This window comes from Primulina eburnea, chromosome 11 (assembly GCF_022965805.1).
Source record: "Primulina eburnea isolate SZY01 chromosome 11, ASM2296580v1, whole genome shotgun sequence".
Classification (NCBI taxonomy): Eukaryota; Viridiplantae; Streptophyta; class Magnoliopsida; order Lamiales; family Gesneriaceae; genus Primulina; species Primulina eburnea.
The window spans coordinates 31,791,443-31,863,531 of NC_133111.1; the positions used below are offsets into that span (position 1 = coordinate 31,791,443).

The following is a 72,089-nucleotide window of genomic DNA, read 5'->3' on the forward strand; positions in this document are numbered from 1 at the left end:
AGCCTTACGCAACACCGCTAATCAGGTCTAGAACAAGCCTACGCATCAAAAGCATACTCAATCAATACTACCATGCTCGACTAGCAAAACCAGTACTCCCTAGTACTACCAAAGGTTTAGGGTTTACCTTCGTCCGTCGACAGCCCTTTGATGTCGATTGCCTTGAAACTCAGGCGCCGCTACGCTACTACTCCTGGCAGCTCTTGGCTATCGCTCGACCAACAACTAACCCTAGAAACCTTCCAAATCCTCTCAACTATGAGGCAAAATCATGAATTGGCAAGTCACAAATGAGAAATCCGAGCACTATTTATAGGCCATGTTCGGATCCTCCGAACAACACTTCGGAACGTCCGAACGCTACGTGTCCATTGGCTCTTGACAGCTCATGATCGGATCCTCCGATCATACACTTCGGACCGTCCAAACATGCATGGAAAATGACGTGTCGATCAACACTTGACACCTATGATCGGATTCACCGAACTACACTTCGGATCGTCCGAACTCTTCGGTGCTTCCGAACCCTCTTCGGTCCGTCCGATCATGACCATAGCCAAAATTACACCTTAAACCTTCTTAATCACCATTACTCCGTTAATTACCCAATTTGGAATTCGGGCTACTACATGTGGAGGGAAGCATCCCACTGAGCAGTGCTGAGGAGTGTTTGGCAGCTGCCGTATTTGCAAGCAAAAGGGACACTTTGCTCGAGTGTGTCCCCAGAGAGGTGCCCAGGGATCCCAGGCAGCTGAGTCATCTGGATCAGCGGCTCAGGCAGGTAGACGACCATCTGCTGTTCATTCTTTTCAGCCAGCACCGTCTACCCAGTCACAGCAGAGGCCAGGAGGAAGCCAGGCAGTAAGCCAGCCTCCGAGACAGCAGGCCCGAGTGTTTGCTCTGACCGAGGAGCAGGCACAGGATGCACCTGATGATGTTGTGGTAGGTAACTGTTTCATTTCTGGTTATCCTGCATATGTTTTGATTGATACTGGTGCATCGCATACATTTATTTCTGAGAGGTTTGCATTGAGTCATGCATTACCTATTGAGTCATTATCTGCGGTAGTGTCTGTCTCTTCTCTGTTAGGGACATGTTTGATATCAGTAAAGTCGGTGAAACCTTGTATACTGCAGTACGATGGACATAAGATTGAGTTGGACTGTATTGTGCTTGGGATATCTGACTTTGATTGTATTATCGGTATTGATACATTGACCAAGTACAGGGCTACAGTCGATTGTTTCCACAAGATAATGAGATTCAGACCTGAGATGGCTGAGGAGTGGAAATTTTACGGTAAGGGTTCTCGAGCCAGAATTCCTTTGATATCTGCAATGAATATGACACGATTATTGCAGAAAGGAGCGGATGGATTCCTGATATATTCAGTTGATTTACTGAAATCGAGCCCATCATTGGCGGACTTGTCGGTGGTGTGTGAGTTTGCTGATGTCTTTCCGGATGAGATTCCTGGATTACCTCCGATTCAGGAAATAGACTTCAGCATCGAGTTGATGCCAGGAACAGTTCCGATCTCGAGGGCTCCTTACAGGATGGCACCGATCGAATTAAAAGAATTGAAAGAACAGTTGGAGGATTTACTTGCCAAGGGGTATATCAGACCGAGTGTTTCTCCTTGGGGTGCTCCAGTACTGTTCGTGAGAAAGAAAGATGGGTCGATCAGACTTTGTATAGATTACCGGCAACTGAATAAGGCAACGGTAAAGAATAAATATCCATTGCCTCGTATTGATGATTTATTTGATCAGTTGCAGGGTTCTTCGGTGTATTCCAAGATCGATCTGAGATCTAGATACCATCAATTGAGAGTAGGGACTCTGATATCTCTAAGACTGCATTCAGAACCAGGTATGGACACTATGAATTTATTGTCATGCCATTTGGTTTGACGAATGCACCAGCAGTATTTATGGGATTGATGAACCGCGTCTTTCAGAAATATTTGGATGATTTTGTTATCATATTCATTGATGATATATTGATTTATTCAAAGGATATGATTGAACATGCTAATCATCTGAGGATTGTGTTGCGAACTTTGAGGACGGAGAAACTGTATGCTAAACTGTCGAAATGCGAGTTCTGGTTGAAACAGGTAATATTTCTGGGACATATTATATCAGGAGACGGGATATCTGTTGATCCCAGCAAGGTTGAGGCAGTGATTTCTTGGCCAAGACCGACATCTGTACCAGAGATTCGCAGCTTTATGGGTTTGGCAGGATATTATCGCCGATTTATTAAAGATTTCTCGAGCATTGCCAAAACGATTACGCAGTTGACTCAGAAAAATGCTCCATTTGTTTGGTCTGAGGAATGTGAGACCAGTTTCCTCGAATTGAAAAAGAGATTAACCAGTGCACCGGTGTTGACTATCCCGTCAGGTACTGGTGATTTTGTTGTTTATTGTGATGCATCTCACCGAGGATTGGGTTGTGTTTTGATGCAGCGAGGGCATGTGATCGCTTATGCCTCAAGACAACTGAAACCCCATGAATCTCGATATCCAATTCATGATCTTGAATTGGCAGCCATAGTCTTTGCGTTGAAAATATGGCGACACTATCTGTATGGTGAGAAGTTCGAGATTTATTCTGATCATAAAAGTTTGAAATATCTCTTTTCACAGTCAGAATTGAATATGAGACAGCGGAGATGGCTGGATTTATTGAAAGATTTTGATTGTGAAATCAAATACTATCCGGGGAAATCTAATGCAGCAGCAGATGCACTAAGTCGAAAGTTATGTTCTCTATCCTTATCGACTATGGGAGTTTCGAATTTGATTGAGGACTGCTGTTTGTCTGGATTAGTATTTGAGACAGATAAGAGACCGATGAGATTATATACTATTCAAGCGGAACCGGAGCTGATTGTAAGAATTAAAGCGGCTCAGAAAGGTGATCAGAATATACAGAAGTCGATTGCTATGGTTAGAGCTGGACATCGATCGGAATATCAGGTTCAAAATGGTATTTTGTATGTGAATAATCGTCTTGTGGTGCCGAATGTTTCGAATTTGAGACAGCAGATACTGACAGAAGCGCACAACAGTCGATTTAGCATTCATCCTGGTGGCAGGAAAATGTATAACGATCTGAAGACACAATATTGGGGGAAACAAATGAAATCAGATGTCACTGAATTTGTAGCCAAGTGTCTGAATTTCCAACAGGTGAAAGCTGAGAGGAAGAAACCAGGAGGATTGTTACAGAGTTTGTCCATTCCTGAATGAAAATGGGATCACATTTCTATGGATTTTGTGACACAATTACCGAGATCCTCCCGAGGTTATGATGCGATTTGGGTCGTGATTGATCGATTGACCAAATCTGCATGTTTTATTCCATACAAGATGACCTATAGATATGATCAGATGGCCGATATCTATGTTAAGGAAGTGGTTAGACTGCACGGAGTGCCGAAGTCAATTGTTTCAGACCGTGATCCTCGGTTTACATCGCACTTTTGGCAGAGTTTGCAGCAAGCTCTTGGTACGAAGTTACATCTAAGTACCGCATATCATCCACAGACTGACGGATAGTCAGAACGAACGATTCAGACATTGGAAGATATGTTGAGAGCTGTAGTGCTTGATTTCAGCACTAATTGGCAAGATGCATTGCCACTTTGCGAGTTTTCGTACAACAATAGCTATCAAACGAGTATTGAAATGGCACCATTTGAAGCGTTGTACGGAAAGAAGTGTCGATCACCTCTTTATTGGGATGATATCTCTGAAGTTCCTGAGACTGGACCTGATATGATCAGAGATATGACTGAAAAAGTGAAATTGATTCAGAAGAAAATGAAGGCAGCCCAGGACAGACAAGCCAAATATGCCAACCTTCGACGTAGACCGTTGGTATTTGAGGCAGGAGACCGAGTGTTCCTGAAGATTTCACCTTTCAGGGGTGTTGTCCGATTTGGAAAGAAAGGGAAGTTGTCTCCACGATACGTCGGTCCTTATGAGATTCTCGAAAAGATAGGAGATCGTGCCTATCGACTAGCATTGCCGCCTTCGTTATCTGGAATACATTATGTCTTTCATGTATCAATGCTGCGGAAATATCTCCCTGATGATTCTCATGTTATTCAACCAGACGAGACCGAGCTGGACGAGACATTGAGTTATGTCGAGAAACCGATTCGGATTATCGATCGTAAAGAAAAACAGCTCAGAACAAAGACAATTCCTCTGGTGCAAGTGCAATGGACTCGTCATGGTATCGAAGAAGCTACTTGGGAGACTGAGTCTGATATGAGACAAGAATTCCCAGCATTATTTCACTGATGTAAAATTTTCTTATACAGTTCTTGTATATATCCTCCTTGTTAATACGAATAAAATGCCTGTGATTTCGAGGATGAAATCGTATCTTAGGGGGGGAGAAATGTAATGCCCGGAAATTTAATCCTAATAATCTGTAATTATTGAATTATAATTTGATATGATTATGAGAGGATTAATCGGGACACGAAATAAGAATACGTGTGAAAATGTATGTGCGAGGACAGTAGCATCGGCGCACATGCGCGACAGAACGCGCGCACATGCGCCAAGCAGACAGTAGGCCTCGCGCATATGCGCGGCGTGTATTCGCGCATATGCGCGACACAACCCGAGAGTTGTGAAGAAATCCTCGCGCATATGCGCGGAAGAGTGTCGCGCATATGCGCGAGTCCCCGTGAAGCTACGTGCCGAGACAGAATGTCTCGCGCATATGCGCGGAAGGTGGTCGCGCATATGTGCGAGACGTGCAGCAGGCACACCGAGCCACTTGGCCTAACGCATGTGGGAGATGTATATATATATATACACACATGCATTTCATTCTCCCGGGGAAAGAAAAGGAGAATCCGGGGAAAGCTTTGATCCTTGATTCCAGAATTCGATTTGCGATCAATCCGTTCGTCTGAATTGTAATCCGACTTCGGTACCTAGTTCCTAGCAACGTAGACTACAACTTGACGTAATTTTTACTACGTTTTGACATGCTTTGAAATTATGATGTTGTCAGAATTGAATGGAATTCATATATGATGTTCTCGACATATTAGACATCGTAGAATCGAAGTCAGATTGAGAAACGGACTGATTATGGAATTGTTATGAATTTTTAGGATATATTGATTTATACCAAACGGATTTGAATTGTGATTGAATTACAGATTGTAATGGATATGAGTTATGATTTGTAATTGATGTCTGTTGATCTTGTATTGACGGGGATATTGAAATTGTATCGTTATGTCGTTGATTTTGAATTAAATCCAAATTGATCAGATTGTTACTGATTGGAAAATTATATTGACATGAGATTATTGATATTGTCATTGCCAGACAGACTGTGAATTCAGGACTTCGATTGAGCCAGAAACCGAGGAAAGAAATGTATAAGTCAATGTGTATTGGGACATCGACTCAAGTAGGATGTACTTGAGTTTCCCTAAATCACATACTTATTATTTGTTTATCATTGTATTTAATGATTTGATTTAAATGCTTGTTCTATGGAGTTATAGGAGCATGCATTAGACGAGTAATCTTGTGACAAAAGTACCTGATAGTGGCAAGTAACCACGGGTACATTGCACGATGTCACAAGATATGTGGATAGACCATAGTCTATGACGGATGCGTCTGGACACTGGATGTTTGGTTATATCGACTTGGATAGAACTGGAGTCTTTTCTATTACTGTTTGTCGATATAGGAATGCCACATCTGGACACCGGGATCCCTAGGCTAGGATTGAGTCTAGTCTGAATCGTGGAGTCACGAGTATTGTCGACAGATTGATATTGTTTACATTTCTGATTTTGATATGTATTACTGTTATCTGTTTCATGCTTTGTATTGAACATATGACTGCATGTTCTTTGATTTATACTGGGATTTATTCTCACTGGAGTTATCCGGATGTTGTCTTGTTTGTATGTGTACATGACAACAGGTGGGACAGGTTCAGGGTCCAGGAGATGAGGAGAGATCGTGATTAGAGTGGAGGCTCCGGACTTGGATTAGATATAGGGTCGAACACTTGATATTAGATGTTTAAACCTTGGTTAAATAAATGTTTGTGGTACATGACTTGTACTTTTATTTTATACTGAGTTGTATCTTAGTTTGATTTCACTACGTTCCGCATTTAAAAAAAAAATTTTAGACCCTGTTTTATAATTGATTAATTAGTCCCAATGACGATTATGATTATGATTATCGTCCGGGTCCCCACAATTGGTATTTTAAATGATTTATGAAAGTTTTAGCATTTCAAAGTCTAAGTTAATTTATTAGGTGATTTTGATATTTTAAGCTTTTCAAAAACACTAATTTGAATAGTTAGGATTTTTAAATCTTGTAAATTAGATTATTAAAACTTTGAGTGAGATTAAATAATTAGATTAATATTATTTTTATCCCTAATTATTTAACTAAGCTTGTCTTTAGCCCTTAATTAATTAATTAAGCACAATTTTCACCTAAATTAAACCCCACTCACGCATACACACAACACACACGTTGCAGATTTTGGAGAATAGCTAGGGTTCTTGAGTTCTTTCAGCAGCCACCCTTCCCTTTGAAAATTTTTGGAGATTTACTCCCCTTTTTTTCCGAGCAAGAATCGTGTAGCAAAGCATCTCCCGGTCATCTCCCGTAGTCCACCGCGTCGGTAGTCGTTATCTTCGAGCGTTTAGACGTAAAGGCATGTATAGTCTTTGTTTTTCGCATCAATCTTATCATAATAAATATTTTGATGCATATTGTATGAAAAATTTGTGTATGTTTTACAAAAGTGTGCGCAAAAATATTTGAAACAATTTTGGATCAAAATTTTAGATCTCAAAACCAAATCTGCTGTCATTTCGAGTACTAGGAATTTTCGGTCGACTTTCTGGGAAAAAAATTTCAACATATAAAACCTAGTACTCTTCAATACCTTTGATTTGACAGTAAATTCGTAATTTCTGGACAAGAAACGAATGAGTTATGATCATTTTCGTGTGGCTGCTCAAATTATCACAGTTTTGAGAAAATGTTCTTCATGTTTCTTGAGTTTATTGGGTTGCAGGTAGGAATGTAAATGAACAAACTGTTTGTGAGCTATTCGAAGCTTGATTCGTTAAAAGCTTATTTGAGATCGTTTAGTGAGGCTGGTTAAGATAAACAAACCAAACTCAAGATTTACTGTATTCGGCTCGTTAGTTCGTGAACATGTTCGTTGGTAAGTTCATGAGTAATCTTTTAGATGAAAAAATAGTAGTTTTGATATTTGATTTATTGATTTTGAATATTATTTATGAAATATATAAAAAAATTTATTAAATTTTATTTATTATAATAAATTTACAAATTTTAATAAAAATAATATATTTTTCTTTAAATATATAATTTACTTTTTAATTAATTTAATGAAAATTGAAATGTATAATTCATATTTATTAAGCTTGTTGAGGCTCGATAAAGGTTTGAATAAGCTCGTGAACCATGCATATATTCGTTAAATAAAGCTCGAGCTCGGCTCGATTATAAATGAACCAAGCTCAAACAATCAAGAGCTCGGCTCGGCTCGGCTCGATTACATCCCTAGTTGCAGGCTTCGTCGGGAATCGCCGAGTGGTCATTGTTGCGTTAGGACATGTCATGTGTTGCGATCAGACGTCCTTCGGTGTTTTGTTTCGAGTAGGTATGGGTTTGGTTCCATTAGAAGTCACAGGGGAGCGAATGGGTAGAAGATGAGGTTTGGTTCACGCAGAGTGAGCGCCGCAACGTTGTAGTTTCGTGCTGACAGCGCCGGGTAGCGCCTAGGCGCTGCAGCGCTACTCCTCAGCGCCTAAGCGCTGGTTCAGGGGCCTACGAGCTTCAAGTTTAGGTGCTACTGCTTCATTTGAGTATTGATACGTTGTTATGTCCAAGCTTGATGAGGGTTAGACTAGTCGTTACGAGTCTTGAATGGGATTCTTTCAGGCACGGTTTAAACGGGGTTCAAGTTTTTCCATTGCTTGGGAAATGTTCATAATTCACATTAAGATTTGGTTCAGGGTTCGATGTCATGGTTTAGCATGATGTTTAACTTGGTCAAGTCCCGAGTGGTCTAGAAATTCATAAGTTATTTATTTACTTCGGTAGTCAGTTTGATTGGTATGATTAAGTTATGAAATTTGAGTTTCTTGAAATACGTGTTAGCATGTGCAGCAGTAGCCCAAGCAAGATCCAACGAATCCCTCAACGCTATGTAAGTATGTTTGATGTGCAAAAGAAAATATTTTATGTTTTTTATGTATGCTAATTACCTTGTGACCGAATATGAACGAGTTTGGAAGCCGGAAAACGTGTCCGGGGACCTCTCCACCCCAGTAAAGTATAACCGAGTTTTGATCAGGATTGGAAAGCGGTAAAGTATGACTGAGGATCTTATGTATGTGGTATTGGACATCCCTGCCAGCCCAGTATTGTGGTTTAGTCTGATCAGGCGCACTATGTTATGAGTCACTTGCTTTGAAACATATCTCTACGTAAAATGATGATGATTATGTATGTTTAAGTATAAATGTTGCAAGCACGTTTATGAAAAAGATTATGCAATGATGGCACATCTATGGTTATGTAAGTATGTTTAGGTTTTAAGTATGTATGAGCTACTTTAAAATGCATGTGATTTATTACGTATTACTCGTTATTCTCAGTTTATACATGTTGAGTCTTTAGACTCACTAGACTTGATCGATGCAGGTGAGGACGAGTTTGAGGAGACGAGAGGTGGAGACCAGTGAGATGGCTTGGACTGGGCGGAAGACTAACCCGAGGACCGTTTAAGTTTTAAGAACTTTTATGCATGTTGAACTCATTTACTTTGATTTTAACGAATTACTTTATGTTGTTTAAAACAAGTACTTGTTGCAAGTACGTTTACATTTAAACATTTTATTTACAAGTGTATTTTCAGAGATGTTTAATTATTTAAGAAAAAATTTTATTTTTCCACAAATTTAAATATTTCAAAAGCACGGTACGTTACATTATTCACTTTCTCTGAAATCACCCCGTTACCAACAACACGCATTATAGCTCTCTTCTTGGTTCGTGAATTCACCATAGTTGCAAATATTTTTAAATCATTGATTGAATCGATTAAATTATTGGATGTGTTATTTTGTTGTCTCTGATTTATAAATATATATATATATATATATATATATATAATGAAACCAATATTAGTTCCATATATATGTGACACACGCACACGCCTGGTGACTAATTCTTTTTTCCCAAGATAGTAGTAACTTATGATCCAGAAATTATCAACTTCTTCATATATAGAAGAAGAATATGTCGACCATTTTTAAATTAAATCCCCAAAAAGGAAAGGCTTGTTATTTATTTATTTTATTTTGGTAATTTATGATGTGTAAATAAATAAATAAATAAATAATAGATGATAAGTTCATACGAACGAGTGATCCTTATTATTTATTTTAATTAAAAAATCATTCGATTCAAAGACAAAATTTATAAATTTTCTTATGATTCCTTCCATCAAATTTGATGCTACCATGGTACAGGCTGTCTCATAATCTCATGCAAGGAGAAGATGCGACGTGGTTTCCGTGATCTATATGGGACGAAAACCCGCTGAAGAATTTCCAGAACAATAATAGCATATCCGTTCATGCTTCCGAGACACTTTAATAATCAAGACTTTTGGGTTTATTTTCCGCATAAATTTTCAAGGATTCTGAGGAAAAACCACAAATGAGTTCAAGTGCAGTGTATGGTAATCCTCAGTTTATCATTGTTAAGCTCCCAAAATCGCGACGAAGATCGCTGATCAGAGTAAATATCGGGGGATTTCGGAGATGGGAATCATCTGGTTTTTGTTTTTCTGCGTCTTTTTCCTGCCAAAAACCCAGCTCGAAACTGAAGTTTCTCGCAAAAGCCGCTGCCTCTGCTTCTTCTTTTCCTCCGGTCAGCGGCGCCGGCGCCGGATATTGGGGTAACATTTCAATGAAATTTCAATTCCCATTAAGGATTTTCTCTTCTTGAGCTAGAATCCGTGGCAACGGCGCCGGATAATTCTCATGTGAAATTGATTTGATATGCAAGATTTGTCTTTTAACAACTTATTTATTTTATTAGTTTAGGAAATAGTTGCATAAGTGCTTGCTATAGCTTGAACTTTGAGAATTATGCAAAGGAATAACTGAACTTTGTTGTCCTCATGTTAGCCACATACAAGATTATAAAGGGTGGGTGAAGTTTTGGATTTCGATCTATGAGTAAGAATTCTGTCTCTAAGTGATGAGTATTATTCGATTTTTCCGATGGTTATTCGAGAGGATGGGATGATTAGAACTACACGAAACAGAAAATCACTACTTCAGATTATTTGTTTGATGCACATTGACTGGTGTTAATTTTATGCTAAAGGGTGTTTCCTGAATGTTTCTAGAGCAACTGATTGGAGCAAAACCAAATAAAAAAACACAAAGAATAGCTGGCACGGATCAGGAGGAAATAGAAGATCCAACACTTTTAGCTGATCCGGATAGTTGTTTCTGTGAATTTAATGGGGTACTGTTCCACCACAAAATTTGTGATTTTGAGTTTCCCTCTTTAAAAACATTAGAAGAAGGGACAAGTAGTGAAAGGGTCAGTTTTCCTTTGATTATGTTACATGGGTTCGGATCCTCAGTTTTTTCTTGGAGTCGAGTAATGAAACCTTTAGCCCAGATCATGGGATCGAAGGTTCTCGCCTTTGATAGACCAGCTTTTGGATTGACATCAAGGGCAAATGCTATCAAGCATTCATCTATGTATAACAAAGATGGGACACCTTTAAATCCTTACTCAATGATATTCTCCGTGTTGGCGACACTCTTCTTCATCAATTTCTTAGCTGCTGAGAAGGTCATTCTTGTGGGGTATGTGCTATCGGAAAGTGAACTGGAGGCTTCTATTTTTATTGATACCAATTAAATATTTAATCACCCTTCCCCTATCCTATCCGAGTGTTTTATTGAGTGAGCGTGCTAAAGATAACATAGCTTTTAGCTTACTGATTTTAAAGCTCTGTTACTTTGTCCGAGACTCCGAGTAAGAAATACATAAATTAAATGTAACAGTACTGTCGGATCAAATGAATAATCTTTAATTTTACATATATTAAGTTGAGATCTCTGGTACTTACTGTATTTACTGGGAGAAGTACAGGCACTCTGGTGGTTCCCTTGTTGCTGTAGATACATATTTTGAGGCACCAGAGCGTGTAGCTGCTCTAATCCTTGTTGCCCCAGCCATTGTTGCACCATTTTTCAAGAGGAATGTTAGAAAATATGATCATGCTGGGATAGATAGCCACATGAAGGGAAACAACTCAAATTCAACAACTCCAGTGACTCTATTTCTAATTCTTTGCAATATTTTAGTAAAGTTTACTAAATACATTGCTGACACAATTGCGAGCATTGTAAAATGGATGGGAGTCATGGTAAATTTTCTGTGTAAGAAAGCTCTTTCAGCATTCCTGCGCTCTTCAGTCGGCGTGATGTTGGTAAGAACTTTTTTTTAACTCTGGATCGAGTAATAGTCGATTTCCGAATAGTTTTGAAATATGTGCTATTGTGATCATGAATTTTTTTTGTATATATCTATATCTCTAGTCAAGAGTTCCGTTTCATGATTTCAGATAAGGATCGTAATCAATAAATTTGGAATACCTGCCATTCGAGCTTCATGGTGTGATCCAAATCAAGTTTCTGACACTGTTTTACGGGGCTATACAAAGGTGAATACTTGCTATTCCTCTCGGCTGGACAACGAAGCTGACCCCTTTTCCCCGAACATTGAGTAATCAAATGTTTTTCATGATGAAGCCGCTGACAATTAAGGGCTGGGACAAGGCTCTGGTGGAATACACAGTGGCTGTGCTAACAGATGAGACATCTAATCAAAAGCCGCCACTGGCGGAAAGATTGAATAACATCTCCTGTCCAGGTTTTAAAGTTAAAATTTCTTTTTTTTCTTTACTTATAAGACTTTTCTCTGTCTATTTTGATAATGCAACTACCTGTTGTCTTTTCTTGCTTTGGAAGAGAGCAAATATCGAAGAAACAAGGATATGAAGAAGAAAAATGACATCTTTCAAAAGAAAACCGCTATTTCTTCAAGTATTGAAAAAAAGTTACAGATTTTCAATTTTTTGGTCATGTAACTGTGAAGCGTGCAACATTTTAGTCCTTAATATATCATCATCATCGTAGCATATTCCCGCTAATTGCAGGGTCAGCAACATGGATATGTTGCATCTGTTCAACCAAGATCTAAAATATCATCTTTAACTATCCTTATTCAAGTTTTCAATGGCTTACTCATCATTCTACTCTTTTCATTTATCTGTCAATCTAAGATATGTTGGATTGAAGCCGTGTTTGGTCTCCTCTTCGCATGACAAATCATGTTAGACATCTCACCCTAATATTATCCTCTATGGGGGCACACTTAAATAGCTCTTAATCATTTCATTTCTAGTTCCATCCTTTGCGCGTTTTGCCACACATCCATCTTAACATACGCATTTCTACTAATGTCATCTTATGCATAGGTAATCCTGTAGTGACCCAACACTCCGAGCCATAAAGCATAGCTGGTCGAACAATAATCTTGTAACATTTTCTTTTTAATTTCACAAACATCCTTCTATCGCATAAGACTCTTGATGTCATCCTCTATTTCATTCACCTTCATTAATCATATGGTATCCTCTCCAATGTCCTCAGTCTTTTAAATTATAGATCCTATACCATAACTTCAACGTGTGACTCATAAGTTTAATCGCCCTATAGTTTGAGTACTCATGTATATCGTCTTTATTCTTATAAATTGGTATTACAATACTGTCTCCATGATTCTGACATTTTCCTAATATCTAGAATCCTATTAAATAGCCTAGTCAGCCATTGGAATCCAACTTCCCCTAGACACTTCCATACCTCATTTGGTATCTCATCCGGTCCAACTGTTTTTCTTGGTTTCAGCATCTTCAATGGCTCTTATACTTCCTTAGCAATAGCTCTATGATGGAACACCATATGTCTTATGTAGATTAAAGTAATATTCTTAGTCATAGGTTGTTAATAGGTTGTTAGTTTGTTACCTTATTCTTAGGGCCGTTTAGTTAGGTTGTTTTCTTGATCCCATTTTCTAGCATTTGTAACTCTATTTAAAGGTTTTCTACTGATAAGTAAAGTAAGCTATTTTTATTCTCCAAAACTACATGATATCAGAGCCCACAAACTAGGGTTTCTATCCTATGGCTGACAAATCAGATTCTGGAACCACATCTATCTCTACACCTGTTCAATCGAGTGTGATGAGTGAGTCTGTTCATTCATCTATGCAAGTCACTGTGCATAAATTGAATGGTCAGAATTATCTTGAATGGTCCCAGTCTGTGAAACTTGCCATTGATGATAGGGGAAAATTAGGATATCTAACAGGAGAAACCAAGGAGCTGGAGTCTAAAGATCCTAGCTACATATTATGGCGTTCAGAAAACTCCCTTGTTATGGCTTGCCTGCTCAATTCCATGGATACCTCAATTGCAAACCTCATCTATTTATGAAGTCCGCTCAGGAGGTATGGGACTCTGTCCGTGAAACTTACTCTGACTTGGAGAATTCCTCACAGATCTTCGAGTTGAAGACTCGACTGTGGCAATCCAAGCGAGGGAATCGTGATGTCACCAGCTACTATAATGAGATGGTGGCATGGTGGCAAAAACTAGATCAATATCATGATGATGTATGGGAAAGCCAAGCGGATTTTCTCCGACAGAAGAAGCGTGAAGAGAATGATCGAATCTTCATGCTGCTCGCCGGGATTCATCGCAACCTCGATGATGTTAAGGGAAGAATTCTCGGCCGCCGTCCTCTTCCTTCCATCTGAGAGGTATTTTCTGAAGTTCGACTGGAGGAGAGTCGCAGAAAGATTATGAACAACAGTGATCCTTCCGCAGCAGATCCCAGCTCCGATATGTCTAAGGTTCCTGGATCCGATATGTCTGCACTGTTTATCAAAAGAGGTGAAAAAGGGGTTGAGTCCAGTGGAGACAAAAAAAGGAAGCCGTGGAGTGACTTCTGCAAAAAATTCTGGCATACTCGTTAAACTTGCTGGAAAATACATGGGAAACCACCTGGTGGGAAGTCACCTCGTCTTGAGCGAGGCCTTCAACCCATGGCTGACCCTCCTCAAGAGCATTTTATCAACTCTGGGCAGTCTCCATTCACGAAGGAACAAATAGAGAAATTGTTGAATTTATTGCCGTAATCTCAGGATAAATCTTCCTGCACTTTTGTTCACAATGGTAACACTAAGCTCTTGTCATCCTTTGTTTGTTCCCAATCTAAGACCACCTGGATTATTGATTCAGGGGCCTCTGACCACATGACTAGTTGTTCTAGCTTTTTCTTCTCATATAAACCTTTTGCAGGAAATCGCAAAGTTAGGATAGCAGATGGTTCTTTTTCTGCTATTGCTGGTATAGGCGATATAAAAATTTCTGATGTGCTAACCTTGTCTAATGTTCTGCATGTGCCTAAATTATCATATAATCTTGTCTCTATCAGTAAACTAACATCAACTCTTAATTGTTCTGCCACTTTTCTCTCCTCCCATTGTGAATTTCAGGATCTGGTCTCGGGAATGATGATTGGCAGTGCTAAGGAGTGTGATGGTCTTTACATTCTAGATGAGGGAATGTACTTAAATAAAGAGGCTCGGCAGAATTCTTGCCTGCAAGTTGCTTCAGATTTCAGTAATGACGAGATTTATCTATGGCATTTTAGACTAGATCATGCAGATTTCCATTATTTAAAACAATTGTTTCCTGCTTTATTTCGTCATAAAAATCCTTCTTCTTTTCAGTGTGAAATTTGGGTGTTATCCAAGCATCATCGCAGTACATATCCTCCACGAGTTTATACACCTTCAAAACCTTTTGCACTAGTTCATAGTGATGTTTGGGGTCCTTCAAAAGTGTCTACTTGTCATGGAAAACGTTGGTTTATTACTATAATCGATGATCACTCTAGAGTTAGTTGGGTTTATTTACTCAAAGAAAAATCTGAAGTAGAAGATGTTTTCAAAAAAATTTATCATATGGTTCAAAATCAATTTAATACGAGTATACAGATTTTAAAAAGTGATAATGGTCGTGAATATTTGTCCCAAGTCTTAGGAAAATTTTGTGACGAAAAAGGAATTGTTCAACAAAGTTCTTGTAATGACACTCCCCAACAGAATGGCGTTGCCGAAAGGAAGAATGGACACCTTCTTGAGATAAGTCGAGCTTTACTTTTCTCTAATAAAGTTCCTAAATATTTGTGGGGAGAGGTGGTTTTGCATGCCACTTATCCGATGAATAGATTGCCATCTAAAATCCTAAAGTTTCAAACACCAATCACTTGCCTTCAAAATCTGTGTCCACAATCTCGATTGTTTAATAACACTATGTCCTTGAAAATATTTGGATGCACTGTATTTATTAGGAATCCTATCAGGAATACTAGTAAACTTGACCCAAAAGCCCGAAAATGTGTGTTTGTTGGGATTGCTCCGAATCAAAAAGGGTACAAGTGTTTTGACCCCACTCTTAAAAAAATGTTTGTCTCAATGGATGTTAAATTCTTTGAAAATATTCCGTTTTTTAATCCTACTCTTCAGGGGGAGAACTTGGTTGAAGATTCAAAGTTGAAAAATCTAGGAATATCTAATAATAGGTTTAATCTTCATCACAACCTCAGGAACATTGCTAATAACAAAAGTTGTGATCCCTTATTTAATTTAGATTTTCTAGAATCTGATTTTAACAGAGAAAGTGAAAATATAAGGCAAAAAGAAGAGATAAATGTGAAAGAAAATCTAGAGTTAGCTAACCAAAGTAACACTTCCTCAAGTCTAGATCATAGTGAATCTCAACAGCTATTGGAAGCAGAATGCGATGATCAGAATAGAAAACTATTTGGGCAGATATATGAAAGGAAGTTCCCTCATCGACAAATTGAAGCCACTGCACCCTTGCCTTGTCAAGAATTTGAACCAAGACCGGAAAATGAAATAGGTAACTCTTCTGTCTCTTCTAACTCTGAGTTTGATCTGCCAATAGCTCTTAGAAAAGAAAAAATGAAGAACCTAACGGGGGGGTGAATAGGTTCTTTAAGGCCCTTTAGCGTTTTTAAAACGAGTTTGCAAAAATTGCAAGCGGAAGACTTGAGGGACAATCACAAATAAGTACGATAAATGAATGCGTAAAGTAAGTGCGTAAAATAAATGCGTAATTTAAATGCAATAAAGTAAATGCGTAAAGTAAAGAGAGATAGAGATGTTTATGGAAGTTCGACGAAGAATCGTCTACGTCTCCCCTTCTCGATGAGGATCGAGGTATCACTATGACGACTTGGCTTTAGGAGCTCCAAGCTAGCTTTTACAACCACGCCTCGATGCGTCTACTTGGCCTTGAGGGCTCCAAGGATAGCCACGAACTTTACAACCCACTCGAGAGTATTACTTTCACTCTTTTTCTACAACTCTTTTGATATTACAACTCTTTTAATCAACGCACACAAGAGATAGTAGAAAGCTTTGTAAGAGACAAGAGAGAATGGAGTGGGATGATTGAGAATGCATCCTCAAAGGCCTATTTATACTAGTCTTGGACGCCAAGGTTCAGATCTTCTGTTTATGCTTCGGAACTTCCGATCAATTTGCGTAATTTCTGGAATGACTTCGGATCTTCCGTTCTTGACTTCGTAGGGTCCGAACATATGCTTCGGAGGGACCGATCAAACTTCGTTTCTTCCGAACAATTCTTTCAGACAGTGTATGAACAACTTCGGAAGGTCCGAACTCCAGTTCGTATCGTCCGAACATTCCCGCGTTCTCGGAGATTTGAAATCTTCAACACTTCGTAGCTTCCGATCATGTCCATCGTAGCGTCCGAAATCTAATCAATCAACAGTCAGATCAATTTGTCTCCGGATTGAAGTGATTTGATTGCTTGTGTTCGGAACGTCCGATCCAGTCTTCGGAACGTCCGAACTTGCTCCTCGCAGCTTCCGAACAGCTTCTATTTTGCTTCTGATTGGCACAATTTCGGAACGTCCGAACCAAATTTCGGATCTTCCGAACGTAACCTTGTTCTTAATTTCCTGCATGCCTCAATATAAAACATTAGTACATTTTTAATCCAAGTTTTGGTATCATCAAAACAAAAACTTTGGGATATGTTACAGCATTAAAAACATTAATCTCATCCTCGAGATTTGTATGCGTTTAAGGCGTAACAATCTCCTCCTTTTTGATGATCACAAAACTTGGTTAAAAATTGAGAAACAATAATCAACATAATCTAATGGTTATTAAATAACTCCCACTTAATCAAATAACAAGTCTAAGAGGTTGAATTAATAGCAATTTTAACCAAATAAATTCTCCCCCTTTTTGCGATAATCAAAAAGACATAAGCATAAAGAGAGACAAATAAACAGGTAAAATTTCCACTAATAAATGCAAGTCTTTTATACAATGATGCATAAAGATAAAATAAACAAAAATAACAAAAACATAAGCTAAGAATCCGCATCCTCGAACGATCCGAACACGTTCGGTGGATCCGAAGTGAAACGAAGCATCCGAATAAGAAACGGTGATTCCGAAGTAGCCAAGATGAGGAACACCTAAAATTTAAAATATTTAACACATAAATGAATGTTGAGCCATAATTATGGATAAATACAATTAATTTGTATTATCCGACATTATAATGCTCACATTAATAATACTCCCCCTCAATTTAACAAATATGTACGAGAGTATTTGTCCAATGTTTACAACTCAATCATGCCAAGTTCACCACGCAAACGAGTAAAAGTAGATTCATCTAGTGGTTTTGTAAAAATATCAGCAATTTGATTCTTGGTGTCAACATAGTGAAGTTCAACATCATTTTGCTCAATGTGATCACGAATAAAATGATGTCGAATGTCAATATGTTTTGTACGAGAATGTTGAACTGGATTCTTTGTTAGACATATGGTGCTTGTATTATCACAAAAGATTGGAATTTTTGAAAAAGTAACACCATAGTCGAGTAATTGATACTTCATCCAAAGAATTTGTGCACAACAACTACCGGCAGCCATATACTCGGCCTCGGTCGTTGAAAGTGCAACACAGTTTTGATTTTTAGAAAACCATGACACCAAGCAATTTCTCAAAAAGAAACAAGTACCACTAGTGCTCTTTCTATCCACCTTATATCCTCCAAAGTCGGCATCACAGTAAGCTTTTAAATCGAAAAATGAGTTCTTAGAATACCATAATCCGAGATTTGGAGTATTTGAAAGATATTTGAAAATGCGTTTTAAGGCGAATAAGTGTGCTTCCTTTGGACATGATTGAAATCGTGCACACAAGCAAACACTAAACATAATGTCAGGTCTACTAGCAGTCGCATAGAGTAGGGAGCCAATCATGCTACGAAATAACTTTTGGTCAACAGGTTTACCTCCCTCATCTTTGTCGAGTCTGACTGTCGTGCTCATAGGTGTGGATGAGGCTTTGGAAGACTCCATCCCAAACTTTTTGAGCCTCTCCTTGATGTACTTCCCTTGGTTGACAAAGAAACCATCCTTGCATTGCTTGATTTGGAGACCAAGGAAGTAGTTGAGCTCGCCCATCATGCTCATCTCAAAGTGATCTTGCATAAGCTTAGAAAAATCTCTACACAAGTGTTCATTAGTAGCACCAAAAATAATATCATCTACATATATTTGTACTATCAGCAAATCATTATCTTTAGTCAAGGTAAACAAGGTAAACTTTACCCCTACAAAAACCATTAGACAGCAAGAAAGTAGACAATTTCTCATACCAAGCTCTAGGAGCTTGTTTCAAACCATACAAAGCCTTATCAAGTTTATACACATAATCAGATAAGTGCACATCTTCAAAACCAACAGGTTGCTCAACATACACTTCTTCTTTCAAATCACCATTAAGAAAAGCACTTTTAACATCCATTTGAAACAATTTAAAGTCTCTAGAGCAAGCAAAAGCAAGTAGCATGCGAATGGATTCTAGTCTAGCAACAGGGGCATAAGTCTCATCATAATCAATTCCCTCTTCTTGACTATATCCTTTAGCTACTAGCCTAGCTTTATTTCTAGTGATTGTACCATGCTCATCTAACTTGTTCCTAAATACCCATTTAGTTCCTATGACAGGTCTATCAGTGGGTCTAGGTACAAGATTCCAAACTTTATTCCTTCTAAATTCATTTAGTTCATCTTGCATAGCAATAATCCAAGAATCATCAAGTAAAGCTTCTTCTATGTTCTTAGGCTCTATGTGAGAAAGAAAAGCAAGATAATTGCACATATTAGAGGAGCGAGTAGATACTCCCTTCGATGGGCTACCAATGATGAGGTCCATGGGATGATCCTTGTGCGTAGTCCACTCCTTCGGAAGAGGTGCGTCCTCTTGATCTTTAGGAACATCATCTAGGCTTGTGGACTCCAACTCTTCGTCAAGGATATCTATATCATCATCATCAGAAACAACAGGTCTAGGCAAGCAAGGGTTAGTTTCATCAAATATGACATGAATAGATTCTTCAACTAGTAAAGTGTGTTTATTAAAGACTCTATATGCTTTGCTAGAAGTAGAGTAACCAAGAAAGATACCTTTGTCCGATTTAGCATCGAACTTACCCAGGTTGTCCTTACCATTGTTGTGGATGAAGCATTTTGATCCAAAAGCGCGGAAGTAAGAAATGTTAGGCTTTCTCCCTCTCCATAGTTCGTATGGAGTTTTCTTGAGAATTGGCCTTATTGATACGCGATTGATGATGTAACAAGCAGAACTCATCGCTTCAGCCCAAAAATATTTTGGTAGAGAATGCTCACATAGCATGGTCCTTGCAATCTCTACTAGGATCCTATTCTTCCTCTCAACGACACCGTTTTGTTGAGGAGTTCTAGGACAAGAAAAGTTGTGACCAATGCCTTTGCTTTGACAAAAAATTGAAAAATTTTCATTTTGAAATTCCGTTCCGTGGTCACTACGGATTTGTTTGATCAAAAGATTTTTCTCATTTTCAACCTTTTTGACAAAAATTTTGAAATGATCAAAGGCATCACTTTTGTGGGCTAAAAACAATGTCCAAGTAAAACGTGAAAAATCATCCACAATGACAAAAGCATAGGATTTACCTCCTAGACTAGTTGTCCTCGAGGGACCACATAAATCTAGGTGAAGTAATTCAAGGGGCATAGAAGTGGATACAAAATTTTTATTTTTGAAAGATTCCTTTGTGTGTTTACCAAGTTGACAAGCATCACAAAAAGAATCTAATTTTAAATTCAGCTTTGGCATTCCGGAAACTAGGTCAAGTTTTAAAAGTTTTTCTATGGTGCTCATCCCAACATGACCAAGTCGTCTATGCCAAAGAATGTTGTCATCAACATTTAATGTTACAAGGCTTTTTATTTTTGAAAAAGATAAAATCTTTAAATCGACCTTGTAAACATTTTTACTTCTATAACCTTTGAAACTAATGGATTTGTCAGTTGTGAGTGATACAGTGCAATCGTGTGGTGTGAATTTGACTTCATAACCCCTATCGCACAATTGACTAATGCTTAGGAGGTTATGTTTAAGTTCTTTCACAAGAAGTACATCATCAATAATAGTAGAGTTAGATATACCTATTGAGCCGATGCCTTCTATGATCCCTTTGCTGTTGTCTCCAAAGGTCACCGATCCCTTTTCTTTTGGTCGAATGGATTGTAGCAGCTTCTTTTCTCCCGTCATGTGTCGAGAGCATCCACTGTCAAGATACCAAGTGCTCGATAACTTGTCTCCCCTTTGTCCCTATAAGATTGAGATACAATTTGATAGTTGGTACCCGTTTCTTTGGGTCCTTTGAGGTTAGTAGTAGTTGGGGATTTGGGGATCCATTTCCAATAACTATTCTTATTGTGTTGGTGTCTAAGTTTCTTGCATTTAGGTCTTATGTGGCCTATCTTACAACAGTAAGTGCATGTTGGTGGTGTTCTTAGTTTTGCCTTTGCGATAAGACTAGCGAAGTTGACTGATTTCTTTTCATATCCTAGACCTCCTTTGTCGAAGTTACACCTTTGCATGCTCAAGAGGTTTTCTAGTTTACCGCTACTCACATTGAACTTGTTGAAGGCTTTCTCTAAGTCTCTTAGGTTTGTCTTGAGCTTAGTGTTGTCATGCATCCTAGCTTCTAGTTCAGTTTTAAGTTGCTTATTCTCATTTCTAAGTGACTTAGCCTTATTGTACATACTAGTGTAAGCGGAGAGTAATTCATCGTAAGAGGGTACCTCGTCGTCATCCGAGTCGGTCAGATGATCTTCCTTTGCCATGAAGCATAGGGTAGACTCCTCTTCGTTGTCGCTGTCGCTCCACGTGGCTAGAAGGGCCTTCTTCTTGTCTTTGCCGGCCTTCTTCTTGTCTTTGCCGGCCTTCTTCTTGGAGGGACACTCGTTTGCATAGTGACCCTTTTGTTGACAGTTGTAACAGGTCACTTCCTTCTCAATCTTTTTGTCCTTCTTGTTGAAGTTGGAACTCCGCATGAATCTTTTGAACTTTCTAGTGAGGAGTGCCATTTCTTCATCGTCGCTATCTTCAAGTTGACTGGTCAAGGCGATCCCTTTCGCCTTTACTTTGTCGTCATCTTTCTTTGTCTCCTTCGGGTAGATACTTCAAGTTCATGGGTCTTTAGTGTCCCATGAAGTTGATCAAGGTCGTAGGATGCCACATCTCCCTTGTTGGATTCAATGATAGCCGTGCGCTTTGCATCCCATTCTGTCGGTAGTGCTTGAAGGGCTCTCCTCCACACTTGTTTAGTTGGGTAGTTCTCACCAAGTTGGGCAAGCTCATTGATGATTTGGGTGAGCCGCCGGAACATGGTGTCGATATCCTCCTTGGGTTCCATCTCAAAGGTCTCGTACTTGAGTTGGAGAAGATCTATCTTCGTTTCTTTGACTTGATTGGTTCCCTCGTGGCAAATCTCCAATTTGTCCCAAATCTCTTTGGCGGAGGTGCAAGCCGAGATTCGGTTGTATTCATTCATATCTAGGGAACAATGAAGAATATTCATAGCTTTAGCATTTTGAGAGATAAGTTTCATATCGTCCTTGGTGAGGTCATCCATTCCCTTAGGAATTTCCTTATCATCCACCGTTTTCATGGGGATATAGGGACCTTTCACCGTTATTTTCCAAAGGTCGTAATCGACGGATTGGATGTATAGAGATATTCTATTCTTCCAATATCCGTAATTAGTACCATTGAAAAGAGGGGGACGATTTGTGGATTGTCCTTGGGCATACTCGCTTGCTAGATTGGCCATTTTTAAAAGATTTTGAAAAACTTGGCTCTGATACCACTTGAAGAACCTAAGGGGGGGGGGGGGGGGGGGGTGAATAGGTTCTTTAAGGCCCTTTAGCGTTTTTAAAACGAGTTTGCAAAAATTGCAAGCGGAAGACTTGAGGGACAATCACAAATAAGTACGATAAATGAATGCGTAAAGTAAGTGCGTAAAATAAATGCGTAATTTAAATGCAATAAAGTAAATGCGTAAAGTAAAGAGGGATAGAGATGTTTATGGAAGTTCGACGAAGAATCGTCTACGTCTCCCCTTCTCGATGAGGATCGAGGTATCACTATGACGACTTGGCTTTAGGAGCTCCAAGCTAGCTTTTACAACCACGCCTCGATACGTCTACTTGGCCTTGAGGGCTCCAAGGATAGCCACGAACTTTACAACCCACTCGAGAGTATTACTTTCACTCTTTTTCTACAACTCTTTTGATATTACAACTCTTTTAATCAACGCACACAAGAGATAGTAGAAAGCTTTGTAAAAGACAAGAGAGAATGGAGTGGGATGATTGAGAATGTATCCTCAAAGGTCTATTTATACTAGTCTTGGACGCCAAGGTTCGGATCTTCTGTTTATGCTTCGGAACTTCCGATCAATTTGCGTAATTTCTGGAATGACTTCGGATCTTCCGTTCTTGACTTCGTAGGGTCCGAACATATGCTTCGGAGGGACCGATCAAACTTCGTTTCTTCCGAACAATTCTTTCAGACAGTGTATGAACAACTTCGGAAGGTCCGAACTCCAGTTCGTATCGTCCGAACATTCCCGCGTTCTCGGAGATTTGAAATCTTCAACACTTCGTAGCTTCCGATCATGTCCATCGTAGCGTCCGAAATCTACTCAATCAACAGTCAGATCAATTTGTCTCCGGATTGAAGTGATTTGATTGCTTGTGTTCGGAACGTCCGATCCAGTCTTCGGAACATCCGAACTTGCTCCTCGCAGCTTCCGAACAGCTTCTATTTTGCTTCTGATTGGCACAATTTCGGAACGTCCGAACCAAATTTCGGATCTTCCGAACATAACCTTGTTCTTAATTTCCTGCATGCCTCAATATAAAACATTAGTACATTTTTAATCCAAGTTTTGGTATCATCAAAACAAAAACTTTGGGATATGTTACAGCATTAAAAACATTAATCTCATCCTCGAGATTTGTATGCGTTTAAGGCGTAACAAAAAAGGTCTTGTGTTAAATATCCTATGTCTCAGTTTGTATCTAACTCAAAACTCTCATCCTCGTTTGCTGTTTTCACAACAAATGTCTCAAGTGTTCAGATCCCAAACAACATACAAGAAGCTCTAAATGTACCAGAGTGGAGACAGGCTGTTCTTGAGGAGATGAATGCTCTTGAGAAAAATCAGACATGGAAACTTAAAGAACTTCCAAAGAATACTCCCACAGTTGGCTGCAAATGGGTTTGCACACCAAAATTCAATGTCGACGGAACACTTGAAAGACACAAAGCTCGACTAGTAGCCAAGGGATTTACACAAACCTATGGCATTGACTACACGGAGAATTTTGCCCCAGTAGCCAAACTTAACACCGTTCGAATATTGTTATCTATTACAGCAAATTTAGACTGGCCTTCACGACAGTTCGACGTAAAAAATGCATTCTTGAATGGTAGATTGGAGGAAGAAGTCTACATTCTTCCACCACCAGGTTTCGAAAACAAATTTGGAGCTAAAGTATGCAAATTGGAGAAGGCGTTGTACGGACTCAAGCAGTCCCCACGCGCGTGGTTTGAAAGATTCACGCAAGTGGTGAAGAAACAAGGCTATTCTCAAGCATAATCAGACCATACTTTGTTCACTCGCTAGTCGAACAATGGACAGATTGCAATCTTGATTGTTTATGTAGATGATATACTTCTCACTGGAAGTGATCAAGAAGAATTGGAAGCAATGAAGAACAAACTCTCCAAAGAATTTGAGATCAAAGATCTAGGAGAAATGAAGTATTTTCTGGCTATGGAGGTTGCACGGTCTAAACAGGGAATTGTTGTTTCCCAACGGAAGTACATTATGGATCTCTTAAAGGACACAGGAATGAGTGGTTGTCGTCCTATAGATACTCCTATAGATCCGAACAAGAAGCTTGGTAATGTCAACCAAGGCAACCTGGTGAATATTCAGCAATACCAGCGACTTGTTGGAAGACTTATATACCTCTCTCACACACGACCTGATATTGCATTTGCTGTGAGCATGGTGAGTCAGTTTATGCACTGTCCTTATAATGAACACCTTGAGGCCGTATATCGAATTTTGAGGTATTTAAAGAGTAGTCCTGGTAAAGGTCTTTTTTTCAGAAGGGGAGATAATAGGAGCATTGAAGTCTTTACGGATGCAGACTGGGCTGGTTCCATCACAGACAGAAAGTCAACTTCGGGATATTGTACCTATGTATGGGGAAACTTGGTAACCTGGAGGAGTAAAAAAACAAGATGTGGTTGCTTGGAGTAGTGCAGAGGCTGAATATAGAGCATGGCGAATGGAATTTGTGAAATTCTATGGATAAAACGAGTTCTCAAGGAGCTGAAACTTGAAGCCAACCTCCCTATTAAAGTTTTTTGCGACAACAAGGCTGCAATAAGCATTGCACACAACCTAGTTCAACATGACAGGACCAAACGTATAGAGGTTGATCAACATTTCATAAAGGAGAAGTTGGAAGCAGGAGTCATTTGTATTCCTTTCTTGAAGTCTGAAGATCAGACCGCAGACATATTAACAAAGGGGTTATTCAAACCTACATTTGATTTTCTTGTAAACAAGTTGGGCATGTATGATATTTATGAACCAACTTGAGAGGGAGTGTAGATTAAAGTAATATTCTTAGTCATAGGTTGTTCGTAGGTTGTTAGTTTGTTACCTTATTCTTAGGGCCGTTTAGTTAGGTTGTTTTCTTGATCCTATTTTCTAGCATTTGTAACTCTATTTAAAGGTTTTCTACTGATCAGTAAAGTAAGCTATTTTTATTCTCCAAAACTACATCTTACTTTCTGCATCTCATGTCTACCCACGCTTAACTCCTCTGTACTTGTCTCATTGAGTAAGTTTATAAATTAATTCCTCCACCTATCTAGGATAGTTTTATCTTGCATTAAAACTCTATCATCTTCACGGTTGATACGCCTGGCATGTGTCAAGTCTTTAGTCTTCCAATCTCTAGCTTTCGCTATCTTAAAAATATTTGTCTCTCCTTCTGTACCTAACCTATCGTACAATCATCATAAGCTCTTTTCTTAGCATGTCCTACTGCTCTATTACTGAGTCTCTTGGCTTGTTTCTGTAGCTCATATGATCCTTGGTATCTACCTTATTGCCCGTTCTTGAACCTTATTTTCTTTTCCCTAATGACTTGTTGCACCTCATTGTTCCACCACCATTGCCCACTCCTAAAACTTACTAAATAACTCTCCCTCTTCTTAAAGAAAGTTCTTACTATCCCAAGATCAATAGTTAAAACAAAGTCTAGAATAGAAACTCTTGTGTTATTTGAACCCCAAAGCCTTGACCTCCATGGACCCTCTCATACCCAACTATATCCTTACTTACATAGCCATTTAAATCTCTGCCTAAAAAGATATTTTCCTCACTGGGGATTTTACTGACTACATCTCCTAGAGAGTTCCAAAATTCCTTCTTAGTCTCATCATCTAATCACACCTGTGGTGAAATCGCACTAATAATATAAACGATCTCTGGTTCTAAGGCTAAAGTGATCTTCATAATTCTATCCCCAAACCTCCTAACCGCAACAATACATCTCTATCCACCACTATTCTCACTCCATTTCTAATTTTATTTGTTCCTGAATAGAAAAGTTTGAAACATTATCCTAATTCCTTAGTCTTGCTTCTCTTCCACTTTGTCTCTTTAAGACAAGCTATGTTTACCTTCCTTCTTTGCATGACATCCACCAACTCTATTGACTTGCCCGTCAATGTTCCTATGCTCCAAGAGGCTAATCTAATCTTCCTAATCTTAGTCTGAACTATCTTTTTTCCTAGTCCCTGTCCAGTAAGGCGTGATAACCCTTGCCTATTTATCACGGCAACAAGGTGCCGTTGCAGTGCGCCTAGCTCATTTGACACTATCCCAGAGCATAGGTGAAACGCGTCTCTTAAAGCGGGCGACGACCTAGCATTTCGCTTTAATCTGTTAGAACTAATATCCATGTGAAGTGGTGTGCGCAATAGTTGGTTGGCTGTCACAGGCCTAACACCTAAGGTAATATTTTTGCGGTGCTAGGCTATCACTGACATAGCACCAACACTCTTCTATCCGGGCTTGTGACCGGCTGTCTCAACGGACGGATTTTAGTCCGTAATATATGATATATCAGTTTTAGTTTTGTAAACTGTAGGACAATTTATTATTGTACTTGTCATCATTTTCTGATTTCCATAAAAAGAATTCCAGCTTATGGCATTTAGACAGGAATTAATAAATTGATTACTGAAATATATTTATTCGACTAAAATTGATATTCACATATATTTCATATTAAACTTTACAGGAACGATCAAAATATGACGGTTCGGTTGATGAACGTTTTAAAAATATTTGAGTTGTACAGTTACTTGCAGCTATAACTTTTAGTTAAAAAAACATTAGATATAAAATTTCACGCCCCGAACCCGGCATATGACACCAACGTTGCTTTCAAATAAAATATGAAAATGACATGTCTCGTAGTACATAATTTAACCAAAACTAGTATATTATTTCATAACAAAATTTGTGCTTACATCCCAAAATGCAAAACATAAATTAAGTATATCAGTAGAAGCTAAAATTTATCAATATAACAGCAGCGGAAATCGAATAACAACCGCAATTTTAAATTTCTCATTTTAACCCGTCCTATAACTAGGTATGCTCTTCTTCAAGTTCCTCTTCATTCTTATTTGGGGAGGGAATGTAAAGGGAGATTGTTTGGTGAAACATTAAGCTAATTGGGCTAATTGAACATGATATACAACATGATTTATATAATATATGGACATGATTTTCGAAATCAGATCATAAGACTTATCATAACAGAATGTATCTTTCATGCAGAAAATTTCATAAACCAGGCAAACTTATAGCATTGAAATTCCTCTCATTTCTCCATGGATATTGATATCAGGCTGCATATGTTACTCCAATAAAGGATGAGATCATATTATCAGTTATCATCCCATTACATCAGGTCCATAAAACATAAAAAATTTGGAAATTTTTTTCCACTTAGATTTCGATTCATAAAAGTATTTAAAAACATATTTTTCAATTCAGAAACCGTATATACAGGTCGGTTTAAAACACATACATACTTTTAAAACGATAAGCCCAATCAAATTCATATAGTGGAAAACTAGCACGGATCATCCTATATCATCGATTTTATGACAAAGCTTAAGAATTATATGTCCGAAGAAACCTTAAATAACTACATGTGTAAAATATTATGTTTCTCTGCTCGAAAGGAGAGTATCTCCGGTGGTTGTTGATCTTTCTATGGTTTTGCTCTTCGTTGTCCTCAACTACGAGTTCTACAAAATATTCACAATAGAAGTTCCATCGTAACATGGGACAAACACTAACGTGATTGCCTATGAAGAAATAGATGCTAAAATTCAAAGACTTTCAATTTGGAAAAAGAATGCGGTGGTGGATAAAATATGTAACAGAAAATGTGTGTGGATTCTTGATGAATTAGGATGATGACAAGTTAGGGTTTATAAGAAATTGGAGCAAAATGTTCTATGTGTTCTGTTGTGTAAAGTGACCGCATTTATGGTCATAATCTCAATTTCAATCCTGTAACTATAATACAAGGATCGATTTGGTCATTCCTGCCGAATCAAATGGGAAAATGTTAACCAACTTCCAACGTTTCTGCTGAATAACTTAAGTCGATTGCCTGAGAATAATTACTGAATCAGTTAGTAATCACATTCATATTTAAAATGTCTCAGCAAGGAATTGAAGAGCTGATCTTGTGCTTCACACATAAACTTATGCAACAACTATACTTGTTCATGTAAAGCAGAATTATACTTGTCGATGTCCTCCAGAGGTTGGTTCCACATTTTATGATCGAGGCTTCCCCGGTTTAGTTATTTACTTCTTCTGATTCTGCTGATTCAAGTTGTAATTGTGCAGGGATTCGGATAGTGTATTTGCACTGGCTTCAAACTAATTGATATTATATTCGAATGATAAAAATATGGTTCTTACTGTCTCGATTTACTTGATGAACAACAGTACTGATCATTACTGGTGACACGGATCGACTTGTCCCGGCTTGGAACGCCAAAAGACTCTCACGGGCCATTCCTGGATCAAGCCTAGAGATAATCAAGAACTGCGGGCACTTGCCTCAGGAAGAAAAGGCTAAAGAATTTGTATCTATTGTTGATAAGTTCCTCCAAAGAGTATTTGGAGCTGCACAAGCGCCTCGTTTGCAAGTCGTGACTTGATAGTTGCCTCCTCGATGATGCAGATGGGAAGGCAAGAATATCGCTTTCTTCATCATTGCTAAAGAAACTGAAAGAAGCTCATGTACTAAGGTGTGGTGATATTTTTCCACCAGAAGGGAGTTTACCGCTGGAGGTAAGTCAGGCAGTGGAATATAAGATATGATAAAAAAAAATTTGATTGTGGTTATGAGTGTAAAAGTCTTCATTTTCCCATTACATTATCAGGAGAGGTTTAAGGATATGTTTGGATCGAACTATTTGAAATGTAAGACTTTAATATTTATGTGCAAATCCATCTCACCTACTTGGTAATTTAATTCCATTCTTTTGAAATTCATTACCCTTCATTTTTAGTTTGTGAATCAATATAATAGCTTTCAAATTCTTTCAACACCTATTAAATCTTGTCTTCAAATTCAATTTACACCATCCAAATACAACCTTAGTGACATGCCAAGTATGGGCAGTGATTCATTCTCCTTACCAGAATAATTCCAATCAAAAGATGAGTGCCCCTTCTTCAAAATAAATTACATTGTTCATTCTCAACAAAACAACACTCCCCTGAATATATTATTCTTAACCCAAAATATTACACAAACTATTCAACCAACACGGTATTCTACTACACCTTCTTCGTCTAACGTTTACGAATGCATAAATGAACATCCTGTCCAGGCTCGACAATCATCCTAAAAGCAGGTGAATGCCTATACTTGGGTGACAAGGAGAACGTGAACTTCGAAACGATGAGAAAAACAATGATTTTGAGCTGAACGAGTGCGAAACTCTTGCCCAAGCACAACCTAGGACCCAACCCGAACGGGATATAAGCATTGGAAATCCCATTCGTGAAGCGTTGTGGGTTGAATTCGTTCGCATCGGCTCCCCAAATATCAGGGTCTCGGTGTAGAGTAGGGATTAAGGTCCACAGACACACTCCTTTGGGCACCACAATGTGGGCAATTTTAGTTTCTTGAAGTGCCTCTCTTGATACAAATGCTGCCGGAGGATAGAGCCTTAGCACCTCGTGGATCACCATTGTTGTCTGCATCCATTGGGATGGAGTCAGTTTTTTATGTTCAAAAAATAGAAAGTAAAAGGAAAAAATATAAACACATTTCAAGTTTTGGTCATGGACAGATGATATCTTTTTTCTTTCATTATTATTACAAACAACTCTCAAAGGTTATAATAAGTTTCATCGACGATGACTTATCACACCAATGTATCAAGTTTGAGACGAGCTCTGAGATTGTAATACCCTCCACTCAAATTATAAGTTTCATCGGAATAGAAGAGGAGGAGAGTAAAGTGCTATGAATTTTGGAAAACAACTATAAGATTTACTTTGGAAAATCATCAAAAGAAAATCCATTTTACAAAATTTCATATCTAGAGATAATTTTTTTAAAAAATAAAAAATAATTTCATCAATCTTTCATGCTAAAAAGACTGTTTGTTAATTAAACTTCAAAAGTTTTGACTACAAGTACCGTTAAGATACTTCAAAAGGAGTGATCTTTAACTTAATCTAATTTGAAACATCTTTTAATTTAATTGTTTTTACAAACAAAAAATTTCTTGGACAAGTTCGTAGATAAATATGTACTAATTATTAAATATTTTACGCCAAATTTCAATATATTGATAATCGAGTCTTTTTTTAAAAAAATCTTAAATAGTTCGATTCATGGTTAAATATTTAACCAAGAGTCAAAAATATATATACTCGAGAAAATATCTTATTTCACTTGTAAAAAGTTCGATTCATTAGAGTTTAATGTTAACATAATTAATTTTATATATTATTATGATGTATAAGTTTAGAAATTATTTTGAAACACTATTGCAAATAATAATAATAATGTAACATTTATAATTTATGAATCCGTCCACCATTAAAATTAATATTTTAATTCAATAATTACTGCATTAAGAAAGCAAAGAAAATATATAAAAAAATTATATTTTAACCACATGAAATTTTGATTTAGAAATGGGTAAATTTTCTTTTAGTTATGCATGTTTGTTTCTTTACGATTTTAACATTCTATGTTATCAAATTGGTGTCATGTTAATGTCACGTCAAGTTTAAAATTGATTTTAAAATAATATAGTAAGACAGGACCAAAATTAAAACAACATAAAGTAGCAAAAATGTAATTTAGAAAAAAATTAGTAAAAAAACTTTTTAGATAATAATTTGATTCCATAAATTAAAAGAACTGCATGCTTACCGTTTTCAACTTATGCAATGAGTCCGCATCCAAGCTTCCCCCATTGGCACGGCAGACCTCGTCCACCTCCGCGCGTATCCGAGCCTGCCACTGCGGGTGCAACGCCAGCAGCATGAGGCACCATGACGCTGCAACAGCGGTGGATTCATGGCCAGCAAAGTAGATGTTCTTGCAGTTGTCAACTATGAATTTCTTGTAATTCGAAACATGATCATCATCATTAACATTGTTCATGGCTCCTTCTAGAATCAGCTGCATCAGATCTTTGTTTCCGCTAAAGCATTCTCCGTCGCGCTCCTTCACGGCGTCCCATATCAGCGACTCTATCTCCTTCTCCAGTTGCTCTATTTTCTTCTGCTGCCCCGTCGAGAAAATTCTGCGATTGCGCAGTTATTTTTCGAGATACAACCTTTGTTTTATGCAACTTCAAGCAAGTCTACTTATCCAGGTGCATTATATTGATATTACTCGCTATCTAGCAGTTTGGTTCTTCGAATAAATATAAAGATAATCTCATCGACCCAAAGAAAAATCAAACTGAAAAAGAAATCCATGAGAATTTTATATTATATATGTTATAAAATATCGATCGACCCAATGAAAAGGGGAAAAAAACATAATTGTTCATGTAAGTGGACTATTTTGTGTTTTTGATTTTTTAAAACATGCAATTAATATTCAATTAAAATAGTAAATGCTTTTGAATGACTTTTCCAGATTATATATTCCCATATTAAACTTCTCCTTTTTTTTTTTTTTAATTTGAAAGAGGGTTACTTTCTTTTAGTAATTGTACATTTTGTAAATTAAAATAATAAATACAAAATGGGTTTAAAAAAACATACCCAAACGTATGGGAACCAAAAAGGAAGTTTTGGCTAGACATGAGTTTTTGAAGGGTCCTGAGCTTTGTGAAAACCCGTTTTCCATTCAGAAACGAACTACCGAAACACGCTTTTGAGATCACATCCGCAGAAACGCATCTCAAATCCTCTTCAACTTGGATTTCTGCCATGTTTCCACCTTGGCTTTCTATATATCCCTCCCATTTGCCAATTAACGACTCCACAGATTCAACCATCAATCCCACCATTCCCTGCAGTATTTAATTTCAAATATAATATTAATACAATATCTTTTTTTGTTTACTGTGGTATTTGATAATTTAATATATAAACATCTTTATGTTATAAATTCTGGCCCGGAGCAGATGCCTCATGGACCCAATAACTTTAGAAAATTACCTTGACCCTGTGCATGAAAAATTGAGGTGCGACAATCTTCCTTTGTCGTGCCCATAAGTGCCCATTGGACCTCAAAATCCCATTGCCAAGCATTGGGGCAAGTCTCTTTGTGATGTACGAAGGCTTGCCCAAGTGCGAAGATAGGCTGTGATTGTTCATTTCCTTCACCATTTCTGGGTGGGTCACGTATAGATGTTGCTTGTTCACTGTCGAATATGTGTATATTGGACCTGCAAACAACGTTAAATCATCAACTAATTAACTAAATGTAATTTTGTAATAGGATCGAAATCAGTCTCGTTTACTAGAAATAATGTCTTTCAACTTAAATATTGGTTATAGGCCTATTAATCATGATTCTTAATCGAAGGTGTTCCGGTTCCGATGAAAGTAATTGAAACCGTAACAAAATGAAACATTTTTTTTAGATTCTGGTTCTCAATGTTGTCAAATTTAAGCCTAAATAGTCATGATTCTTAAATTTTTGATAATTTTAGTTTTTTTCCATCGAGATGTTGATGTGATACTGTACGTACCAACGCTCGTCTCGTCAGAAAATAGCTAAAATTCTCTATTTATATAAACTTAGTAATTAATTAACAGCAAGAATTAAGTCATCTATGTATAGAGAACTTAAAATCAAATATTAATGTATGATTCCATACGGTTCAGATTCTAGTTTCATATTTTTAGAAACAAGAACCAAACCGCGGTCTTCCGGTTTTGAAACATGGGAGACAGTTTCTCTTTTGGTCCACTCGGGTTTTGATCGACATATATATGATGCATGGAGTGAGTAGTACTCAGGTGATCATTAATGTTGTGGGCAGTGGAAGACCTAAACACATGCATAGATTGTACCGGCCTGTCTGCGCGAGTCTCGTGGGAAAACTGGGGTGTTCCTGCAATGCATGTGCGGTGCTATCATTAGCAAAATTTCAGGATTTTTGGGACATCCAAGTCCTACGTGTGCCATGCACATTGACCTGTCTGAGTATCGTCTCAATAATTTGTCCTTTCTTTTCCCTACTTTTTCGGGCGTATGTGTGACATTTTTGTACAAAATGACCCCTTTTCGACATGGGATTGTCCTAATGTCGATGGCGCTTTTCAAGTCTCTCAAATGAACCAAAAATCATTTAGGTCGGAGAAGGTCTCTTGTGAGACGGTCTCACGAGTCTTTATCTGTGAGACGAGTCAATTCTACCGATATTCACAATAAAAAATAATACTCTTAGTGTAAAAAGTAATATTTTTTCATAGATGACTCAAATAAATATCTGTCTCACAAAATACGACCCGTGAGGACTACATGTAGATCTTGACATGATAACGTCTGAAATACATGTACGGTTATGAAATTTAAATTTTAATTAACAATAATTTTTTTAAAAGAAAGAAAATAAGTTTAAATATTTTTTAATACTTAAGTTTGCAACTCTAAATGCCAATCTTTCATTACCATGGCATAAGAATATCGTATCGTACCAAAAATTTTGATATACCGATTTTGGGCATACCAAAAAACTTCGGTACATATAACTAACATATTGATTAAACCGAAATTGTACAGTACCAAATATTCCGTTTTATACTGAAAAATCTTATATTTTTAAAATTTTATAAATTTATTGTTTTAAAATATTATATATTTTTAAAAAATTTATATATTTTATTGGTATTCCAGTATATACCGTAAATTTTCAAATTTCAAATCATTACCGTACAGAAAAATTAGGTATCATTATCGTACCATATCGAAATATTCGAAAACTCGGTAAATTTAACATTTTTTCTATACCAAAATATCGGTATATCGAAATTCGATATTTTTTCTTACTTCTAGGATAACTAATCCCTTATTCCTATTGAATCGGCCCGCATGATCCAAATAAGTGAATCCAACGACCCTAATTCATCGTTGCATTGGGTTCTAATTTTTCGATCTCTATGCATCATTGACATTCCAAGCCAATTATTGAGTTTTCATTGCATTCATGACCCAAATCTTTCTTCGAGTATATAAAACTCACACTTTACCAAATCAGTATATAAAAAAAAAACAACCGCGAGATAGAGATTAAAATTACAAAAGAAATTACTATTATAAAAAATAAATATACAAGATTAATAAGACTGAAATTCGACAACTTAGATAATCAATCACAAATAGACAAATATACATGATCAAAACGAAACTTTCAAATCACCCACGTAGCAAAAAGTGTAATAGCTAGATCAATCCAAGAAAGGTGTTTAGTGCAATGTATTTTGGGTGTTCTTTTTCCATGAAATTAAAGGTTCCCGGCAATACTAACACAAGATGGAACTTTGAAGAAATGAAACTTAGTTTGGGAAGTGGTTGTCGTTTTCGGGGGCCAAGACTTAGCCTTGAACGTTCAAAAAAATTCACTTTAATTAGATCAATAATATTCGGATCTTATCTTAGACTTGTAGCCATCATAATCTTGCGCATGTTTATTTTTTATCTTTCCTCTTGATTGTGACTTTTGAATCTAATGCAACCATATTGACTTAATAAGTTGAGTGTGTATCATGTGAGACCGTCTCATAGATCTTAATTTGTGAGACGAGTCAACCCTACCCATATTCACAATAAAAGTAATACTCTTAGCATAAAAAGTAATAATTTTCCATGAATGAGCCAAATAAGAGATCTGTCTCACAAATACGACTCGTGGAACTGTCTTATACAAGTTTGTGTCTAATAAATTAAATTGTGTTTGGATCGATAGAAACATATATATTATCGTATCAATTTGACTCAAACTTAGAGATAACGATTTAAAATCTCTTCTGTCACTCTTCAATCTAGTCACTTGAGAAAATCTATAATCTATCTTAAATCCATATATTCGTTATCCTACATATTAAATAGTTCTGATTTCATGCAGACATGAATCTTTTCAACTAAATTTGTTTTCCACGATTAAATTTACCAAAAAAAATCATAAATAACTCAATATATATATATATATATATATATACACACACACATGCAAATATCAACTCATAAATGGCATAAATATTAATATTAAAATCAGGTAAACAAGTAAAAGAAAAAAAACTTTACCATATTCTTTCCTCCATTGCTCAAAGTATGGGAAGAGTGTGGAAGTATAATCATGAGCCACAAATTCTCCATCAGTTTCACCCTTCTTCGCATCCGAATTCACTTGAATTCTCTGCATCTCCCTAACATTTCCATATAGAAAACGAGGCTTAGGCCCTTTGATACCTTGTAGCTCGAGCTTCCTTCGAATCCTCCATGGATCAAACCACGCGATCTTCACGAAACACGACGATGCTACGGATAAGATTACGACAAGAATGTGGAGACCGTGCTTGGTTATTGCGACGGGAACAAGAGAAAAGAAGAGAATAAGAAGAATGGAGAGAAAAGGGAGTTTCATTTCTCGATCGGATTTTCTTGGTTTTAATGTGGAGTCTTGAAGGTATTTTATAGAGTACTAGGACTGGTAATCTTTTCATTATTATATTGGGTTTTCAATAAATTCACGTGGGGTCAAGATACATTGAATAATTTTAACTATTTAATGTATATGAGATGTGATCACATATATATTATAATAATATAATTAATGTTCGCATATATGATTCCTTATTACTTGGTCAATTATAAAATTTTGACGGCACTAGTGGAAGACGGTTGATGCATACATCTCACTTGGGGGCCATACTATGATGTCTTAGATGTGATGACTTTTGTGTTTTGTTCTCTTTTATTCGTCTACGTTTCAAATTCCGAGCAACAATAATAGTCGACATGAGAATTGTATTCTTTCTTTGTAAGACGAATTTGTCCCGTATCCAGGGGCGGATTTAGTTTAGGCCGAACGGGGGCCACGGCCCCCCAAAAAATTTAAATTTTTTTTTTAGTATATAGCGATATAGGGACGGTTAGGTTAAACACGTCGCAATATAGCGACGGGATAGCAAAATCCGTCGCCGATCCAGATCGGCGACGGTTCTTGTCAAAACCGTCGCTATATTGCGACGGGCTTCTCATCACTGTCGCTATATAGCAACGGTAACATGCTTTACCGTCGCTATATAGCGACGGTTCTTAATAAAACCGTCGCTATTTTTCTACATATACCGCCCTTGCCGAACATTTTCTTAAACGATTTCGTCCATATCAGGTAGTTGTTATACTCTTATCAATTTTTTCGGAGTATCGATTTTTTTTATTTTGTACTGACATTGTTTCGTATTTATCTCGTAGATTTGCTCGTCGATGTGATCTTCCATCTGGTTCTTCGTGGGCTGTATTGCTGTAATTAATTAGTTTGTTCCATCTTTTAATATTTTGCTCTTTGTTTTATTGCTGTAATTAACTAGTTTGTAATTTGTTCCACCTGTTTCCAGATTGATTTCCTCACTATTTCCAGTCACCGGCAAAGCTCCGGCGTCTTCTTCGGCGAGCGCTGTCCCGGGTCAGCTAACAACTGGATTCAGCTGCGTTTTTGGTAATTATTGCTGGAAATAATTGACAGTACTAATACTTATTTTCAGAAAGCAGGTAATTCTACATCCTCTTGAACTTTTGAATTCATGCTTGATTTATGAGATTTTATTGTGTTATGATGTTAGTTGATTTAAACGATCAGATTTTATTTATTGTTTCAGGTGTAGTTTTTTTTTCATAAATGGGAAAATCTGGTACAATTGATAAATTCTTTAAGAGGAAGATACCAAATCAATTAGATTCACCCAACTCTACAGCTCAGTCCATAGCCTCGGATGATAATCTTCCACCTGAGGTTGAGTCTCAAAAGTTTAGAAAGGTTGAAAATATCGGGGTTGATCTTGACTTGTTAGAGCGTGATCCAGGATTGCGTCGACAAATATGGGAATACTCTCCCAATGAGCAAGAGGAAATTCGTCGAGCTTATCTAAATCTGAAAGCATTTCAGCCAATACTTTCAGAATACCCACTAAACAAAAACAGTCTTCATCCTCGCAGGTTTCAACCGTCCTGGTATGAGCTTTTTCCTTGGTTAGAGTATTCCCTAGCAAAAGATAAAGCTTTCTGCTTTCCATGCTTTATCTTTAACAAGCCATCTGGTTGTCCGAAGCAAACTGCATTTACAGTTGATAGATTTGATAATTGGAAGAAGGTTCGAAGTGGAAAAACATGTTCTTTCCAATGCCATATTGGAAAAGATAATGTATCATCACCCCATCGTATTGCAGAAAAGGAATGTGATGATTTAATGAACCAACATCGACATATAGTTTGAAGGCCATAATTTCTACGATACAATAGCTAGGATCTAGATAATACAACTCACCTCCAGATATCGACGAACCGAATATATATGGAGAGCTCTCAAGTCAGGGAAGGGGATAGAGAGAATACGAGTGCAGGATAATTATTTCTCATCAATCAAATGTATATCGACATGAGATATTATTTACACTAATCCAAATGTTGCAAAGAAGTATCTCAATCTCTTGAAGAAGCCTTGGCCAATAGACATGTCCATTCTTCATCTGGGGTGTCTCTTGGGTCTATAGGCAGCCTTAGGAGCGCTCGGGAGCCTTGTTTCCTGGAATTTTCCAGGTAGCACTCATCGGGATATGTATCTTGTGACCTCGAACCTTCCTTAGTATGATATCATTGGATTTATTAGTTGTTCAGTGACGCGATGTCTTGAACTATTCAACCGATTTATTAGTTGTTCAGTGACGCGATGTCTTGAACTATTCAACCGTTTGTGTAAAACAATTCAACAATATCTATACAATAATAAGTCTGACAATTTTTTCTTATGTTGTGTCCATTTTGATCCTGGATCATATCTTAATTTCATAAGTGTTCTTATTGAAATAGTCCTTACTTCACACTAACATAGATGATCTCCTATTTAGAATCTCCTATAATACTCTACCTTTGGGTACATGAATCTCCAAAAGATAACTTATCATCACCACATATTGTAGGTTTTGCATACTAAAAGGTTTAGGGAACGGTTACGGTGCCTGGATACGCAACAAAACTTTCGAAAAATATATTTTCATAGCAAAAACCGAGCACCCCCTTCACTTGATGTGTAGCAAATACAAATAAACAAAAATTTCATACATAGAATGTTTAGAAATTTACTTATCAATCACAAGGATTGATGATTTGGCTCCAACTAAGTTGTAAACAACTTAGCTCTTGAGGGTAGACAATCTACAAGCTTCAAAGAGCACTCCTTGCTCAAATGAGCTTCTTTCTTCAAATTAGCTCCACCACTAACAAGGAAGATTTACTCTAATTTTGCACTAGAAAATTTGTAACATTTTTCATTCATCAATGAAATGAAGAAGCAAAATGTTGAAGAAAATGGCAGAGAATTTTTGGCCAAGGTAGAGTGTAGGAGAGAAGAAGGAAGCCTATTTGTGGTTCTTTAAAAAATTATTTAAAAAAAGTGTTTTTCAAAGGTATGCTTGCTTTTAACTCAAAAATTGGCTTCCAGCCTTTAATTTCCATGCATGAAATTTTATTTGGGCTTTTAACAAATACAAAGTCCATTGACTTTTATTTAAATTTCTCAAACACATTTGATACGAATTAAACTTTGCTTGAATTTACTCAAGCCCACTAGTTAAATAATTATTTTCAATTAGGCTCTACAAGACTCAATGTTATTTAATTAATTCAATACTTGAATTAGTTTAATTTAGTCCATAATAATGTTTATGAAATTCACAATTTTCAAATACATTATTTATTTGACCAATTTTTAATTAGGAATATTTTCACAAATTAAAAGTTACATTCCTCCAATAGAAGTCATACTTCTAAATTTTCCTTGTGCTTATAAGCTCCTTTATAAGACGTTCAACACATTGAACTAATTTCCTTCTCAACGGGTCTAGAAAGTTAGTACTTGTAAGACCCTCAATGGTTCAATGATACAACTAGCAGTGGGTTCACATCTTTATGTGATTCGGGACTAAACATGTTTTTATATGAGCATACTCCAATTGGTCTATTCTTATTTATTAACTCCTTGATAATAAAAACGTCAGAACTCAAGTCTGAAAGTACCCAACCAATCATGTTAAATATCAAGCAGCATCACTTACATGATTCCCTAGGTATCAAATGATAGTGCATGTAAGAACCATTCCATTATGGTTAGCATACAATACGGTCCTTTCATCTCATATATCCCGACCGATTCGACAACTATTGGTATATCGAGAGTTGTCAAAGAATCGATATTATGTGTCATGTCGTAGTTGCATCATTGGTATAATATAAGAAACTCATTTCCTAATTACCACCAACACTTTGATAAGAGATTTCAAACTACATACACATGATATCACATAGGATATCCATACCCGAAGGTAAGCGGTGAATCCCCGACTACAATGCATCGACTCCTATATGTTTCGACAAAACACCCAACCTTGCCATCTGATGACCCCATATGAGTCGGTAAACAAGTCAAAGTGTAATGCTAGCACATAGAGTCACAATGTTGTCCCGGGTCATAAGGACTAATGATGTACAACCATAAACTAGGACGTTTCCACTCGATAAGTGAGAACTACTTGGAAAGTTCTTTGTGGAAGGTTGTTCAGTGCACTCTACAAGGAGCACCTATCTGCATGCTTGGAAATCACAATGTCCATTACCAATGAAACATGATACTCACATCGCAGATACTGGTCTCAAATTCAAGCGGCCCTTTATCATTCTTATTGGCGGCTGATTCGACTAGGAACTGTTTAGAATATACAATGTTCCAAAAATGAGTTTCATGATATTCATCATATGCGCATCTCATATTCTTTCTACTATTTGTATATTCAAGGACTTTATCTATGCATCTAGCACGTGTATACAGATAAAAATATGCCAAAACAATAATTTAAAATATAATTAAAATAAATATTTTTTATAAATAGAGTTTCAATGTGAATCATCGGCCAACATTTGGCTCGACGGGCACCTATTCTAACAATCTCCCACTTGCACTAGAACCAACTACCCATATGCTTCAAACCCATCGATTCGCGATTCTTCTCGAATAAAGGTCCATGTAAAGGCTTAGTTAGTGGATCAACAACATTATCTGCGGAGCCGACTTTATCAATCAACACTTCTCCTCTTTCCACAATCTCTAGGAGGATGTGATACTTTATCTATACATGTTTGGATTTCTGATGAGACCTTGGCTCCTTCGCATGAGTAATGGCTCCGTGTTGTCACAAAACACCGGTACTGGAGCAACTCCATTAGGAATGACGCCCAACTCTTGGATGAAATTCCTTAAACAAACAGCCTCCTTTGCTGCATCTGATGCAGCAATGTATTCAACCTTAGTGGTGGAATCCGCAATAGTGTCTTGCTTGGAACTCTTCCGACAGACAGCAGCACCATTGAGCATGAATACAAACCCAGAGGTTGAATTTGAGTCATCGATATCGCTTTGGAAGCTAGAGTCGTAGCCTTCCAATTTCAGTTTTCCACCTCCATAAACCAAGAACAACTTATTGGTCATTCTCAAATATTTGAGGATGTCTTTCACAGCTTTCCAGTGTGGAAGATCAGGGTTTCATTGATATCTACTCACTACACTTAGTGCAAAATCCACGTCAGGACGTATAGATATCATCTCATACATGATACTACCAATTGCATATGCATAAGGAATGATTGTCATCACCGCTATCTCTGCATCAGTCTTGGGAGACGTAGACTTGGATAGGGACACGCCAGGAAACATTGTTAGATGTCCTATATTGGACTCATCCATCGAGAACCTATTAACGATGGTATCAATGTATGTCGACTGGGTGAGACCAAGCAATCTTCTTGATCTATCTCTATAGATCTGTATTCCCAATACAAAAGATGCTTCAACCAAGTCCTGCTTCAAGAACTTACTCGCTAACCATATTTTAGTTGATTGCAACATCCCTACATCATTCCTAATGAGTATAATGTCATCAAATTAAAGCACCAGGAATGTCACAACACTCTTACTGACATTCTTATACACACAGGGTTCCTCAGGATTATTAATAAAACAAAACTCTTTGATTGTGCTATCGAATATGAGGTTCCAACTCCTAGATGCCTGCTTTAGACCATAAATAGATCTCTGAATTTTGCATACCATATGCTCACTTCCAATGTATGTAAACCCCTCAGGTTGAAACATGTAAATCTCTTCCTATATATCCCCATTAAGAAAGATTTTCTTAACATCCATCTGTCATATCTCGTAGTCATACCAAGCGGCTATGACAATCAATATCCTTATAGACTTGAACATTGTAACTGGAGAAAATGTTTCCTCAAATTCAACTCCTTATCTTTGAGTATAGCTTTTTGCTACCAATGGCGCTTTGAAGGTTAATACCTTCCCATCCGCCCCAAATTTCCTCTTGTAAATCCATTTAAACCCTATGAGAACAGTTCCCTCAGGTGGATCCACAAGGTTTCACACTTGGTTTGATTGTATGGAATTCATCCCTGATTCCGTTGCTTCAATCCACTTGGATGATTCGGCATCAGATAACGATTCCTTGAAGGTGGATAACATCCATAATTAGGCTCAACATGGCCCTCTTCAAGAAGCAGACCATAACTCATAAGTGGTCTCGAGACTCTCTCGGATCTTCCAGGAGCTTGTATCTCCTCTATTAGCTCTTTGGGTGTGGGTTCTACAATTGTGGGTGTCTCTCGAACCTCTTCGAGTTCTATGATATCCCCTTTTCTATCCAAGAGAAATTCATTTTCCAAAAAGGTTGCATTCCTAGAAACAAACACATTTGTTTCTTGGGGATGATAGAAATAATATCCAACTGAATTCCTTGGATATCCAACAAAGTAACATAAAATGGATCGACTATCCAATTTATCTGCCACTGCCTTTTTCACATAAGTTGGGCATCCCCATATTCTAAGATAAGAATATTTGGGAGGCTTACCCATCCATATCTCATATGGTGTCTTATCAACTGCTTTTTAATGGACATTGTTCAACAACAGTGTCACTGTCTCAAGCGCATATTCCCGAAAGGATGGCGACAACTCCGTGAACCCCATCATAGACTGAACCATGTCCATCAAAATCCAGTTACGACGCTCCGAAATAGCATTCAACTACGGCGTAGCAGGCAGAGTCCACTGCAAGAGAAACTCATTCTCCTTAAGATACTCTTGGAACTCAGCACTCAAGTATTCACCACCTCGATCCAATCGAAGTGACTTGATGCTTTGTTTCAATTGTTTCTCTACTTCACTTCTGAATTCTTTGAACCTTTCAAAGGCTTCAGATTTTTATATCATCAAACACACATACCCATACCTCGAAAAATCATCGGTAAAGGTGATGAAATAGGCATGTCCATGCTTATTGGTGATGCTAAGAGGACCGCATACATTGGTATGGATCAAATCCAATAATCCTTTGGCTCGCTCCACATGGCCCTTAAAGGGAATTTTGGTCATCTTTCCTTTTAGACAGGATTCACAAGTCGTGAGAGAATTAATATCAGACATATCAAACATGCCTACTCCCACTAGCTTGTTCATCCTTTTTAAGAAAATATGTCCTAGTCGAACATGCCATAATTGTGCCGAATTTAGAGTATCTTGTTTTCGCTTGTTTGTTGTTGTTATTATTTGGACATTGTTTAGTGAAATATCTTTCAATTTTAAGTTATAGAGATCGTTTTCAAATTCTCCCGTGCCAATCAAACATTCATTCTTGTAAAGATTGCAAACACTTTTGCTAAATAAACAAGAATATCCATCTTTATCAAGCATAGAAATATAAACAATGTTTTTCACCAAATCAGATACAAATAAAACATCTCTTAAAACTAACTTAAAATCATTGTTCAAAAGTAAATAAACATCTCCAATCGCTTTGGCTGCAACTCTTGCCCCATTGCCCATCATCAATAAGGTCTCACTTTCCCTTAGTCTTCTAATTCTTTTCATCACCTGCAAATCATTACAAAGATGTGAGCAGTAGCCGATATCTAATACCCAAGTAAAGTTAATTGAAATGTTTACTTCAATATTGAACATACCATTTCCAAAACCTTTCTAGGCAAGATATTTTTTGCAGTTACCCCTCTAATGTCCAGGCTTCTTGCAGTGATGACAGATATCAGCAGTTTTGTCAGCCTTAACTTGTGTGGCCGCCATAGCGGGACTCGGAGTTTGCCTCCTCAAGGGCACGTTCTTCTTGGGATGTTGGAAAGAACGGTTCTTTTCCATCCCATGTGGTCCTTTTTTCGTACCAGATGAAGAACCCACATAAAGAACCGACTTCTCTTTCTTGATGGTGGACTCAAAGGTAACAAGCATATTCACCAACTACTCAAGGGTAAGCTCCAGCTTGTTCACGTTGAAATTCATCACAAAAAGATCAAATGAGCTAGGCAGCGACAAGAGAAAAACGTCAGTAGTCAATTCCGATGGCAATGTAAGATCCATGCCAACGAACTTGTCCACAAACCCAATCATCTTTAGATCATGTGTATGCGTAAAGTGATTAGCTCTTTGATGGTAGCATTCCTAAGAGGCCATGTTTGCTCACCAAAGAGCTCATTGAGATGCAAATGAATATCAGCAACACTCTTAGCATCCTCAAAACGTCTCTGCATCTCATCATTCATAGAAGCCTACATATAACACTTGACTTTCAAGTCATGGTCACACCAATCCTTGTAAGTCTGCAATTCCTCAAGAGTGCAGCTAGTAGAAGCCTCAACAGGAGGCGACTCAGTCAGTGTATATGCTATCCTTTCCGAATTCAAGACGATTTTTAGGTTTCCTAGCAATTGAGGTAATTAGGTCTGATTAAAATGTGTTTGTCGAGTGTTGCAGATAATGGTTGCGAATCGAAGACATTTTCAAATTTGTATTGAAAAAAACAAAAAAAAAGACAAATAAATGTTAATGACTATTTTAAAATATTTAATAAGATATAAGGTACGGATTTTTACTTCATAAATTTTCACTCCCACTGTTTTGAAATTTTTTACTACCCTCTAGTGAAAACGAGAAACTCCTTTTCTCGGGTCCAATTAGCAAATTGTGATCCCCAATAATATCAGCCAATCATAATTCCTAAAAGGTAGTTTCCAATTGCATCACCATGCAACCCTTTACGTAAATTTTTGTCTCACGTTTGATTAGAACCCAATAATATGATGTTGTTCATCTTTACATGTCAAGCCTTACCCATCGATGTTGAAGCTTAATGGACGGTCGCCATGAATTCACTCAATAATATGAGCCGAAATCATGGAGGTTCCACGTAGTTCATATCACCATTTCAATGGATGTCACAGCTTTCCGCTGTCCAGTGCTCCCTCAATAATATGAGCAGAGCACTGGTGGCGTTCATCATGCATCCATTGTCGATGGAAGACATAGAAATTATAAACACATTTATAATTCCCCTTTTCGGTCTTGATAATAATTTTTAATCTTATTCAAAATGGGGGTTTTTAATTTCGAAATTTCTCGTCATTAATTTTATTTAAAAGCTCGTCATGTTTGATCATATCTTTTCCGGATTCATGCAACTTTGTTATTATCACAATAATAATACCCATAATCATTATTTATAATATATTATGCATATATTATTAACACTAATCTTAACAAGGATGATCAATCGCCCAACACTAATGGCCCGCGTGAGCCAAACACGGGCCTAGGTCCAATAATAGAGAATATATGAGATGCAAATTCATAATTACATAAGCTTCCAATATTTACATGTCTTCGATCTTCATAATCATCAAGGCCCACCATCTTCTAATCTTGATCTTCCACTATACTAATATTTACAATTAAATATTCATGGCAAATAGGGATACATCTCTGGGGTGGGAACGGGCTATAAACCAAGCCCACTTATAAATTGATAATTATTACAATAATTCAACACAAAATTTCCTAACATACACATAGCAAATTGGGCTTGGGCTTTTGATCATCCTGCATGCATAATATCACATATCATATACATCAATTAATTATAACAATCAATTGATCCAATATTATATATCTTGATACAATCACTAACCGTCACGATTATAAATTAAATCAACAAAGTAAACAAACTCTTTTTTTTACTTTCTAATTAATTTATTTATAACCAAATTTCTTGTAAATCACAAATTACTATAAAGAATTAAAGCCCAACTTCAATTATTTATTTTATTAGAAAATATATACAATTTTGTAGATTTAAACTTAAGGGCCCAAAAAGACATTTTTCATCAAAAATAATTTGGCTCATTTAAATTTCACAAAATACGTTAACCATCTAATGGCTAGACAACTCAAGGCCCATGACACTTTAATATTTCAAAATATTTTTGGAAATCCTTGTCGTCATTGTCGTTGCCGGAGTTTTGTCGCCAGATTATGGCCAACTCAATTTTTTTTAAATGGGTGGGCTGTTTCGGGCAGTTACTACCCAAAATGGGCAGCCGGCTGCCCCAACATGGCCCCCAAAAATAGCCCATGTATGGCCTTTGATTTGTTGTAATGATTATCTCATGCGGTTATAAATTGTACTCAATATAATATCATGTATTTGCTACACAAAAAAGTGACCTAAGCACTTGATACCACTTGCAAGAGGATTGGTTACGGTGCTCGGATGCGCAACGGAAGTTTCAAAAAATATATTTTCATAGCAAAAACCGAGCACCCCCTTCACTTGATGTGTAACAAATACAAATAAACAAAAATGTCATACATAGAGTATTTAGAAATTTAACTATTAATCAAAGGATTGATGTTTTGGCTCCAACTAAGTTGTAAACTTTTTACAACTTAGATCTTAAGGCTAGACAATCTACAAGCTTCCAAGAGCACTCTTTGCTCAAATAGACTTCTTCCTTCAAATTAGGTCCACCACTAACAAGGAAGATCTACTCTAATTTTGCACTAGAAAAATTAGAGAAGTGTATGTTTTCATCAATGAAAATGAAGAAGCAAAATGTTAAAGAAAATGGGAGAGAATTTTCAGCCAAGGTAGTGTGTAGGAGAGAAGAAGGAGGCATATTCTTGGTTCTTGAAAAAATTAAAAAAAGTATTTTTCAAAGACATGTTGCCTTTAACTCAAAAGTTGGCTTCCAACCTTTAATCTTCAATTTACTCAAGCTCACTAGTTAAATAGTAATTTTCATTTAGGCTCTACAAGACCCAATGTTATTTATTAAATAATTATTTCCATTTGGGATCTACAAGACCCAATATTATTTAATTAATTCAACACTTGAATTAATATAATTATTTGGATTCTACTAGGTCCACTGGTATTTAATTAATTCAACACTTGAATTAATTTAATTTAGTCCATAATAATGTTTATGGAAATCACAATTTTCAAATAAATTATTTATTTGACCAATTTTTAATTAGGAATACTTCCACAAATTAAAGTTACATTTCTCATGTAGAAGTCATACTTCTAATTTTTTTCTTGTGCTTATAAACTCCTTTATAAGTTGTTCAACACATTGAACTAATTTCATTCTCAACGGGATCTAGAAAGTTAGTACTTGTGTGACCCTCAATCGTTCAATGATACAACTAGCAGTGGGTTCACATCTCTATGTGATTCTAGACTAAACATGTCCTTATATGAGCATACCCCAATTGATCCATTCTTATTTATCAACTCTTTGATAATAAGAACGTCAGAACTCAAGTCTGAAAGTATCCAACCAATCATGTTAAATTCCTAGCAGCATCGCTTACATGATTCCCTAAGTATGAAATGATAGTGCCTTCAAGAACCATTCCATTATGGTTAGTGTATAGTAGGTCTCTTCATCTCATATATTCCGAACGATTCGACAACTATTGGTATATCGAGAGTTATCAAGGAGTCGTTATTATGTGTCTTAATTGCATCGATGGTGTAATCTAAGAAACAACTTTGTTAATTACCACCAACACTCTGATCAGAGATTTCAAACTACATACACGTAATATCACATAGGATATCTATATCCGAAGGTAAGCAGTAAATCCCCGACTACGATGTATCGACTCCTATATGTTTCGACAAAACACACAACATTGCCACTTCATGACCCCATATGAGTCGGTAAACAAGTCAAAGTGCAATGCTAGCAGATAGAGTCACAATGTTGTCCCAGGTCATAAGGACTGATGATGTACAACCATAAATTAGGATGTTTCCACTCGATAAGTGATAACCACTTGAAAAGTATTTTATGGAGGGTTGTTCAGTGCATTCTACAAGGAGCACCTATCTGCATGCTCGGACATCACATTGTCCCTTACCAATGAAACATGATACTCACATCGCAAATACTAGTCTCAAACTCAAGCGATCATTTATCCTTCTTAATGGCGGCTGAATTGACTAGGAACTATTTAGAATATACAGTAATCCAAATATGAGTTTTATGATACTCGTCATATGAGCATCTCATTTTCTTTCTAATATTTGTATATTCAAGGACTTTATCTACGCATCTAGCATGGGTATACAGATAAAGATATGCTAAAACAATAATTTCAAATATAATTAAAGTAAATATTTTTTATACATAGAGTTTCAATGTGAATCCTCGGCCAATATTTGGCTCGACGAGCACCTACTTTAACACATACTTGGATATTCTAGGAATGAGCCAATGCAAGTTACAAGTACTCAACTCAATATTTATAACTTAGTTTTATCATTGAACCAAAGTCTTGAGAGCTCCAATTCTCAATATTGGGTTGCCGCTGTAAACATTTTATTTTGTGGGTTTTAGGCTCATTCCTCTTAACAACTTATACATTTGATCTCGATTTATTCATTTAGTAAATAGATTCACTAGGTTTTCCTATGACTTCACATATTCAATAGAAATAACATCATTTAAGATCAAGTGTCATATGGTATTATATATTATAAGAATATGTACTCTTGCTTTGGCATATTTACTATCACATTGAATCATAATAGAAGACATAGGTTTATTCCAACAAGGAATACCTTCCAAGAAATTTCTAAGCCGCTTAGCCTCTTTTTCAGCTTTGTCTAAAGCAATAAACTCGAACTCCATAGTAGATCAATCTATACACGTTTGTTTAGAATATTTCCATGACACTGCTCCTCCACCTATTTTAAATATATATCGGTAGTGGACTTGGAGTCATTTCTGTCATATATCCAGTTTGTATTGCAGTATCTTTTTAATACAGTTGGATATTTAATATAAAATAACTCGTATGTCATTGTGTATTTTAAATATCTAAACAATCTTGTTAATGCCTTGCAGTGATCCTAACTAGGATTACTTTTACTTACTGAATATTCAAGGTGTGGATGCGTACAGTTAGTATAATACATTATACTACCAATTATCCTTGCATATTCCAGCTGAGAAACTGGTCTCCGTGATTCTTTCCAAAAGTGAGATGTGGCTTATAAATAGGAAGATGAGGAGATAATGGTCAAAAGATATTCCTATTAGGTTGGATTTTTTGTTGTTCATTCGCTCTGCTCGCGGAGTGGCATACCGAAAAAAGAAAGAGGAAAAAGCCTTTATTCAGATTCTTGATGCCCAAGTATATAGGTGTACTTGCAGGAAGACTTTCTAAGGCATTAAATCTTGTAAGAACATTTTCGATATACTAAGTTTGTGAAAGTACAATTCTCTCATATGTTCTTGAGATTTTGATTCCAAGTATTATAACACACAACCTTATATATTTCATATCAAAATGTTTTTTCAACATTTTCTTCGTATTCACGATTAAGTCATGATTACTTCCCATAATTAACATGTCATCAACATAAATACAAACAATTACGTAATTATTAATTGTGCCTTTTTCGTAGACACACTTGCCACGTTCATTTAATTTGAAACCATTTGACACCATTGTAATATCAAGCTTTTCATGCCATTGTTTAGGTGATTATTTGAGTCGGTATAGTGACTTGACAAGTTTGCACACCTTCTTCCCTTGTCCGGGTGCAACAAATTCCTTTGGTTGTTCTATGTATATTTCTTTTTCTAATTCTACATTCAAAAAAAAAATTATATCCGTTTGGTGAATCTCAATGTTGTGAAAAGCAACAATAGCTATGAGAACACGTATGCATGTAATCCTAGTGGCTGGAAGTGTCAAAGAAATCATGTCCTTTTCTCTGTTTGAATCCTTTAGCTATCAAGTGATCTTTGTATTTATCAACATATCCATCTTTTTATATTTTATTTTAAAGATTTACTTGCTACTTAAGGTTTGCAACCTAGAGCGAGTTCAACCAACTCCCAAGTATTATTATACATGATGAAGTATATAATTCATTGTTGATAGCTTCTTTCCTTAAGGAACTTTAAGACTAGATAGAGCTTCTTGAAAAGTTCTTGGTTCATTATCTAATATGTATATTAGAAAATCAGTACCAAAAGACCTTTCCACTTTTGCCTCTTTACTACGCCTTTGTTCCTTATTGCTTTGGTAGGAATCAATCGCAGTCGATGCAAGAAATGTATTCTTTTTTTTTTTTTGTGTATTTAGTCAACACTTTTGTTTTACGTTTTTTTTTTTTTGTGTTTTTGTTCTCCGTTCTTCATGATCTTTCCATAGTCGATGCAAGAAATGTGTTCTTTCTCCGCAAGACGAAATTTCCCCATATCAACATGCTTACGGTTTGAAGGCAATCGTCTATAAGATATAACAAATAGGATCTAGCAAATGTACAGCACGCAGATTCTCCATATATCAACGAATAAAATATATGTTGAGAGGACTCAAGTCAGAAAAGAGACTAGAGAGACAATATGAGTATAGAAGAATTATATTTCTTCAATCAAATGAAATCACGCATGATGAATTATTTATACTAATCCAAAGGTTATAACAAAGAGTCTCATCATTTTTAGGAAGCCTTAGCCAAAGGACATGTCCATTCTTCATTTGGGGTGTCTCTAGGGTCAAGAGACTTGAATGGATCACCAACAATCATCAGTTAATAAAATAATGTCAGATAACTCAAAAACACATCACAAATTTTCGTGAAATAGATTTTCGGGCGTTGGTGCGACCATTTTTGGCCCTCCAGCATTCACTTTACTGCCTGGGACGTCGGGCACTGGGCAGCCATTTCTGGCCAATCCAAGCAGTAAGTCTGTGCTGGGGTGACCATTTGCTTGTTTTTTAATATGGCCACCCCAACGCATTTGGAGCACGAGTTTAGCATTCTGGAGCTATCATCTCTATTTTCTTTAACTTCCTTGTTTTATTTCTTATTCATTAAGCCTATAATACCAACAATGACTTCAACTAATTTAAGTGAAATATGTCCATCGATAGAAGATTAATATATTTTTAGTCTAGTATGTATAGTTGGTTGCTTCTCTATTTTTCAATGCAAATTTTTTTTAGAAAATCTACATTAATAAAATTGTTTATTTGATTCGGAAAAATTTTAATTTTAGCCACAAAAAAAAAGACATGTTTTGGATTTTATTCTTGTAACTCGTCGGGCACTGGGCAGCCATTTCTGGCCGATCCAAGCAGTAAGTCTGTGCTGGGGTGACCATTTGCTTGTTTTTTAATACGGCCACCCCAGCGCATTTGGAGCACGAGTTTAGCATTCTGGAGCTATCATCTCTATTTTCTTTAACTTCCTTGTTTTATTTCTTATTCATTAAGCCTATAATACCAACAATGACTTCAACTAATTTAAGTGAAATATGTCCATCGATAGAAGATTAATATATTTTTAGTCTAGTATGTATAGTTGGTTGCTTCTCTATTTTTCAATGCAAATTTTTTTAGAAAATCTACATTAATAAAATTGTTTATTTGATTCGGAAAAATTTTAATTTTAGCCACAAAAAAAAGACATGTTTTGGATTTTATTCTTGTAACTCGTCAATGTTTGATTTTCATCCATTAACATTGAATGTTTTTGTTTGTTCTTTTTTTTCGTCCCAAAACACTGAATACATCATATATTCCCCATTTGACATCAACGCTCTCAAACTAGCTCATGATGTGACGAGAATAAAACTTTCATATAAAACTGTTGTAACTGAGGGTGTTTTTGAAAATATATATGTTCAACGACAACAGTTTGAAAATCGTTTTCGTAGCTAAATATTGCGACAGTTTATTTTTGAAAAATTGTCGCTAAATATGATAATAAAGACAGTTTAAGATATACCGGCGCTAAAATTAGCGATGGTTTCTCACAGTCGCTATTTTTTTACGTAAAATTTTTTAAAAAACTTTTATAACTTAATAAATCTACCAAAAAAAACTTACAATCTGACTAAGCTAATAATATTCATGATCTTAACTAACACTTTTAAATTTACCAAAAATTGAAGCGAAAAAACTTATCTTATTTTGAAATTAAAATCTATTTAGCGACGGTTTTTGATAAAACCGCCGCTAATTTAAAAATGCGATGGTAATATAGCGACGGTTTAAGCAAAACTGTCGCTATATATTGCAATAGTTTAAGATAACCATTGTTGTTTGTCCCGAAACACGCTAATCCACAACGATTTTCTAAAACTGTTGTCGTTTGTCCAAAAAAACACGCTAATAGACAATGGTTTATCTTTGACCAAAAAAAAATTATAAAAGACAACGTTTTTCTCGTTTATCCAAAAAAACACGCTAATAGACAACGATTTATAAAATCGTTGTTTTTGACCCCCAAAAAAACGCTAAAAAACAACGGTTTTTAGAAAACCGTTGTTGTAGACACATCAAATGCAACAATTTTTAGAAAACTATTATCTATGAACAGTTTTTTTAGGCTACGACAACGGTTTTTGATGAAACCGTTGTAAAAAAAAAACACAACAGTTTTAATAAAAAACCGTTGTCTTTGACATGTTGTTGACTGCCTATTTCCTTGTAGTGAACAAAAGAAAATGAAAATTTTTCTCTCCGTTTTGAAATATTGAGTTGTGTTTTGTTTTATATTTTTTTAGATGAATTTTAATATGTGTTTTTATCATTTTTGCCACATTAACCACGTAGAAGATCATTTGTAGCAGCTACAAATAAGAAATATTCAATGAGTTTATAATGGCTTATGGTGAAAAAGGGATCTAAATATAATAAAAAATCCATATTAGTGGTTAAAATCAAACTTTGAGAAGTCACATGACTAAAATATAAAACGAGTTCACTTACGATATTTGGTTTTATCTCGGATGTATCTTGATTTACATATATTTTGTTGAGGATTTTTATTTATATTTTTTGACGAAAAATATATTGTTATAATAGAATGTTTATAGTAGTTATATATATACATATTATTAATACCTAAGTACAATATATCAGTTTACATGTACGGATGAGTAGTAAATTCAATAAAAGATGAGACATGTAAATTGACTGATGATAAAAAGAGGACGATAATTTGTTTATGGAAGTCCGAAGACTCGGATTCTATGCATCTCTTTCTTCTGTTCCCATAAAGATTTTACTAGAAATTTTGATTGGTACAACTCTTGTACAATCCCACTTTAGCTCGGTTCACCAAACCTTATTAAGCCTAAACTCATAGTAATTATTTCTTAACTCAATCTGTTCAGAAACAGGTTTCTCAAAGTTTTCAATGATTCTCAATAAAAATTTAAGTTGGTGTAAACAAATGATAAGTGAGAACTAAGTGTGTCAAAAATGATCCTTAATAGATATGATATAGCTTTGTACATGTGAAAATCAGCTTATGATAAATCTGTTTGAGAGATGCTGAGTATTTTGATAATGCTTTATGATGAACAATGTAGCAATATCTTTCTTCAATCTTGATGCATCCCATTTTATAGGTGTTGGTACCCACCATTAATAAATAGAGTTGGTAAACACGAATGCACTGGATACCAGACATTTATACAGAGTGTACTACGTGTCATCGTTGCACTTTTGAAAATAGAAATATCCGATTTAAAATTCTTGAACACCAGATGAAAGGTAACAAATGGATTTGTTATCATGTCCTTGCTGATGACAGTTCAATCTTTTTAAGATATAACCAATAGTTGTCTTAAGGAAATATCGTGAGATCAGTTCGTGGATCGGTGTGTTTTAATCTTAGTTCAGAGTGACATATATATCATATCAACTTAATTAGACAAATCGGTTGCCTATCAGTCTCAACTTGTATCAGCATAGTTGATCAACACATGTTTGATTTAACTTGATGGTCTTCAACAATAGTGTTTTCAGTTCAATAAACTTTCTGCATTTATGAATTTTAACTACATTAGATCAGTTTATTTTATACTTATCAAAAACATAAATTCAAATTTTTATCTTATCATGACTTGATAGTAAAGTAGCAATTAAATAAATAGAAGTATACTACTTTAGTTTCACCTATTATTTCATTATTTATTATGGGAATTGAAAATATTTAAATTTTAGCAAACAAATACATTTCAATTTAAGGATATTTCATAAGACCTTTCACGATTTTCTCAAAAGAGATATTTTATATGTATACTTATTTCGGTTTGGGAAGTCGTCGCTGAAATTTGACTAATTTTTTATTTTTCCTACCGAATCTTTGTGTCAGCTGAATTATGAACCTTCCATATTTGGAAAAAATTTATCTTCAGCAAATCATATGATTCAGATAGTGTTTTGGGCATAAAGACAAATTTATTATAACTTTTTATGTCAGTATTCTAAATATTTATTGTCATATTCTATTTCAAAAAAAAAATAAATGACATTTATTGTCATATCTCATATCTATATAAGGAAAATTCAAGATTCAAAATCTCCTCTACACTCCATGAACGGCCTACATCATTTATCTCATGTTAACATGAAATATCAAGCTCTACTGGTATCTACAAGACACTTTGTGACGTCTTAGGTTGAAGAAGACGGGGAGAGTGATCGCTCGTACCAAGAGGTTGCACAGACAATGAACGGCTCTTGACAAGCTTCTAGACGAAGGAGAACATGAATGAACCGATAACATACTGGAATGAGAATGATTCCAAGACTGTGCATGTATGAGAATGTATAGTTCATATAACTTAAAAATATTTGACAGTAGCTACTAATATCACAAGGTGCATATTATTTTCGAGTAGCTACAAAGTTAAGCATGTTTGACTTGGGCTATTCTAGGATAGATGACCTCCGTAGAAGTTTCTCAGGGTGTGTAATGAAGATATAAGCTTGCTAAAAAGACCAGCGTTGGTACAATGAGGAAGTCGTCGAATCTAGTCGTTACACACTCATAAAGATTATATCTATCTATTTTTATGATAATATGTGCTGAGATTTCTCTACTCACAAAGTGTATCAAAACTTTAGGGATTTTTGTGTGAGTATTTGTAACAGATAGAAATAATCTTTCTATACAGATTTGTTTAAGTTGTGTTTGAGTTGTATACTAAGAGTTTCAATAAGACAATTGGTAAGTTCTGCTGAAGTAGGTAGTTGCATTTTTTGTAACTATCAAAGACTTATAGTTGATTTTTTTGGAAACAGAAGAAGGGAAGACATAAAAAGGTTTTGTCATTCGAACTTCCATAAATAAATCTTTGTGTTATTGTTTTTCTGCATTCATTCACTTCAATTGTTTACTGGTTTAATCAACTGATTTCGAGAATCTTTATTTCACCAAGTTCAATTGGACTTAATTTTTCCACACTGATTATTCAAGTTTTCTGTTGCACGTAGATGATCGAGATGATCCTGACTGTTAACACCAATTGAGTTCTCCTTAGGTTCAAGAAAAAAAAATTGTCTAGTGTTTATTCATCGTCTCCCTTTAAACACATCCATTTATCATAAAACAAATGTTAATATATTAATTATTAGTTTGTTTCACCCTTCTTTTCCTTGTGATTAAGTAAAAAACATAGCTTTTTAATTATGTCATGATGTCATTGATTTATATTCATCTTCTTTCAAATAAGAGGACAGAGATAAAAAAAAATATAGGCCGATACTTATTCTACCCCAACTTATTAGCCAAATAATTAAGAATCCTTAAGTATTATTGAAATATCTATACTATAAAATTTTTAAAATAGAATTAAGTTCATAAAATTGGAAGTTAGAAATAGATGTAAAATGAACCTAATAAATTGTACAATCGATTTTATTAGAACGTATGTTCCTTTCTTTATTTTTTAGAATGGAAGTTACATCAAACAGTCAATGTATTATTAGGTTAAAATTACTGGACATCAAAGTCATGAAATAAAGTGAAGGTTCTCAATGAAACTACCACAAATACCACTTGATAGATCAAAGAATTAAATATGCGAAGGGTAGGGTATATATGTTCGTTCATTCACAGTTTTTCATAAATATATAGATATAAATATAAATTATTGAAATCAAGTATTTATTCTTACATAACTGGACCATGTATTCAAGATTCTTTGCTTTCATGTCTTGTCAATGTCCTAAATAAAAAAAATAATAATAATAATAATAATAAAATAATAATAATAATCATAATTTTTTTTAAAATAATAATAATAATAATAATAATAATAATCATAAATTTTTTTTTTTTAAAAAAAAGAATATATATACCTCACATTGTGTGTAAGAAAGGGATCGTTTTATCTTATCTCGGATCGAGCTACAACTTCATAATATTGCATATACTTTAAACTATCCTGCCGACAAGTTATAAAGATTTACGTCAAATGATTCATACTATATATAATTATTTGTTATCAGTTACGATGGTCGAGACATATATATAATATGTAGACAAAAACTACCGTGAGGTTGTCACATTAACCAATCAATTTTGTGAGATGAACTCTCGGCCCAACCCAATTAATAAATATTATTATTTTATGTCCAAATTATTATTTTTCACTGCAAATATATTATTTTTTGTTAGTTGGGTTATGAAGATACATTGTTTAATATATTCTGATTTGAGTTAAAAATCTTTGATCCATGAAAAATATTATTTTTTTCTAAAATATTATTTTTCACTACATAAGTTCATAATTTTGTTAATTGTATTATGAAAAATGAGATAATGCTAAAGGTACAACTAAAATGTCGTAGCGATATTTACAACAATTGTACCATGAAATTTTGCTATTATTTCATGAGATTTTGTATCGAATTAATCATGATATTTTTTTGAATAATGAAATTTTTGTATTGAATTTTTTGTGTTGTAAGAATTGTTATACAAATTTGGTTGTACATATAGCATCACTCTGAAAAATATTATGTAATACATGATAATTTAAGTGAAAAGTATTATTTTTTATATCAAATATATATTATGTAGAATATGTTGATTTGATTGAAAATATTATTTTTTATATAAAAAATATTATTTTTTATTAAAAATATGAAATGGATCTATCAGACAGTTGCACCAAATACTTATTCTAATATGTATTTAAGGAAATCGAAAAAACAATGTTCCTCATATACATAATTTTTCCAACTAAAAAAAAGGGCAATATAATTTTCCAAAAAAGTCGCCAGAATTCTTACAACCAAAAAGGGCCATGGCTCCTTGTGAATTTTAGCACAACTTTTGTTGTAATTAACATTATTTAAAATATTTATAAAAATTATGCAATATAATTTTTTTGGCAAAATTGTGTTATGTTTTTAAATCTTAAAGGTATGAATATATAGCGCATATTTATAGGCAAACATAAAATGTGAAACGTCCATTACTTGTTTTTCTTTAAAATGTACTAGAATTTTTTCCAAGTATTCGGTCGAAATTACTATGTATATACATATTTATATTTTTAAAATACTTTTGCATCATTTAAAATAAATCAACCAGCTATTATTTAAAAATCCAAAAGAAAGTAATTCAAAGCATAAAGTCGTGAAACGTCAACCAACCTAAACTAACATTATTTCAAAAATAAACTTAACTATAACATCCTCTCAAAAGATATCATGAGTCATAAAAATCTTTAAGTAATCATAAATCTTAAACTTGTTTTATTTGCGAAAAACTAGTGACGGTACTCGGGATGTGTGCACCTTTAGTCCAGCAAGATCAACCATCAAAACCTCCATTAACATCAATCGCATGCTCACCTGCATAGATCACACCTAGTGAGTGATCTAATGCTCAGCAAACCTTAGTCATAATAACGAGTAATACATATACATTCACAACCAACAATGAAAATACTTTTAATAAAATATCTTTTCATTAACATAAACTTAAACATATTTTCTTTCATCTTATACTTATACATTTCTCTTTCATTAAATTCATATCCTCAATTGTGACATTCGTATTAGCTGAAGGACGATAGATCCATCTACATATTACCACAGTACCAAGCTGTGGGGACATCAGCGATACTCTCACCCGTCAACTGAGCCTTGGCCTTACATATCTTCGTATCATCGTATTAGTCATAATCAATTCACCTTCATCAACTTTCCATATTTTCATCAATTATAAAAATTCATGCATAAACCAAGAATGTAACATGTCTTTAGCATTAACGTTTCATCATAAAATTCCATAAATATTTAAAATAAACATTTTAATAATTATTACAGCATTCATGGCACTGCCAGAACGTCTAACATTTTCCAATTGTAAAATAATTTTTTTCCCCTGAAACCCTAACTTTCCATATTTATCCTTAGACCTTGAAACGACGATCCAAATCATTCCAAACTTAACATAACACCTTAAAATACACCAAAAATATTCTTTAGATGTAAAATTTAGCTTCTCGACAATTTCTCAATTCGTTTTTAAACTTAGACGCACATCCCGTTTTTGACTCATATGGACTCGAAACTTAACCAAACTTGAACCATAGCTTAATAACACCTAAATAAACCATATACTACCCAATTCAAGCCAAATAAGACCTTCTAACCAGCCTAGATCGAGTACTGAATTTTCTGCCCTACATGGATCGAACCCTAGCTTCCCTTTCCATGCAACCTTCGACTCTAGCCCTTAGACAACCAGACCAGCCCCTAGAACACCTTCCTAGGACCATGGCCGAACCCATATCAAGCTAATGGACTGAACCTACCAATCCTAGAAGCCGCAGCCACCAACCCGCGATCCACGCCTCACGTCTCCACCCTAGGCTTCGTTCTAGCCCCCCTTGCACTACAAAAAAAAGGGCAAACGACAACGGATAGCCTTTTTAAAACTATTGTAACTGAGAGTATTGTTGAAAATCCGTTCAACGACAATGGTTTTTATTTGTTGTGGTAGGTAGAATTTGCGATAGTACGGTTAGCAATCAAGACTGTCGCTAATTTTAGCGAAGGTTAGTAATCAAGATTTTCGTCACTAATTTTTTTCAAAAAATAAAAAAAATACTTTTAATAATTTAATAAATCTAAAAGAAACTAACAATCGAAACTAAGATCGTGTAAGAGAGAAAAATTTTAAATGTTGGAAGTAGTAAAATAGTGTAAGAGAGAAAAATTTTAAGTGTTATGAAGTGTTGAGAAAAATTTTAAGTGTTGTGTGAAGTCGTGTAAGAGAGAAAATATTATGTGTTGTGAAGTGTTGTGGAGGAAAATGGACCGAAAATGGTGTTATTTATAGAAAGTTTGCGATGGTTTTTGGTTAAACCGTCGCTATTGGCGACGAAAATGGAAAAACCGTCGCATGTTTTAATTTTACGATGGTTTGGCTTTAAACCGTCACTAAATTTAGCGATAGGATTTGTAAAACCGTCGTTAATTTTAAACATGCGCTGTTTTATTTTAAACCGTCGCTAACATTAGCGACGGTTTATACAAAATTGTCGCTAATTTTAAATGAGCTTTCATAACACCGTCGCTAAATTTAGCGACGGTTTTAGAAAATCCGTCGCTAAATATGGCAACATTTTTCAAAAGCGTTGTTGTTTGTCCAAAGACCACGTTAATCGACAACGATTTCTTAAAACCGTTGTCGATTGTCCAAAAAAAACACGCTAATCGACAACGGTTCTTAGAACCGTTGTCATTAACCCTAAAAAAATGCTCAAAGACAACGGTTTTATAGAACCGTTGTCATTGACCCTAAAAACGATTGTCTTTTATCCAAAAAAAACAGCGGTTTTTAAAATCGTTGTCTTTGAAAAACGGTTGTTGTATGCAGAATTTCTTGTAGTGTTGAACCATCTAGGGCCATGACTCAACCCTTTTAGGATCCATGATCATGTCTCTATAGCTTCACACGACCTAAACCTTTTTATACCCCCAAAACCAAAACCCTAGTTACATGAAACCCAAATTTCGTTCAGCATGCTTCTCCATCTTGTCCAGTCTTTACACATGCCTATGAGGTTCCTTAAAAAAGAAAATTCTACTTTTATGCATGTATAGCGGCTTAGAAAAGAAAATTCTACTTTTATGCATGTATAGCCATAAAAACGAAAATATATAAAGTGTATCATGTTTTTCATGCAATCATGTATCAAACATTTTATATGGTGTGATAGATGACAAAAAGAAAGATTAAGGCGTGTCTTTGCGTATTTCACGCACGAAAACAACTTGCAATGCGAGTGACATCGACGAGGGGAAAACCTTGCTGAAATTTTCTTAAATATTCACATGAGTTTCCTTCCAAAATCATGGGTGTGTCATGTGTGCATGTTTTTTGCTACTAGGAAGAGTCCTAATAATATTTAGAGGGGAAGGGGCTTGTATTTTGGAGTGTTTGGGGAAGGTTTATTCGCTTTTTATTCTAGTTAAAACACATGGTACAAGCTTGGGTCTATTAGCCAAGTGTAATAGGCCCATTAAGTCCATTAGTCCTTATTTAAAATATTTTTTTAAGAAAATTTGTGAAAATATTAGCCGAGTTCTCGCAAAATTCATATTTTCGTCGAAAATTGAATAACTTTTAAAAATACGACTCATCGTATAAAAGCACCTCATTTTCGAAAATTTCATTTAAAACACACCACACATTAAACAATTAAAAATAATCATTTAATAAAATATTTTCTCTCATATGGTCACTGGTCTCCGTTCTTCGATCACGTCTCGAATACCTTTAAAAACACAGTTTTATGCATTCTAAATAAACTATACTTTATACATGTAAACATGCATATCATAATTAATTCGTGCAACTAAAACCATTTAATTAGTTATTTTCTATTTTCCCTAGATTTACATGCTGTTGGATTACGTTATCGTATTTTTGGACCTTACAAAATGTATCAAATTAAATATCATGATCTTTTAAGAAAACATAAACTCAATTAGTTACACTTGGGTTGAGTTATTTGATTTCTATGATTTCAAATTTACTTTATTGTTAAATAAGTTAAATATAAGAAACTCAAATATATTTTCTACTTAATTTACATTATAATTATATTGATCATAATTGATTTCAATGTCTCTAATACCATAAAGATTTCGAAATTCATTGTTATTAGTATGAGGATATATGTTTCAGAAATTAACTCATTAAACCGTCTCACAAAAGTTTTGTGTTAGTTATAATTATAGTATGAATAATTAGGGATTTGGATTGAACTTATTTTGTAAAAATTATTTAAACAATGAAAATATATTTAAATCTATTGATTTCAAAACATTTTATCCTAGCATAACCTCACAGCAACACAAACCCATAGCATCTCTAAAATAGTTATTAAAAAAATATAGTAAAAATTATATTTTTTGTCTTATATGTCTGTCTCTTTGTGATTTTATCTTCTATATTATCAAAATTTATTCTTACTCTGATGTCTTTAATTTTTTTTTTTTTGAGAATTTTATTCATTTTTTACACATGATGATAATGTGTATAGAGTCATATCAGCATTTCCAAAAATGAAAAGATAGAATATTAATAATAAAATTTAATATCATATATGACCAAATTCGCAAAAAATCAAACATAAACGACCAAACACTCGGTTTTCTCAAAAATATATATTTGAAGTTTTTGTTGCTACAAGCTTGACGATTCCACTATTACAACACTTATATCACGAAATTTGTGGCTTCTTTGAAATTTTAACTTCTCTAAATTTTAATATCGATTTGAAACTTTACCAACCGTATTAGCTTAGGCGCATTAATATTTCCATTGTAACGCCCCATATTTGACGACTGTCCTCACTTTACCAAGACGGGTCGTTTCAACGTGCTTATGTCCTCACTCACACGCACCTTGGGAAACTTCCCAAGGGTCGCCCATCCAAAAATTGCCCCAAGTCAAGTAAGCTTAACTTTAGAGTTCTTATGTGAATAGCTACTGAAAAGAAGATGTACTTTCTTGATATGAGTAGTACCAATCAAATATTTTAAACCCTCATCAACTGTACAGTCCATTATATTGAACATTCTCAGAATTCCTCTCATTCCGGTGTGGGATCAGTTCATTCATGTTCCCTCCACCTAGAAGCCTGCCAGGATCCGCTCATTGTCCGTGCAACCTCATGGCACCGACGATCATCTCCCGCCCTCTTCGGTCCCGGGCCTCACATGCCCACTAGCTTCCGCTTGGTTCGTCCCCGAACCACACCGTACTAAGAGAGGTCGGCTCTGATATCAACTGTATCGCCCCATATTTGACGATTGTCTTCAGTGTACCTAGACGGGTCTTTCCAACGTGCTTATGTCCTCACTCACAGGCACCTTGGGAAACTTCCCAGGGGGTCACCCATCCCAAAATTGCTCCAAGTCAAGCACGCTTAACTTTGGAGTTCTTATGTGAATAACTACTTAAAAGAAGATGCACCTTCTTGATATGAGTAGTACCTGTGGGGACCCGGACGTTAATTCATTCCTTAATCGTCTTTAGGAATAAATAATCAAATGTAATAAACAGGGTCTGGTCTAAATTTTTTTTTTTTTAAATGCAAAGCGGAAACGTAATGTAATTAAATTCAAATTACATATTATACATAATCTAACAATTATTGTATGATCTACATAGTCCAACTAGGTTCAACTACATGTTCGTGCTGAATCCTAAGTTGCTTCTGAAGCCCGGATCTCCACGCTATCTAGTCCAGCCTCGTTATCTTCTTGACCCTTATCCTGTCCCACCTGTTGTCATGCACACATACAACCAAGACAACAGCCGGATAACTCCGGTGAGATATAAATATCCCAGTATAAATCATGTATACATGCAATCATATAAACAATATAAAAGCATAATACAGCAACTCATATCCTATATCAAAATCATGATATGAATCAATAACAAGAATAAGTCGTATTCTAAACATGTACCCTAATCAGGAACATAAATCAATATCAAGAATAACTCCTATTCTAAGCATGTACCATATCAGGAACAGCAAGAAACATGAACCATATTCAGGAACATAATCAACATCAATAAATATAAATCAATATAATCGTCACTCAGACTCGTGACTCCACGTTTTAGACCAGACTCAATCCTAGCCTAGGGATCCCGGTTTCCAGATGTGGTATTCCTATATCGACCAACAGTAATAGAAAAGACTCCAGTTCTATCCACGTCGATATAACCAAACATCCAGTGTCCTGACCTAATCGTCATGGACTGTGGTCCTATCACCAATATCCTGTCCTGTGACAAAGTGCAATGTGCCAGTGACGAGTCCTCACTATCCGATCCTTCTGTCACAAGATGAAATGTCTACGACTAAGCATATCCGCTTATGACTCAAGACATACATTGTCTATAAATCCATAGACCAAAAATATCAATCGTATTCAATTGCAAATAACAATGCAATAAAATAAAGTATGTGATTTAGGGAAACTCGAGTCAAACCTCCCTCAAGTTGTGCAATCCCAACTCAACATTAATTTATACCTTTATCTCCTCCCTCAGAAGAAGAAGAATTCCCGACTCTATCTCGGTCCATTCTCAATCTGGTAATCACAATATCGAACAGATATAATATCAATAAACAATTCAATTCAGAATCTGTTCTGATCAATACTCAAATCAAAACACATAATCTGATCGATGTCACTTGAGATACAATCTAATCCATATCGACGATATCACGATATAATCAAAATCACTACCGAATCTGATCAATATCAATTAACTGATGTTTCAACGGTATAACAATACAGTCTCGATAACCCCGTCAGTCCAAACATCACAGATATAATACCAGAACTCATAATCAATATCGACGCTAGTCATAATCTCAATAACAATACATATCTGATATGAATTCTCAGTCAAATCGATTCCAGAAATCATAACAATTACATACTCAGTTTGTTTCTCAATCTGACTTCAATCCTATGATGTCTAATATGACAAGAACATCATATATGAATCCTATTCAATTCTGACAATATCATAATTTCAAAACATGTCAAAACGTAGCAAAACTTACGTCCAGTTGTAGCCTACGTTGATAGGAACACGGTGTTGTACTCGGATTCAAAATCAGACGGCCGGATTTTCTCACAACCTCAATTTCACCCGAAGCTTCCCTCGGTTTTCTTCTTTTAATTCTGAATAAACGTTTGTATGTATATATATATATATATATATATATATATATATATATATATATATATACACATCGCACCTTACAAGACAAGTGGCATATTCTCGTTCTGCATGCTTGGCGCATATGCGCGCCCAAGATCCGGGCATATGCGCCGGAAGCTGTATTCGGATACTGGAGTGTTCGCGCGTATGCGCGCAAATCGTCGCGCATATGCGCGAGACCTACTGCCTCGTGCCATCGATCACCCGCGCATATGCGCGTCCATCTAGGCGCATATGCGCCCAAGGTTCTGGACCTCCCGCGCATGTGCGCGCTTACACTCGCGCATGTGCGCGAACTTCTCTGGACTCGCTGTTGAACATTCGCATGGCTCGCGCATATGCGCGAGACCTTCGGGTCACGCACACCCAGCCCTTCCATTTCGATTTTCTTTCGTCTTTCCCGGTCCGATCCGTTTCATTTATATTTACCGTAATTACTCAATAAATCATTTCAGATTAATTCCAGATTACGGTAATATACGCAAATCATTTCAGATTACGGTAATCCAATTCTCGGGCCTTACATTTCTCCCCCTCTAAGATATGATATCGTCCTCGAAATCACAAGCAATCCACTCGTGTAATACAGATAATCATATCATATCTCAAATCAGAGATAAGAAGGAGATATATAGAACTGCAATAAGCTTATATCATAATCCTACTCGAAATAACTTGTGATAGAATCAATCACAATTATTGGCTATACAACATCCGTATATGCCAATCAACAATTCCATAGCAATTCAATATCCCAGTCAGAGATATACTCAATCTTCGGTTTCAAATACCAACAATCATCGTCCGACATTGGCTTAATAGTCTATGTATTCTGAGCTATCCGCATTGCTTCTAAATCCGTTTCATTTTTCTGATCAGATTTCTGATCCTATCAACTCCTATCGCAGGTATCACTGCCATATCATCCCCATATGAAGGAAATTCACAGTTCTCACTGTACAATACCTCGACTAAAGCTATTTTAATATTCATCTGGTAGCTATTATCGTACAATAGTTCAAGAGTGACAAGGAATCATGTCAACTAATGCTATAATCCAGCACTACATTTCCTGGATATCCTCCAGTATCAGGATAGTTCACTCTGACTATCCGTCAATCTATAAATCATAGATGAAAAATCATGTTATACTTTCAGCCAAAAGTATAAAATCAAACGAAAATCACAGTCTGATAAAATCAACTTTGGCATTCAATACAATCTGACTCCCGTTTTTGACATACCTCTCAGTCGTCTGGTCATATTTGTAAGTCATCCTGTACAATATAACCTATGCAGATTTGAACAATCGTTCATTCATAACCACTATTTTGGCAAGATTATAGTAGTGTCATCACACCATCCCTAGAAATGTACTCCCATTTCTATTTAGAAATCAATAATCAAAATAATCAATCTCTTGGTTTCTATCCTTCTGTCTTTCTTTGTCAGCGATGTAGCCATTTCAATACAAATTCTGACATAACTGATTCCATCTGTTTACGTCAAACCTGTCTATTCGAATTATCACACATTTCCTGTTACCAGAATAGTACTGAATCTACTACTGCGTGCAATCTGACAATACCTGTCATTTCACATTCGAATATCTGGCACAAACAAATCAGCTAATAATATAAATTAAAGAAAAATACCTACCCGGTATTCAGTTCTGACTATCAAAATCAAGTTCTGAACAGTCTGATCAAACTTCTGAACTGCTTTAATCTTCAAAATCAGTTCTGACTCGACTGAACTGTATATAAACTCAACGGTTCATATCAATCGGTATCAAACACGGATTCAGAATGATAACAATATCAGATCAAATTCAGAATATCAATACACAATACTGATTTAATAACTGCATAGAATGCAATTTCTGACATTTCGAAAATTCTGCCATATTCACTGTCGTTCTCAGCCACTGATCATGGTCTCACAGTGCTACAATCAATCAGGATACTATCTTCAGATATCATAGACTCTGAATACAATCTGTTACAATCAAAATTCATATCCGAGCAATTCTGTATACAACACTCTCAGTACCCAGAATATTCAATACAACTATCACTGTCCGATTCAATCAATCATACGCTCCGAATATATCAAAATATCATAGATAAAACGAGCATATAATCATCAGAACACTTCTAAGCACAGGATTTATCAACCCATAAACGGAACTGAAGTACTTTACAGAGAAACATATAATCAGATGTAACTCTAACTCTTCAGGCAATAAATCTTTCCACTGATATCTCAATTCTCTCAATTCAATCAGTATCAGTCTATAAGAAATTTCTAAAATGAAACCAATACCTGAAATCACATCAAGGCTGAAATCACTCTCCCTGATACAGGACAACCTGAAATCTCATCAACAAAATTATAGCAACTTCCTGCTACCAGTAAATCAATCCCTGATTGGCTCATCTTCAGTAATCAACTGAATATATGAGGAATTACTCCATTCCTTTCGATAATCATCGAATCTTATATAATACGGACATCAAGGAATTTAAAATCAAGAATCCTTACCGTATATCATTCATTCTTTGGCCATTTCAGGTCCAAATCTTACCATTTCCTGGCAAGACTCTAGAATAGCTCTGTACTTGTTCGATATGTCAATATCAATCATGCAGTCATCATCAGACAATACAAGTACAAGCTAGTCTAACTCAATCTCATTCTCAACTTACTGCAGTATATGATATATCACAGAATATCACTGATATCAAATTTCTTTTCCCAAAAAAATAAGGAATCAAGACTACAGTAAATACAGACTCAACAGGTACAATGTATATCAATGCAACTCAGTCAAAGATAATCGTAAAGAATGCATTAGTATATATCAATACATATGCAATCTAATCATAAAAGATCAGTACCTGTCACTGTATCATTCAGTATGTCCTGGGTCTGTTTCTCGATCACCACCCCCAGATGATCCTGCTCCCTTAAATCTTCGGGCACCTTTCTGTGGACAGACTCTAGCAAAGTGTCCTTGCTGTTTACAGAAGTTGCATCGACCAGTCACTCCGTGGCATATTCCCGGGGAATGTCTCCCACCGCAATTCCTGCAATAAACTCCAGTTTAATTCGGACTAGAGCCACTGGAGCTAGATGAACCGCTCCCAAACTTCTTGAATTGCTTCTTTTGAACTTTCAACATCTCTTTCTTTCCACCACTGCTACTGCCAATCTCGATTCTGGAAGGCAGTTGTTGTGGTATCGGTGTTGGAAGAACATATGAAGCTTCCTTTTGTCTCATTAGAACGGTTTCTGCTCTTCTGGCTCGATTCAGAGTATCAGTAAAATTACTCGGTTGTTTCACAGTTACCAAGGTGCGTATTTCTGGATTCAAGCCCTTGATAAAATGATCAGCTACAGCTGTATCATTTCTAGCCACTTGCGGACCAAACTTTAACAAGGTGAAGAAATGGGCCAAATATTCATCAATCTTCAATGGACCCTGCCTCAAATTTGTAAATTCTGCACTTTTGTCCTCTCGATATGATAGAGGTACAAACCTTTGATAAAATTCCTCTTTGAAGAGTTTCCATGTAATCGTGAAACCACGCTGTGCTATGGCTTCCCGGGTTATCAGCCACCAACTCCTAGCGACTTCACGTAGTTGATTCCCAACCATTTTAATTCTGCACTCATCTGTGAATCCCAGAAATTCAAACATCATTTCAATCTCCTCCAGCCAAGTCTCACAATCAGCTGGTGCCTCAACACCCCTCAAAATCGGTGGTTGAAACGACTGAAACCTTATCATCTGTGTTTCCATCAGAGTTTCAGACACATCCATCTGATCATACGATGTACTACCTCTTTCTGGAATCCTTCTAGGAGGAATATCTGATAATCACAGACGTTAGTAGTAACAGGAGACAAATCCGTCTCAATCCCAATCCTGATCAGCTTACCTCTGATCAAGAATTGGTTCTGATCCAGTTTCAAATAATACATATTACCAAATCAACTCAGATAGTCAGGTAACATGTAGCTTAATAAACAGTAAAAACATACTGAAATCTTAGCATATACAATGTAATTTCAACATTATATTCAATCATATGCCATATAAATCCAGGCAGTAAAGCATAATATCATGCTAGCATACACATGTAATTCAACATTACAATAAGCCACATGCTAGCAATCACATGCAAGGAAAGAAACTCATTCTACCCCGCTCACTCTTCTCTATCTCAGTGCTAAGGAACCTATAGTTCAAGGACCTACAGCTCTGATACCACCTGTTGTGGGGACCCGGACGTTAATTCATTCCTTAATCGTCTTTAGGAATAAATAATCAAATGTAATAAACAGGGTCTAAATTTTTTTTTTTTTAAAATGCAAAGCTGGAAACGTAATGTAATTAAATTCAAATTACATATTATACATAATCTAACAATTATTGTATGATCTACATAGTCCAACTAGGTTCAACTACATGTTCGTGCTGAATCCTAAGTTGCTTCTGAAGCCCGGATCTCCACGCTATCTAGTCCAGCCTCGTTCTCTTCTTGACCCTTATCCTGTCCCACCTGTTGTCATGTACACATACAACCAAGACAACAGCCGGATAACTCCGGTGAGATATAAATATCCCAGTATAAATCATGTATACATGCAATCATATAAACAATATAAAAGCATAATACAGCAACTCATATCCTATATCAAAATCATAATATGAATCAATAACAAGAATAAGTCGTATTCTAAACATGTACCCTAATCAGGAACATAAATCAATATCAAGAATAACTCCTATTCTAAGCATGTACCATATCAGGAACAGCAAGAAACATGAACCATATTCAGGAACATAATCAACATCAATAAATATAAATCAATATAATCGTCACTCAGACTCGTGACTCCACGTTTTAGACCAGACTCAATCCTAGCCTAGGGATCCCGGTTTCCAGATGTGGTATTCCTATATCGACCAACAGTAATAGAAAAGACTCCAGTTCTATCCACGTCGATATAACCAAACATCCAGTGTCCTGACCTAATCGTCATGGACTGTGGTCCTATCACCAATATCCTGTCCTGTGACAAAGTGCAATGTAGCCAGTGACGAGTCCTCACTATCCGACCCTTCTGTCACAAGATGAAATGTCTACGACTAAGCATATCCGCTTATGACTCAAGACATACATTGTCTATAAATCCATAGACCAAAAATATCAATCGTATTCAATTGCAAATAACAATGCAATAAAATAAAGTATGTGATTTAGGGAAACACGAGTCAAACCTCTCTCAAGTTGTGCAATCCCAACTCAACATTAATTTATACCTTTATCTCCTCCCTCAGAAGAAGAAGAATTCCCGACTCTATCTCGGTCCATTCTCAATCTGGTAATCACAATATCGAACAGATATAATATCAATAAACAATTCAATTCAGAATCTGTTCTGATCAATACTCAAATCAAAACACATAATCTGATCGATGTCACTTGAGATACAATCTAATCCATATCGACGATATCACGATATAATCAAAATCACTACCGAATCTGATCAATATCAATTAACTGATGTTTCAACGGTATAACAATACAGTCTCGATAACCCCGTCAGTCCAAACATCACAGATATAATACCAGAACTCATAATCAATATCGACGCCAGTCATAATCTCAATAACAATACATATCTGATATGAATTCTCAGTCAAATCGATTCCAGAAATCATAACAATTACATACTCAGTTTGTTTCTCAATCTGACTTCAATCCTATGATGTCTAATATGACAAGAACATCATATATGAATCCTATTCAATTCTGACAATATCATAATTTCAAAACATGTCAAAACGTAGCAAAACATACGTCCAGTTGTAGCCTACGTTGATAGGAACACGGTGTTGTACTCGGATTCAAAATCAGACGGCCGGATTTTCTCACAACCTCAATTTCACCAGAAGCTTCCCTCGGTTTTCTTCTTTTAATTCTGAATAAACGTTTGTATGTATGTATATATATATATATATATATATATATATATATACACATCGCACCTTACAAGACAAGTGGCATATTCTCGTTCTGCATGCTTGGCGCATATGTGTAATGCCCGAGAATTTAATTACCGTAATCTGGAATGATTTGGATACGATTACTGTAATCTGAGATTAATCTGAAATGACTTATTGAATTAATCGTGATAATTATAGACGGAATGGATCGGACTAGAACACATGAGAAAGGTGTAAATGTGTGTGCCAAGAAAGAGCCCCGCGCACATGCGCTGTTTGGATGGGCGCACATGCGCGGAGCTGGCCGAAGCTTGCGCGCACATGCGCGAGATAATGCACGCACATGCGCGGCAAGGCCAGAACCAGTGGCGCATATGCGCGAAGATGTTGGCGCATATGCGCGGGAGGGCCAGTAGGGGTGGCGCATATGCGCGGAAATATTGGCGCATATGCGCGAGAAGGAAATTGCTAGTTCGAAGGAACTGGCGCATATGCGCAACTTTGTGCGCGCATATGCGCGAAACGTGCAAGACATGCACCTTGCCACTTGCCTTGCATGCATGAAATGTATATATATATGTATGTAAGAATCGAATTCTCCTCAGATTTCATTCAGAAACCGAGAGGTTAGGGGGAAAGCGTTGTTCTTCATTTTAAATTTGATTTATGAGCGATTCGTCTAGCTGAATTGAAATCCGACTTCGGTACTGTGTTTGTATCAACACAGGCTACAACTGGACGTAAGTTTTGTTACGTTTAAACAAGATTTGAGTTTATGATGTTGTCAGAATTGAATAGAATTCAGATATGGTGTTTATACTACCGTAGATATTATAGAATTGAAGTCAGATTTAGAAACAGACTGTTTATGGAATTTGTACGATTTTTAGAAATGATTTGATTTAGATTTGATATCAGAATTGTGTTATTATTGATTCAGAGTGTACAGATATTGAGTTATAGATTGTACTGAGATATATTATGAATTCTGTATGATATTGTGATGTTGAGAATGACGGGATTACAAGATTGTGTGATTATGCCGTTGAAACATCAGTTAAATTAGATTGATCAGATTCAGATATGAATTAGATTATATCAAGAGATTGTTGGTATGAATCAGATGGTATTTTGTTCAGATATTGATCAGATTATGTACTGAGTCGAGTATTGATCAGAACAGAGTGTGTCTTGAGTTATGCACTGATACAGCGTATTGATATTGTCATTTCAGATTTGATATGGACAGATTTGGATACAGGTCATCGTCTTCGTCAGATAGGGACGACAAAAGGTATAATTCATGTGATATTCGGGAAGCATAACTCAAATTAGATTAATTTGAGTTTCCCAATAAAATCACATACTAGATTATTGTTTATATTGTTACCTGATTATGCTTTGATTATAGAATTGTATTCAAGCATGTAAAATAATTGTGATATTCAGTTATGAATATGATTATGCTTTGTTTACAGATTGTTATTCATTGCAGTTAAGATAGGAAAGTCTTGACAGTCATTGTCAGACTTCTAGACGTTCGGTGTATCGTACATAGAGCAGACATTGTCCTATTGTAGCACCACGATACAGCCATGGCCGAAGTCTAGGAAGAAGACGTACAGTTACCACGATCGGTTGAGTAGGTAACAGCCATTGACGTCTTATTCATTACGGGATCCCTAGAGTTATAGATCGAGTCAAGTCTAGACATGATTTGATTAGAACTTCATGCTTATATGGATGTGGCTCCTAGATCATGGAACCCATCGTTATTGCTTTCAGTTGTGCTAGCATGTTTTATGATTTAGATTGTTTAAATGCATGTTTATCTGATTTGAGTTGCATGCTTAATTTCATAGATTATGAAATATATTGTGTTACACATGATCGCATGTTTTATGAATTAGTTTGTTTATATACATGCTTACCATGTTTTATACTGGGATTTATTCTCACCGGAGTTATCCGGCTGTTGTCGTGTTTTGTATGTGTGCATGACAACAGGTGGGGCTGGATCAGGGTCGAGAAGATGACGAGAGAAGATGAGTTTAGCGTGGTGATTCCGGACTTACAGTAGA

At 36.0% G+C, this 72,089-nt stretch overlaps 2 protein-coding genes across 3 annotated transcripts; one reads left to right on the plus strand and one right to left on the minus strand.

Moving 5' to 3' along the window:
• The first annotated feature begins 9,541 nt into the window (after nt 1-9,541).
• LOC140805085 (uncharacterized) lies at nt 9,542-29,739 on the plus strand. 2 transcript variants are annotated; one of them, XM_073161271.1, is made up of 6 exons: nt 9,542-10,023; nt 10,480-10,951; nt 11,241-11,580; nt 11,716-11,814; nt 11,903-12,031; nt 28,765-28,904. In XM_073161271.1, the coding sequence occupies exons 1-6, from the start codon at nt 9,783-9,785 to the stop codon at nt 28,768-28,770; spliced, it is 1,287 nt and encodes a 428-aa protein (XP_073017372.1). In that variant the 5' UTR covers nt 9,542-9,782; the 3' UTR covers nt 28,771-28,904. The 2 variants fall into 2 exon arrangements, with proteins under 2 accessions (XP_073017372.1, XP_073017371.1); XM_073161270.1 differs by having other exon boundaries at nt 9,546-10,023; nt 11,903-12,023; nt 28,765-29,739.
• Nucleotides 29,496-35,946, minus strand: LOC140805084 (cytochrome P450 714A1-like). The gene is made up of 5 exons (XM_073161269.1): nt 35,558-35,946; nt 32,464-32,693; nt 32,065-32,315; nt 31,220-31,595; nt 29,496-30,027 (listed from the first exon to the last, which is right to left on the minus strand). Exons 1-5 carry the CDS (start codon nt 35,895-35,897, stop codon nt 29,620-29,622), a joined length of 1,605 nt encoding a protein of 534 aa, XP_073017370.1. The 5' UTR covers nt 35,898-35,946; the 3' UTR covers nt 29,496-29,619.
• Between the last annotated feature and the right edge of the window lie 36,143 nt (nt 35,947-72,089).

What these genes read in the sequence shown, in the direction of transcription:
- LOC140805085 (XM_073161270.1), top strand. Translation starts at nt 9,783, where the DNA reads ATGAGTTCAAGTGCAGTGTATGGTAATCCTCAGTTTATCATTGTTAAG. An exon ending in CTTCAGTCGGCGTGATGTTG is followed by an intron (nt 11,581 to 11,715) that starts GTAAGAACTTTT and finishes TCATGATTTCAG; the next exon opens with ATAAGGATCGTAATCAATAA. An exon ending in GAATAACATCTCCTGTCCAG is followed by an intron (nt 12,024 to 28,764) that starts GTTTTAAAGTTA and finishes GATGAACAACAG; the next exon opens with TACTGATCATTACTGGTGAC.
- LOC140805084 (XM_073161269.1), bottom strand. Translation starts at nt 35,897, where the DNA reads ATGAAACTCCCTTTTCTCTCCATTCTTCTTATTCTCTTCTTTTCTCTT. An exon ending in TTTGGTTCCCATACGTTTGG is followed by an intron (nt 31,596 to 32,064) that starts GTATGTTTTTTT and finishes GCGCAATCGCAG; the next exon opens with AATTTTCTCGACGGGGCAGC. An exon ending in CATTGCATAAGTTGAAAACG is followed by an intron (nt 30,028 to 31,219) that starts GTAAGCATGCAG and finishes CAATGGATGCAG; the next exon opens with ACAACAATGGTGATCCACGA.